Genomic DNA, 72089 nt, shown 5'->3' on the forward strand with positions numbered 1-72089 from the left:
TGAAGAAGAAGAAGAGAGAGAGAGAGAGAGTAATTAATTCATGTAAGGCCATAAATGCTAGGGTTGACTCATGGGGAAAATAAATGCCATAATTGCTTGTAAGCATTTATTACTTGGCATGGGGTGATGACATCATCCCATGACAACTTAGGAAATTGTGCCATTGTGATATGTGGGCCCTGCAAATGTGAGGTCCATAGCTATTACAATGTGCGAGCTACATCTCATGATCTAAGCGTCGCATTGACGCACGAGACGCGGCGTCGGCGCGGTTGCAATGGTATAAGTTTCGGGTCGAGCCGACTCAGATATACGGGACACATCCGAGGGTCGCACGCAAACGCCGATAACCGACTGCGGGTCGCCGGAATTCAATCGGGATGACCGGCGAAGCCTATGAAACATTTCAGGCTAAGATATGGGTCTTACACTTGGTCTACTATCAGAAAGTCGACCATTACTGTCGCCTAATGCGGAAGGTTTCCAGCAGTAAGTAGTAGCGAGATGATACCTTCTGGGAGTATCTGTCCTCCAGAGAATCCGATCAATGGGGTACGCACCGGCTGTAAGGTCAATCGTTCAATATCTATTTTTTTGAATGCCTGAGTGAATAGTACGTCAGCAGATGATCCTGTGTCGACGAGTATGCGGAACACCCTTCGGTTTGCGATGGTTAAAGTGATAAGTAACGCGTCATCATAAGGATGATGAATGCCTTGAAAATCTTCATTGGTGAACGAGATGTAATATTTTTCTCTCTTCTTTTCCTTCGAAGGCCGAGCTATGATTAGGATCTCGGACTTGGGTCGACTGATGCTCCTGGCGTGACTTTTTCGAGCATTATTTGAGTCGCTTCCATCGCGGGGACCACCAACGATAGTCCGAATCTCCTTCATGGGTCAGTTATCCCCCTAGCATTCTTCGGTTGTCCCGGTTCTCTCGACGTGTTCTCTGAGCCGGCCTTCTCGAATAAGTCTTTCGATCTCTTCCTTCAAGTGATAACAACCACTCGTACTGTGGCCATGATCGCGATAGTAGTGGCAATACTTATCCTTATTCTGTCGGTTCGGATTACTCCGAAGCTTATTCGGCCAGCTGACAAATCTTTCACTCTTGATTTTCATCAGCACTTGCTCTTGAGGTTTGTTAAGCGGGGTGTATGTAAAAAACCTTCGGTCGGGTCACTTACCCAACTTGCGTTCATCGCATGTTCAGTCGTCATTACGCTTTTTTCCTCCGCTCGAGTCAATTTCCTTTTTGGCTGATTCTTTGGCTGGGGTTTTTGCGTTCTGAGCGGCCTCACGCAAGTTTCGTGTTTCCTCGGCGTCCGCGTATTTATCTGACTGAGTCATGAATTCAGCCAAAGTCTCAGGTAGATTCTTGTCCAGGGATGCTAGAAATGGCTTATCCTTAACGCCTTGTATGATGGAATTGAGTGTCGTCTTTTCTGAATGTTTCCGAACTTGGAGTGATTCAAAGTTGAAACGTTTGATGTAGTATTTCAGTAGCTTTCCCTCCTTCTGAACTATGTTGTTCAGATGTGCAAGGGGCTTTAACTTCTTTTTCCCACCAATGAAGTTGGTAAGGAATGCATTACTGAGCTCTGTAAACGAGTTAATGGACTTTGGTTTCAGCTGTTTGAACTAAAGTCGAGCTACGTCGGTTAAGGTGAGGGAGAAAGCTCGGCACATCACGACATCCAAGGCATCGTACGATTCCATGAATGTTCGAAAGCATTCGATGTGTTTAGTTGGGTCGATTTTACCGGTGAAAGGTGTAATTTGTGGAAGACAAAACCGTTCCAGTAGCCGAGCCTGCATTACTTCTTCCACAAACGGGGATGCCTTTGTTTCGAGCCTGTTTTGATGTGCATCCCGACTCTGCTTCATGTCCGCAATCTCTTCTCGTACTTCTTTCCTGAAGTCCTGGAGGTCGGCTTTCCAGGGCTCGTCGCTTTCTATCATCCCTTCAACCGGAGGCCGGCTGCGCCTTCGCCGATCTATCTCGTGTCGGAGATCAGTGGGGGGCAGCACGACAATCGTGGAATGAGCGGGTGCTGGCTCGGACGAACCGCCGGGTTGACTTCGCTGAGGGACTGATCGCGGAGCGATAGGCTCAGGGTCAGCTACTTATTGTGGGAAGGGCTGAACTTGCTGCCGATGTATCTGCTCCAAAATTTATTTCATGACGTTTATGTCGGATCTGAGTTCCTGGACCTCTTTATCCAATCGCCCATTACCTCGGTTCCACTGGGTATTTCTTGTCGCAGCAGAGGCCGCCGGACGAGCAATGGAATCTCGGCGATTGTCAGGTTGATTCTGAGTTTCTTGGGCTATGCTCACACCCGGCGGTCCAGTGACAGCGGCTTCATTTGGCTCTTCTTGGACCGTTCTTCTAGTTATCACCATTATAACGCGTTCACAGTTTCTGGGTAGAGCATGGAAAATGACTTTTTGTACAGATTTCCAACGACGGCGCCAAACTGTTGATGCAAAAAATTGTACTACACTCTTTAAACCTTCGAGTACCTGTACAGGAAGAAGACAAATGAGACCTTGGCTAAAGCAGGGAACCCTCCGATGCCAAAGTCAGGCTAGGAATCTAGGTCTTATAGTATTGAGGGGTTATGAGAGAGAGTTTTTTACGTACCTTTCACCCTTGGAGTCTCTCCAATTTATAGGAGATGAAGGATCCCACCGTACGGGGATTCTTTCCCAAATATCTCGGAGATTTGATTTAATTATAATTTATTTACGGATGTTTCTCGATCCTAAGATCCTCGGGATCAGAAATCCTTTTACAAGATTTTCGGAACGGTATTTAAGCTTATACCATTTCTTCCTCGCTTGGCTCGGCCTTGACCGACTCAAGTAATAAACAAGTCTCGGCTGGCTGCAAGGATAAAGATTTTTGCCTCCTATCGGACGGAACAAAGTCGGCTTATGGCTGATGTCATTTCTCAATCTAATAGCCGACACTATAACCGGCCTAATATGGGTCAGTTTTATAGTCGGTCAGGTGACTTCTAGCGTTTGGGTCTTAACCAACCCTTCTAGATGTTGTTGTCTCGTTAGCTGAGCTAACTTTATGCATCTTATTTTGCCTACGGCTCCTGACTCTTAAGGTCTTGGTTGAGATTCGTTTCCCAGAAATCCAAGCTAAGTCTCTCCTTTAGGCTTTGTCTCGTCTCGGTCCAACACGTTGCCTCGGACTCTCGGGGAGTACCAATAGAGTTGGTCCATTCCATAAGGATAATGCACAGGGAACAGTTGGCATGGGAACAACCTTAGAAATCTTCCAGATTCTGTACAATCCCACCCTATTTTGTATATTCCACTTGATATATTCGTGAAATTCCACAACTTAAGGTGGGACACAATGTTAAGGCAGGGGTTCTGTACTGCATCTCATACGTCGCCTTAAAATTGTGGCTCACCTAAGTTTTGGAATGGCATGAATGTATAACCTAACTCCCTTATGCTTGGAAAGTGTTCTCCTAGCATAACCTAACTCCCTTATGCTTGGAAAGTATTCTCTCAGCATATTTTGTTATATAAGGAGAACACATATAGAGAGATGCACATCTTCTTGGTGATTACTTGGTGGAAGTTTCCTTGTATAGTGAGAGAGTTGAGCTGGCGTTTTTCCACAACACAACATGTGATTTTACAGGCATGGGGGATGATTTTACATGGTGTGGCCTCCCTGAGTTTTGGAATAACCTGATTTTTTTGGATATAATGAGAATATGAAGTGGCACACATATTGGATATTATTCACACATCAAAGTGCGCCTCACCTGTTGCTTTGTAGGTTAAGCTTTTCAGACAAAGCTTTGCAGTTGATCCGGCCATGAGTACAAAAATAGCATTTTTGTTAACAGAGACAAAAGCTTTAAGATCCTGAACCTCTCAAAAATGAATTTCATCGCATTTTCCTGAGTAACGAAAAATGAAAACTACAATATTCTCAACCTCTCAAAAAATGGCTTTCAATTAGTCATAGTTACAAGATGTGCGCTCAAGGATCCCAATAGCAGATTGTGCAGTCCTCCCTCTTAATTTACCAAACAAACAACAAATTATGAATTGAATAGCATTTTGAATTGCAAATACATATGGTACAATCAATATTCTGTTCAAAGAATGATCAGCAGCAGTTCAACCTATCTTCTTCACCAGTAGTCCCTACAAGAACAGGAACCATCTCGAAAATGGTGAAAACGGTTGCGATCCCTCACAATAATCTCCCTCTTGAACAACTTAGCCATAAGCTTAGTAGCAGCATGGCAGTCACTGCACATACGGAGGTTCTTCACCACCCGAATCGGCTTACCCGGTCCCGTGCTCATAACCCCAAAAGCAATAGCGATCTTCTCACTGTGATATCTAACGGCATTCTCCTTCTCCTCCTCTTCAATGTCATGGAAAACCGAGGTTGTATCAGGTTCATGCCCAAGATCCCTCAATTCCATAGCAATCTCATCTAAAAATGCACTGATCTGTGTGAACTGCGGGTGGGACGTGTCACCGATCACGAATTCATGGACAACATTGTTCACCTCAATCAAACTACACCCAGGTGTTTTATGGACCCCCCTCCCTAACATCATCTTTCTGCAGCTCTCCACATCATCCCAACGATTCATTGATGCATACACGTTTGACAAAAACACATAATTCCCCCCATCGCAAGGGTCTAACTCTAAGAGATGTTTGGTCACTTGCTCACTTAGTTTTGCATCTTTATGAATCCTACATGCACGGAGTAAGCTCCCCCATACTGCGCAGTTAGGCTTCATGGGCATGGTCTCTATGAGTTTCAATGCTTCCTCAAGGAACCCTGCTCGGCCAAGAAGGTCGACCATGCATCCATAGTGCTCAATCCCCGGTTCGATGCCGTAAACCCCAATCTGAGAGAAAAACCGCCTGCCCTCAGAGATCAAACCCGAGTGGCTACATGCACATAAGAGCCCAACAAAGGTGACTCCATCGGGCCTAGTCCTCTCATTCTCCATCGCAACGAAAGCATCTATGGCTTCCTTTCCATAACCATGCATTCCTAATCCTACAATAATTGTATTCCAACAATAGACATTCTTCCTGGACAGCCCATGAAAGACTTCAAGAGCGGTTTCTATACTCCCACACTTGTAATACATGTCTAGGAGAGCATTACCCAAAACAACATCAATTCTAAAATTGTGGTGTTTTATATAAGCATGAATCCATCTACCCATATCTAAAGCACCCAAATGAGCACAGGCAGACAACAAGCTAACCATGGTTACCTCAGTCGGCTTCACATTCTCCACTTGCATTTGTTGAAACATCGAAATCGCTCTGTTAAACTCCCTGCATTGAACATAGCCTGTGATCATCGTATTCCAAGTCACCGAGTTCTTTGCGGACCCCATCTGATCGAACAACTCCTGAGCTGTCTCCAGAAGACCTGACTTACAATACCCATCAATTATCGCATTCCATGAGATCACATCTTTGACAGGATTTTGGTCAAAGATCATCCTTGCAGAATGGACATCATCCCACTTGCAATAGCAAGTAATCATGGAATTCCAGGACGCCGAATTCCTCTCTGGCATTTCATCAAACAGTCTTCGTGCATCGGACGCAAGCCCATGCTTACTCAACACTCCAATCATTGCATTATGTGCCACAACATCTCTTTCAGGCATTCCATCAAACACTTTCTTCGCAGAGCATAAATCTCCTATCTTTCCATAAAAATTCAATATCCCAGTGAGCAAAAACAGATCAAAATCAAAACCCATTTTCAGAATCTGGCAATGAACAGCCTCCCCTACTTTGATTTCTGAAAAAACAACGCACCCATGAAGAACTGCAGAAAATGTGGTTTTATCTGGGGCGACATTTTGACGCAGCATTTTGCTATAAAAGCCCAAAAACTGTTGACCCGAACCCGATTCTACCGACAATCGAATCAATGAATTCCACGCATACAAGTAGGGTCTCCGTAGGTTTTGCACAAAAAGCAAAGCGTTGTCGAGTTTTCGGGATCGAGCGCAGGAGGAGAGGAAATGGGTGATGAGAGAATTGGATTGGAGGTGTATGTTTGTAAGAATTTGAGCTTGGATTTGCTGCAAGTGTCTGAGATTTATGGAAGAGTTTTGAAGGCGGAAGAGAAGATGATCGGAGAGGGAGGAGAGACTTCTTCTAGGAATGGAACTCATGAATCACAGATGAAAAAATTCATTAGAGAGCGCGCGGGGAAATGGACGATTCGGAATTCGCACGTGTCCGGCAGCTACGATCAGAATTCCCAACCTAGTTTCGTACCATTTTCATGATTTTGACTCTTCATCAGGCATTCAACTGATGGGTCAGGATTGGCTACTACCCCAGCAGGGCCTATATAGAGACGGACGGTCCTGATAGGGGCTCTGTGGGGGCCACCGTGATGTATGTTTTTTTTTTAATCTAGGCCGTTCATCCATTTTGACAGGTCCTTTTAGGGTATGATTCTAGAAAGGAGGCAGATCGAAGGCTAAGTGTTTAATGGTAGGAGTTCAATCGTCACTGTTTTCTGTGGTGGGTCTACTTAGAGCTTTGGATCTGCCTCGTTCTTTGGCTCGTGCTTTAAAATGATCTCTCAAATTGATAGAAGGTGTGGATACAGCACATACATGATGGTGGCTCTACATACCTTGGTGATGTCACTTTGTAAGAGTAAGTTTTATATAGCGTTCTCTCTCGAAGCGGAATCGATAGAGGACCGGACGCGGATTTAAGTTTTATATAGCGTTCTGCCTGGAAGCGGAAAAGATGGACGACTAGACGCCGATTTCTTGCAAAAAATTAAGAATATCCAAGCAGATTTGGCATGGCCTTTGGTGGGCCCAGCTTAATAAATATGTTTCATATCCACACCGTTCATTCGTTTTTTCAGAACATTTAATAACGTTATCCTGAAAATTAAGCAGATCCAAATTTCTGGTGGACCACAAATAAAATATAATAAAATTATAATTTATAAATCGATTGAGTTCGGGTTGGATCAGGCAAGCCAAGCTTGACCAAATTTTGTTCTGAGTTAGTGTTTGTACAAACACGAGACTGAACCCAGTACATCCTGGCCAAGCCCGACCCAATGTCAAGTCAGTTAGGTTGAACCCGCCCGACTTTCAATCCTAATTTATTCAGGATTAATCAGTTTAAAATTATGAGTTAATTGCTTTTTTAGAGTCAATATGCTTTATTAGTTTAACTTAGTTGTTGAAACACTGACTTATAAGGAGTTCACACTAATATTAATATGGTGTCGCATTTCAGGTACTTTTAATCTATTCCTCTTTATTTTCATTGTTCTCATATTACGTTTATTGCATTTATCTATACATTAAGGATGATGTATCATTTAAGTTGGGGGTAGGGTTTCCTTTAAAAATTCTTCAAATTATACCAATTATGCTGAAATTTTGAAATTTTAGGTTAAAATTTTTAAAAATTTTGAATTTTTTTTCATGAATTTAAATGATTTTAAAGATAATCTAGATATTAAAATGATACGATATTCAATATTGAGGATTTTTGAAGCCTGGATTATAGTTTTTGATAGATTTCAAAGTGAGTTCGAAGTTATTAATTCTTAATTGAAAAGTTTAATCATTAATTAAGTTATGTAATTCACATGTCACATCTAGCTTACACACTAAAGTTTCAAAGTTAGATATTGAATTGCCAACTTGATGCTTTTTGAGAATGTTGTCCAGCATGTTCAAGTGAGAAAAAAAAAATACCTGGCTAAAAAATAGTTGTTTAAAAAAAGGCTACCTATTTTAGTGTCCATGAAAAGAAAAACAAGAAACAAGAGAAAGAATATTTGAATGGAAAAGAAAAAGCTTGACAATAGTGTAAAAGCCGTTGATAGAAAAAATCAAAAGTTAAAAGAGTAGAGTATTAAACTGTAAGGTAAGTTTTGGTTTAAACTTTGATTATCCTGAATACACTTTTGATTATCAATGTTATTATGAAAGTAGAGAGCCAAACATTTGGTTGTGTTAAGTCTAAATTTCATTATACACCTATGGAATTCAATGTTTAGAATTTTTCTAATTGTAGGATTAATGCATTGAACTTGATTAAGATATTTACCAAGTGCTAGAGTTTATGTGAAAGTTGTGCTTTTCATTAATGTGTTTTAGATTTTTATAATATATAATATTTTTAGAATTGTTTGAATTTATAGGAATTTATTCACTTAGTTTTGAAATATATTTTGCATGTTTTGCTTGGGACTAGAAAAATGTTGGTTAGGGTTGTGATAACGCCTAAATATTGCATACGTATGCCCTCAATTGCACTGGTTTCAAATGCATTTAAGTAATTAATTAATGTATGCAAAGTAATTTTGGATATAAAGTTGAACACGTACTTAAATAAATGATTCGAAGCTCAAAAAGAGATCAAGCTCGAAGGCAATGAAGAATTGAATGTATGGAAGACAATATTGAAGGTTTCAAGTACTAAAGATCTAAAAAAAACCAAGTACCAAAGACAGAAAAAAGTCTAAAAAATTACACAATCTAATAACAGACTGTTCGGTCTCACTTGAGGTTGGTTTGGTCCAACCGAAAGTGTCAAAAACAGCATAGCAAGAAACAATGTTTTTCATATTTAATTCAGATCAACAGTTAAGTGCGATCGAAGTGATGTTCGATGCCACCGAAGGTGGGTTTGGTGTGACTGAAAGGAGATAAGGACTTCAAACAGATTTTGAGGAAATTAGGTTGAAGCTTCGGCTGGACTCGACTTGACTTCAGTGCAACCGAAGGTGGGCTCGGTGCGACCGAAATGAAACAAAAGTGCGAAAATTTGAAGTCGGTGCAAAGTCAATACGGAATTTTTCTATTTAAAAGAGTGTTTTAGGTTATTCTAAGTACGAAATAAGGTTTAGGAGATAAACCAAGGGGTGGCGGAGCTTCTACGAAGCCGCCCTTCTTTTTCAATCCTTTAGTTCTATTTTGTCTTTTATGTTTTTTCCTTCTTTTTTTTTTGTTATAGGATGTTAGTCATGCTAGGCTAATCTTTTAACTAAGGCTAAGGGATGAATCTTATAGTTGATTATAATATTTAGTCTATTTGATTCAATAAATAATAGTTTGAATAATGATGTTAGATTGAATTGATTTGAATTTTACTTTAAAGCCTTTGAATTGTTTATTTTTAAATTGGTTGTGAACTACGATTATAATGAGTGGTTTGATTTAGCAATGGTTTAGCTTGATATATATATATATATATATATATATATATATATATATATATATATAGATTTATTGTAAACCTTAGTTACAATAGATGTTATTGATTCCTTGTGATTGAGATCCGAGTGCTTCATGAGAGAATCGTTCACTATGTCGAAGAAGCGGAACATGCCTTACCGCGAGAGACATTAGTCCCTCAAACAAGTCGCGCAGAAATAAAGGACTTGCGGGAGCAACTCAAAACCATGCAGAAGCTTCAAATACAACAAGTGGCCAATCTCCTCTCAACAAAATTCATGTACCACTTTCCAGATTCACAAGTACCACGGAACTTCGAGGTATCCAAATTCAAGAGATACAACGACAGTGGGTGCCCTACGACACATCTCAATGCATTTTGTGGGGAATTGAATGCAATAACAGGGAATGAATGAGCCCTTATTCGCCTATTCCAAAAGCCTCTAAAGGGCATGCCTTGGACTGGTACACTTCCTTAGATTGCTACCAAATCAAGACTTGTGAGCATCTCTTGCAAGCGTTCGTCAATAGGTTTGCCTACAACCTCAATATGGCTCCCAGGAGAGCGGACTTGGTAGCATTGAGACAAAAAGACGACAAAACGTTATTTGCATATGTGGGACGATGGAAAGCAATGGCTGCTAGAATGCGCACCTTAATCGATGACGAGGAGAAAATCTCCATGATCGTCCATTTAACGAATCTAAGCATCTTTGGATATTTGATCCTGCATCCCTATGTGAACTTCGCTCAATTCATCCACATTGGAGAAAAAGTAGGAGGAGGAATATGTGCAGGGACAATATCCCCGTGGCCTCATTAGGCTACTCCAGTAAAACGGAACAAAGTCAAAGGAAGACCTGTGGGATACGGGAACGAAAATGGCAACAGTTCTGCCCATTGCCCAATAGAAGCAAATAACATCATTGCTGGAGCTCAAGGCACTCAACATGCGCCTCAACAAGGACACCAACAATATCAACAGCACTGCCCTCATCATCAACAATAGAGATATTAACCACCACCTCCACTGTAGCAAAAAACCATAACCAGAGCCTCCGCAATCACAGCAGCAACAACAACAATAACTCAGGGGAAATGCCCAGTACATTCATCAGAATTAAAGGATGACCAAGGAGTTTAGGAGGTTCACTCCATTCACATAAACGTACAGCCAAATCATAGTAACGTTACTACAGAAACAACTCCTCACTCCCCTACAACCCAGGCCACCTCCAAATCCTCTGTCAATGAACTATAATGGAAACGAGTATTGTGTGTTCCATTAGAGTTGAGGTCACTAATCAAAACAATGTTTCTCCCTGAAACATATGGTCCAAGATCTTGTCGATGGTCAAAAGATTTCCATCTCGATTCATGGGACTGCTCCAACAACTCCCACAAACATTCTCCAGAATCTCCTACTGCAGCATCAGTCAGACCCCCAACTCATCGAGCGGTCCAGCCATCAATTACGTCGAGAATGAAAGGATCGATCACTTTTTCTCTCCTATACAGTCTATCCATGTCATCTTGGAAGATAATTCCAATGCACCTTTGATCTTGCAAGGGGCATCCCAGACCCCTCTCCCAGTAGCTGAGCCAGTAATCCTTTAAGGAAGGAACACTCCTTATTTTCCATCACAGTCTCCTATCAACAATCAACCATGGGAATCGGTGGTATTGTAAGGCGCACCCTCTGGCTCGAACTAGTCATTCTGCAAGGGGCACCCCCAAGTCACGAACCAATAATCCTGGAGTGGGCTTTCTCCCTATATCCATCGTCACTCCCACCGATTCGGCAAGAGATAGCTCACAGAAGAACGAACTAGGAGCAGGTAATCTTGGAAGGGGTGCGCTAAACATATGAGCCAGTTGTCCTACAAGGGGTAGCCCGAGCAATCACCAACAGATCATTAGGGGCACCTCTCCGCATGCCACATCAGCTAGCTCATGATAGGAGGCTCCCCCACCAACCGTCGGTAATGGAAAAAAGGTTGTTATTCATCCCATGGCAGCCTCCAGCCACAAGAGCAGTCAAGCAGAGCCTAAGCCTTATATCATCTATGAGGATGAACCTTACCATATCTCATCTAGCGTAGGCAAAAGAGTAGTCCTACAGGAAAGAGCTCCTTACGAAGAGGAGACACTGATCATCCCTCCAGCACTAGCATAAACGCCAGCCACTGAAGAACTAATGACAGTCGAAGAAAAGGAGCATACATGTTACAAGTCGGTTCCTTGGCACTATTCGGAGTGCGACGAAGTGAAGAACCTGAACATTAACAGACACTGTGCTCGAAGAGATAATGAAGATTCCAAAGGCGCTCTATCAAGGCTAGGAAAGAGACAGCATATGATGTAGCGACACAGCTCAAGACGATCCCAACACAAATATCCATATGAGGGCTATTATGCACATCACGAATGCACCAGGAGCTCTTCGCTAAAACATTGAGCGACACTCATATCACCTCAAACACTCCACTCGAAATGATTGCGCTTGTGAATGGGCAACTCCTCGCTCCCAGGGCCATCACTTTCATGGATGAGGATCTTCCTCCCAAAGGCCGAAATCGTGAAAGATCTCTCAATATAGCTATCCGCTATGAGAATCTATGAGTTTCGTTGGTCCTCCTCGACAATGGGTAACGCCTGCACATGTGCCCACTCAGAACTGTAGTTCACCTCGGAATTGAACCATCCTGCTTCCGACCAAGCAACATGAGTGTTAGAGCCTTCGACAACTCTCGCCAGACTTTGGAGGGAGAAGTAGATATTGAGGTCCAGATTGGCCTAGATATTTCGGTTATCACTTTTCAAGTTTTGAAAATATTTGCATCATTCAACATGCTATTGGGAAGGCCATGGCTTCACAAAGTCGGAGTCATCCCTTTTAGTCTCCATCAACAGGTAAAATATATCCTGGACAACAAGGTAATCTTCGTCCTGGCTAAATATGAGTTTATCATTCCAAGCAACTATGGTACACAAGAACCAATCATCACGATCATCGACAACCATCATTCAGAAAAAGACATCCCCTACCACACTTTCGAGATCAAGACTGTGAATACAATTACCAATCCATCACCAATGAGCGGTGAGTATGTCTTCTCGCTAGTAGAAAGACAAAGCTTCAACTATTGTACAAAGAATCACTTCAAGACAAGTGCATTAGAGACGACCTACAATAAAAGGAAGTGGGGACTGGGATATAGGTTTGCCTTTAAAGAGAAGTGGAGAAAGGGAAATTTTTTATGCACACCAATCAACTTTGTTAGACCTGGAGCTCCTTACAAGGAGGGAACATTAGAAGGATTAACCGAACTATATAAAGGCCTTCCTTTATGCCTGAGCGAAGCACTATGGCCTCCTATCCGGTGGGAAACAATCCTAGGACCAGTGGGGAAAGAACCGCATGTACAAGAAGAAAAAGAAGCATCGGACCAAGAGCAAGACCAAGCACAACGCCTCAAGGACCATCGGGATGCCTTAATACCGACCATCACAGTCGCTCCAATAATCAACTAGGGTCACACCTTGCTTGTCTCGGCATCAATCAATCGAGGGGACAAGATCCCCGCTTTAGCAATTAACCAAGGGCACACCTTGTCTATCTCATAATCAATCAATCAAGGGGACAACATTCCCACTTCAACAATCAACCAAGGGCACACCCTGCATGTCTCGGCTATAATTAATCGAGGACAACTTCCTCACTTCAACAATCAACTAGGGGCACACCCCCTCCTGTCTCAGCTTCAATCAATCTAGGAGACAACCTCCCCGCTTCAACAATCAACCAAGGGCACACCCTGCCGGTTTTAACACCAGTCAATCGAGGGGACAACCTCCCCGCTTTAGCTATCAACCAGGGGCACACCCTACCATCTCAGCTTCAATCAATCGAGGGGACAACCTCCTCACTCCAACAATCAACTAGGGGCACACTCTACCGGTCTCAGCATCAATCAATTGAGGGGACAACCTCCCTGCTCCAACAATCAGCCAGGGGCATAACCTGCCCATCTTAGCATTAGTCAACCAGGAGCATGCCCTGTCCACACCACTTACAACATCAGCTACACCAGCGTCGTCCACCAACAGCCAGGAGTCGAAATCCCCACAATCCAGTCACAACCACGACAATCCAATTCATTGAACCAAAAAGGGAAATGTCCAATGTTGGATTGGTCCGATGTGCAAATCCCGACACAGTACTAGATGGCGGAGCCGGAAGAGCTCAAATGCACGGTAAGTGATCCAGGAGGGACTAAGCACAACTTAAATCTAGAACCCAACCAAGGGAAAGTCATGGTCATCAGGCTAGGCCATGACTCTCCATCCAATGCACCAACCCTCGCTGTTGTAGGGGAGGGAACATAGGTTCTCAATTGAACAGCTACTCCTCTAACCACCGAAGCAGCCGATGAGCCATCCAAGGGCACCGGTCTAAAAAAATGTCATTTTAGGTAGCATTTTGCATCCTAAACCAGATCATGGTCAATCAAGGTTCGCAATACCGGCCTACTTAAGGTCCCTTGGAGCCCAAAAATAAATAAATAATCTTCAAAAACCCAAAACATCAAGCATTCTAATTTCTCAAAATTTTCAAAAATAAAATAGCTTTTCAATTCCTGCATTCAATAATGTTCCTAGTTCATCTGAAGCGTCGTATGAGTTTGAAGTTGACACATATGATTTCAACATCTAGCTGGACTTCGAACTCATGGGTATGGACGAAGTCCTGTGTGGAGAAATGATGATCTGACTCCTAAACTTGAGGATCGCCTTAAGATTGTCTAACTTCGCATTCTTGTATGAAGACTTGCTAGGGCTTGATGAAGAGCTCGTTGTACACTATTTGTTGACAAAGCCAGAGATGAAGCCAATAAAGCATAAGCTTAGACGGACGAAGCCAGAATGGGCCCTGAAAGTTCGCAACAAAGTCATCAAATAATACAACACGAGATTCTTAATAGCTTCTAACTATCCTGAATGGCTCGCTAACATCGTGCTAGTACCAAAGAAGGGTGACAAAGTCCATATGTGCATCGACTTCCAAGATCTCAATAAAGCCAATCTTAAATATGACTTTCCCCTACCATACATTAACACTCTGGTCGGCAGCATTGCAGGGCACAATATCTCCTCATTTATGGACGATTTCTTGGGCTATAATCAAATCAAGATGATCGTCGAAGATCGCAAGAAGACTTCGTTTATCATGTCATGGGGAATATTATACTACAGGGTTGTGTCATTTGATCAGAAGAACGCAGGAGCTACATACCAGCGAGCGATGACGACCTTGTTCCACGACATGATGAACAAGGAGATGGAACTGTACGTTGATGATGGCTCCAAGGACATAAGAAATCTACGACCTTCTTGGCAAATTTAAGTACATCGACCGCTTCATTGCACAGCTCACTCCCACGTGTGAGCCAATATTCAAATTCTTTCGTGAGAATTCACCTAAGAAATGGAATGACGATTTTCAAGCCACCTTCGATCGTATCAGAAGATATCTCATGAATCCACTAGTTCTAATGTCACCTACTCCTAGACGACCTCTACTATTATATATCTCAGTAGCAGCGGACGCCATCAACTGCGTCCTCGACCAACACGATGAAACAAGAAGGAATGAATAAGCAATATATTATCTAAGTCGCAAATTCACCAATTATGTGACCGAATTTTTAGCACTCGAGAAGACATGCCCGGCCTGAGTCCGGGCAACTCAGCAATACATGATCACATATCATATTCTTCTGTTCGCTCGCATGGATCTGCTCAAATACTTGTTCGAGAAGCCGACACTTACTGGAAGGATAGCCAAATAACAGTTACTTTTGTCTGAGTTTGACATTACTTATATCATTTATATGGCAATTAAGGGACAAGCCCTAGTCAATCATCTTGTTGCCCACTCACTACCTGATTATTAGCCACTAAAGACCTTTCCCGGTAAAGACCTCTTACTCATCGAGGAAAAGAAGGCATATGAGTGGTCGTTATTCTTCGACGACGTAGCAAACTCCAAGGGAAGTGGAATCCGAGTTATTCTCTAATCTCCCGACAATGTCCCAAGTCCTATCTCTAGGTGTATAGCATTCGAGTGCACCAACAACATAGCAGAGTACGAAACTTATATTGCTGGTTTGAAAGAAGTCAAAATCTTAGGTGTAAAGAAGCTACAAGTTTTCAGAGACTTACAGCTTATATTTAACCAAACCAATGGCAATTGAAAGACTAAAGATTGAAAATTTGATACCATAGTACGTGTATCTCAAGATTTTCACCAAAAAATCCAAAGAAATCACTATCTCATACATGCCACAAGCAAAGAATCAGTTCGCATACGCTCTTGTCACGTTAGCATCCATGTTAGAAATACTCGCATATGCTCTTCTCACGTCAACATCGTTGCTAGAAATTCTAAAAGAAGATTAGAAACTTCACAATGGGAGCTCACGGTTGACACGTCGCCATGCGTGGAAATATGGCTTCACCGTATTCCAGGTATTGGGCAGTGGGCCACTGATGTCCGAAAGAAATAAAAAGCTAAAATGACCCGTTCAGGACTAGCGTCCAAGGTATTTGTACACATGCACTGCAGAGAGAAAGAGGAACCTCCTGTACCAATGATCCGGATGGCTGAAAAATGGGCCCCAACTACTTCAAAACAAAAACCAGTGTACAATACGCACGTGTCAGGGATTTTGCACCGAGTGCATTTTCGTAAAGGTGTATGTCGGTGTACCAATGGTTACCCGCCGGTAAGCCAATTGGGCAGTCCAATAGGAGAATGGTTACTCACCCTCGCGGATATCCAGATCACCTTCCAAATTGTGGGACGCATTGTAAGATGGGACCTATCTTAAAGACCTATCCTAACCATCTAGTCGGTAGGGATCGAATGGATGGTCCAACTGAACGGACCAAATTCAATGAGCTAAACCAGATGGTTACTATTATCTGTGGTTTTTCAGTAAACCCCATCCGCAATGGGATCAATGATTTGGACGATCTGGATTGCCAAATAACTATGCCCATTATAAGGTAAATGACTCACCACCAAATTTTTTTAATGATAGGGTGAACCATCATGGCCTCGAGGTGTCGGGCCCTATGATCCATGATTAAAGAGTCTCGTTCATGGAGTCTATGGTATGGAGTGGTGTGTGTTGGGCCACATGGTGGATGGACTTTTCTCATGGATGGAACAATCCAAACCATTAAATTGGTGATATCTAATTAGACGACAACAATTGAGCCATTCAAATGAAATAATAATAATAATAAAGACTCAAAAATGAATTAATATTTACCGGAAAAATAAAGAATAAAAAATGGATTAATATTTAAAAAAAAAAAAGACGTAAAAAATGGATTAATATTCAAGTGATCTTTCAGGCATAGCCCTACGTTGGAGCCATCATAAAAACAGTCTAGATCTCTGAACCAGTTGTACAGTCTCAAAATCCAAGTCTTCAGTGCATGCATGGATAATCAGGAACATGTGGCATAACCATCAGAATCCTGACCCTTCAATCACAATGAGCATATCTTATCGACCAGACTCCTGCCCATTCAGTTAATGGCTTTTGCCATTCGATGCTTCTTTCTACCACCGATTTTCAAGTAACCAATCAGATGGTATGGGTCATCTGATCAGTGAGATTCTGGAACCCACTCAACGAACAGTCGCAATCATGGACCATTGTGCCATATCAAGAGTTTGAACATTTGACTGAATATAAAGGACTATATATATGGAACTGTATAGTAGGGTAAATGTAATGCGGACTCGACATTTGACTAAGTATGCATACGACCTGTACATAAAACTACTGCACAAGGCAAAGCATCTAGTAATTTTAAAAAGTGGGTAGTGTCATGAGCATGTATTGGAGGCAAGAACAAAAAATAACATTATAGAATGGCACATCTACCACTTTCGGCCTGCTTTCGCAGGTCCTCAGTCTCCTGCCGTGCTCTCTCCAGGCTTTCCCTAAGCTGACGAATCTCATCGCTCGATTTCATTTGAGCCACGTGAGCGAGCTTTTCTGCCTCCAATCGAGCCGCTTGTTCTTCAGCCAACTGTTTTTCGAGCCTTTGAGTAGTCTCTCTTAGCTTTGACTCAACCTATTCATGAATAGGTCAATTGACTGTTAGCCATCGATTATCAAACGCTGCTCCAACAAATGCAGGTTCACATGACAAACAGCTAAAAACACAAGAGATCTATATCTAAGCACATATTTTGATCAGTTTCTCTCTGTCTATATAGATGGAACACATGTATACTACTGCTATGTCCATATAGATGGAACACATGTATTCGACTCCTCGTCTGTTGGGTTGCATTCACCCATACTCCAAATTTTGAAATGACCAATTCGCTGATTGGAGAATCTTCACATGATGAATAGAAACCGTGAAGGACCCTCTGCTAACCGTCCACTTGCAATCATCCAACCAACACATCCTTTGGGTGCAACCCATCCACAATGGAACCCGACAAATGGATACTTTGGATGCCATAAAAAATAAAATAAAATGTGTGTGGCCGCAGTTACTGAGATGGGAATGCTCGATAACTCAACAAAAATCCAAGGTTGAGTAGTGTTGCATTTACTAGAAGCACACATCCAAAATGGAAAAACGCAGAAAATAAACCCAAGAAGTATGAAGGGCATATTCTAGTTTTCTTGGTTTTTTTATATAACAACATGAGTGCACATGAACAAAAGCAATAAATCTACATGCTTTCAGACACACTACTGACAATATATTTCAAGGTCATCATCAAAAAGCCATACATGACAGTTTCAACCTGTTTCGTGTTCCTTTCTTTAGACTAGCACACCATGAAAGAATAATTTACAATCCTCCCTATGCTGAGGGCTTAGAATCCTTGTCTACATCTGGGGGTTTTTAGAAAGAATCAGTAGAAAATACAAACCACAACCATGGCAAGTCTATGTTGGGCAACTATACATAAATATGGGTCCCCCATTGAATATCAAAAACTTATGTAAGAGATCAAAAGGTACATCAAATGACAAGCAGAAAACAAAGGCAAGGCAGCTGAACATACCATCTCAGTTATTCGTTTGAGCTGCTCGTCATATGATCTATACATCTGATCCTTCAATTCTGATATCTCCTGTTTGGAGTACCCCTTCAAAGCCTCAACCTCTTCCTTTTGCCTATGCAACCTTATAGCTCCTTCCTGTTAAACCATTATTGCGTCAAAAATCACTTAATCCAGATTGTGAAAGTATCATCTTTTGTATGAATTAAGAAACATCTTCACCTTGAGTTCCTTGAAAACCTTATCAGTGTATGGACGTCCGCCATTTTCTTCTACGACAATGTGTACCAAGGAGAGTAGTTCTTGGACTTGTTCATTCCGCTTTGCTTCATCTCTAGTTTTGTTATCAAAAAGCACAACTCGGTTTTTACACAGCTGGAGAAGTTTCTGCATTGGCATCAGCAACAAGTATAAAGTGCAAGTATTAGCATCAGAAGGGCGTGTGCACGTAAAACTCATATAAGTGCACCATTGTACATGAACATGCAAGCACACACATCCATGCAAATTGAAACCCAGGAATTGAATCAAATATCCGAAGAGAATTTGAATTTCAAGAAAATGCACATTGAGAATAAGAGTTTCTGTTCTTCATGATCAGTAAGTATTGCTTACTCCATATAAGTCAAGAGAATTCTGGTGAATCTGATACATTAAACATTTCTAGCATTTCCAAGTTGACTACTACATGTGCCACTTACAAGGTTTGATCGATTGAGTTTTATGCTCTCAAACTCCAAATACTTGAACTAGAAAATAAAATAAATAAAAAGATTCCAACAAAATACCTGGAAACTGTGGAAAAGAGATTTCCAACATTCGTAAAACATCTCAACCAGATGTTATAGGGGATCTCAAACCAACAAATCAATAAGCTATCCCACAATCACAAATTAAGCACTTGATCAAAAATAACAATAAGCATCTAACATATAAAATAGATTAAAAGATCAATAATTGATCAAAGAAAGATTAGAAGATTAATACTTCAACAGATTCTTTGTGGAGTTAAAAATGGAACACTGGGACCCAAACCAATTGACTTCCAACAAAGAAACACCATAAATTTGATGAATGAGTCCAATAATATATAGCTTACTCGAGACAACGATTGCCTTGCATCTTGTACTAGAGAATTTTGAATATGGAAAAGGCTTAATGATTGCTGTGTCAAATCCACTTTTTTTTTTCCTTCTTTTTTTTGCTATCTAAACAACACAAAAGGAAGGTCACACCAATGGGAAGTCATTTTCATTTCCTACCTTTTTCTTTCTTTTCCTGCTGTCCAAACAGGCTGTAAGCTCTATTTCTTACCACATACAGTTACAGGAAAATCAGATCTGCATGCATACAGCACGTGTCAGCAGAGATCTAGGTCGTTCACCAAGTAGGGTGCACTTTAAACATGTTATATTCTAAAAATCAGGGTAGCACACTCATAAAGTGAGCAACCCATGTGAGTTGAAAACGGATTGTTCAAATTCTTTTTCCTGATGGCCCTTTCTTCTTATACAAGTTTGATCTGCCTGACTGGTGGACGAACACTATTTTTGGCCTATGGCATACTCACGGTGTATCCTGCTTGATGGATGGACTCCAGATCTCTAATACGTTTGTCTGCTTGATTTCTGGTTCGGGTGCCATCCCCACCAGATATGCCCTCATATATGTGGTCAATTGGTTAATTGGAAAGGATCCGTTTTTAATTCGATCGGGCAAAATGCCCTACAAAATGGGTGGTTATTTGATAGGCTTGATACTCTGCCAGCATATGACACTTGATACACAGGCACCCCGAAATGGTACCTGTGCATACATTAAATCAAACTAAAGCAACTAAATTGTAGAAAACTGTTGCTAATTAACAGTCCCAAAATCAGATTGGTAAATCAATCCTAACCTCTGATTTGTGGACATTACCTATTGAAATAAGACCACTGGATATTTTTCATTTTAAACTGTACAATAAATAACTACCAATCTGGTAACCAGATAATCAGACATAATTTTGGGTTTATTGTACATCTACACTGGAATCCATGATTTCGACAGTTTAATTTGATTTAATTGTATGCCATATATGCAATTTTTTAATTGTATGCCATCTAAACTGCATGTGTATCTATCATCCAACCAAGGCTATCAAACGAAGTGCTAAAAATGAAATTGTCCACAACCCAAAATGAAGAGAAAGAAATCAAATGTTTAAGATCATTGATCAATTTGATTTTAACTAGCCATTCACATGGCCATGGTTTGAATGCTCCCACTTCTCCTTCAAGCTTATATTCTCTCCATTGTATTGTTAAGTTTATGTTAATTGATTCATCAGTTTACACCAATATCTTATAACTCTATGCAAAATAAACCAAAATAAAACTGCATAGAGTAGAATAATGTGATTATTTCTTTGAAAGGTAAGAATAATGTGATTATAATTCTCTAATTTGAAAAGGGAAAAGTGAAAGGTTGAAAATGAAACTGTCCACAATAACAATAACAATAAAAAACTTCCTTTAGGTGTGTCCATGGTGCGGATAATGACGCTAACAATTATAAGAGGTGATCAACCAACTAGCATAGTGACTAGAGAAGTATTGAAAATGTAAAATTGGACCTGTAAAGGCTCAGGACACTCTCGACCCAGATAATCTTCCAATGTTTCATCATTCTCTTCGAGTTCATCTCCACCAGTGAATACTACAATCATGTAATCATTAATTTTATCTCCAAAAAAGGTTCGCAAGCTCTCAAATGCAGACTCTTCTTCTTTGGAAAAGCGAGTCCTAACTGAAAAAACCACAAGAACCGCATGAATCCCATCCTTGGCCAAATTAATACATTTGACGATCTCTCTGCCAATGAAATCAGATCCCGCTGAGAAATCAAATAGCCCTGCAAAAAGAATGCAACGTTTGTAATTCCCCAACACAAGCATATTAATACCATGACATGGTTTAATGAAAAAAGACCAGACACCAGAAGAAAAGGCCTGCTCCAGTAGTACCAGTGCAGTAGTACTAAGCAGATGCGAGCTCACATGATGTGTGCAGGACATCTGATCCAATCCATCCATCAGATGTGTGAGCTCATGCCCCCAACTTGAGAAACTCAGGTGGGCCACATCATAGGGTATGAGATGGGAGGGAACGCCCGCCCTTTATTTTTAGCAAACCCCACCTGAGTTGTAAAACAGCCTGATTTTGAGCCTGATGCTTCATCCAGCCAAATAAAGGGTCTGAATAGCCTGGTTTGCAGAGGAACTACATGGTGGACATCACATTCAAATTAACAGTAGACATCCAATCTCAACTTGTTCTCTTTGGTGTGCCCCACCTGAGTTTTTTGTTGGGCTTATTATTGCATAATGTATGTACCTTGAGGTCACGCATCTGATGGAATGGGTTAGATGTAATATATACATCACGTGGGGCCCACTTCTGTGCAATACCACCATAGATTACAGTGGTACCAGTACCACTGGAGCACGTGCCCCAAATGAATACTAAACTGTTTATCAGACTAGAATGACATTTACAGAAACGACCATATCAGAAAACTTTATCAGTGTCAAATAATGCACCTACATACTTTAAATCTTCTTTTTCAAAACAGTGATAAAAAGTCAGGCCACTGTGTTCAAGCCAAAGTGAGTACTTTGGGGGAAAAACATAAATGCAACAAAACAGTTACTTTAATTAAAGTGCCTAGAGAAGATAATAAATTAGTAAGTTAGCCATGCATAGAAAGCACCACAAGATCAAAGAAAGCTTCAGTCTTGAAGATCATAACTACATCTCCATTGAAGTGCTTACTTAATGAAAAAGAAACCTACTGATATACACTAATCTAGAGTTGTTAAACCCAGATGCTCCACAAGTGCCAACATGGCACGTGTGCATCAACTAGGTTGTTCATCAGACAGCCCCATGATTATGCCCTGGCCCTAAAATTAAGCACATCAGCTCATCAGGGGGACAACAGATGCATGTCAGCAAGTAGCATTCGTCTTCTACCAGAATCTTGCTATTGCTTTTTGCCATCATACAAAGAATACCATCAAACCATGAACTTTAAACCATTGCAACATATATTGTGTCATTACTGACTACCTACTAGGCTATTAGTTTTTATGATGCAATAAAAGAAAACAAGGTGTGACGAGATTATGCAAATAGACATACCAGGAGTGTCAATAACGTTCACGACATGACCATCTTTTAGAACAGTTCTCTGCAATTCACAAGTACTGGTAACACCTGAAGAACTGGCTCTTGACTTGAAAGCTTTCTGCCCAAGGATGCTATTTCCAGTCGCACTTTTCCCATTGCCCGTTCGTCCGACCAAAACAACAGTACTAACCGCGTTGGAGGGGGCAGTTAGCTCCCAATCATCATCCATCAAGCTTCCACCACGACTTCCACCCATTTTTCAACTGAAACAAATCAATTACATGCAAGAAATGTTAATTTTAATATGTAAAATTAGAAACAAAAAATGAGCAATGAGCATCACCATCTGTCTATCTCGTCATTACAGGAGAAAATTAAAAAAAAAAATTCTAGATGCAGATGTTGACCTGATGACAAAGCTTTTAGTGTAAAGTAGAGAAAAGCTGTCTTAATTGCAACTATGCACAACCCATGCATATAACCGAGTTGTAATTAATGGTGCATTTAGATGTTCAGTTGAATCGAATTGCCATACGTTAACCAACTGTAGAATAGAGGTGGCACCACTTCGATTCACAATGATGACCAGCCCCTAAATATAATCACACTCAGCAGAACTGTTGTTTGGAAACTGCTGTAGAGAACTAAATTCTCTTTCATAAACAACTTCCTCATCACCATTATCTAAGCCTTCCAAACTAATTGAGGCTGCCTGCACAAATTCTGTTCCGCAATTCCACTCTACCAACGACCATATCCCCAGTTAAACCATAGGTTATCAAATCTCTTCATACCGCCTCCACCCATGTACACATGGGCCTTCCCCTTTTTCCTTTCATAGCCTTCGACTTGAACCACTTCACTCCTTTAAGCCGGTGCAATGCTTGGTCTCCAATGCACATTGCCAAACCATTTAAGTCAACTTTCCCTTGAATGTGTTCATTTCTAATTCTATCCTTCCTCATCTTGCCACATTCATCTCAACATCCTCATTTCAGCTAAACTTGTTCTATGAACATGTTGTTCCTCCAAAATTATGTCCCATAAATCATGGTCAGTCTTATAGTTGTCCTATAAAATCTACCCTTTAGTTTTGACTGGTATGTGGCGATCATATAAAACTCCAAAGGCACATTTCCACTTCATCCACCCAGCTCTAATCCGATTAGCAAAATCCTTCACAATCTCTCTGTTCTCATGAATCACTGACCCAAGATATCGGAAGTCATCATTTTAGGTAATCCTTGACCATCAATCTTAACCAATTCCTCATTTCCACTCCTACCATTACTAAAATAGTATTTTATATGCTTTGCATTGTCCTAATGATTTTAAAACCTTAAGAATATAAAGCATCCCTCTCTAGTTCTTGCTTTGCATTCCCCCTCCCTTGTTTCATCAATCAAAACGATACCATCAGCAAACAACATACACCACAGGACCTTTTTCCTGTAAATAAGGCTAGCAGTGGATTGGGCTTGGGCCCAACAAAAACAAAATTTTGAATAAGGCCGGCCCATAGACCAGCCCAACTAGTTCAAAATCTAGGCCCGCACCCAGCCCATTGCCAGTTCTACCCATAAATGCGTAGTTAACTCGTCCATAACCAATGCAAAAAAGATACCAACTCAATGCCAACCCCTGGTGGAAGCCCAATGTAATTGGAAAATCACTTCTCTTCTATATTCTTCACATTAGTTACCATTCCCTCATGTATGTCCTTAACCATGTTTATATCCTCTTAATACTCCCTTCTTTCCCAAAACCCACCAAATTACTCTATAGGTACCCTAGAGTATGCTTTCTCTAAAACAATAATGACCATATGGAGATCCTTTCTCCTTTCACCAAACTTCAACAATTTTCTAGGTAAGAAAATAGCCTTGATGGTTGCCCTCCCTAGCATAAATCCAAGCTGATTTTCTTATACATTTGTCCCATGGATTCATCTTTGCTCAATCACTCTCCCAAAGTTTCATACTATGACTCACTATTTTTATCTCGCGATAGCCAGCGCATCTTTGTATGTCTCCTTTATTCTTGTAAATAGTAACACGGTATTTTTCCTCCATTCGTCTGACATTTTCTACATTCTTGTAATCTTGTTGAACAATTTATTCAATCAAAATAAGCCACTCCACTGTGCACTTCCAAGCCTCTACCGATATTCTATATGGTCTTAGGGTCGTCCCATCTAAATATTTCTCAAAGCTTTTTCCACTTTAAATATTATAAACCTACAAAAGTATCTATGCTATCCGGCATCATTTGAGTTTATGATTCTTTCTATACCTATATGCTCCTAGAGTGCTCATCACTTAACAAGTTTTAGAAATGACTTCTCCACCTTTCATTAATTTTGTCATATTAAGGACCTATTTGGATTAAGGGTAAACTAGGGAAAGCATTCAGTTTGTGCTTGCTTAGGAAGCGAAGAGAAAACTGTCTTTGCCTTTCACACCTTCTTTTAAATGGCTTTTTTTCTTTTCTTTTTTCCGGGGGATGGGGGGTGTCCATTATAGCATTTCTTCCCAAACACTTTCAAGACTTTTCTTTAGTAGTGATGTCAGTTTACCATCCGCTTGTCACAATTTTCCTTTCCCTTGCGTGTACCTAATTTACCCCCAATCCAAAAAGGCGATAACCAATACCCTTTGATCATTGCTCCTCATGCATCTAACATGATCTAGGTGCCTACAATTCCTCTGGACATCTTTCTCACCTTCTCTTGTCCCAAATCTATTATACAAGTCATCAAATGCCTTAAGTTTAGTCTCGCTACCACTCTTAACGTTCATTTTTGGCATTTCTATAACCTTCTTCTTCTTTTTTCTGCAGTTTTTGTCCCTTGTCAAGCCTTGTAACATGATCATTTCCCATTAATAGCCTTTTGGACCTCATCATCCAACCACTAAGTTTCATTATAAGAGTGTCTTTTCTCTTTAAATACTCATAAAACTTCTTTTGCCACTTTCTTGACACACTCAGCCATCCCATCCACATATCATTACTTTTTTCCTCAACATTCTACTTTCCTTCTTTAATTAATTCATTCTTAAATAACACCGACTTCTGTCTTTTTAACTTCCATCACCTTCTTCTTGGATGCCTATTAATTTCACTTACTTCCATCTCTTAATGTAAACATCCATAACCACTAGCCTATGTTGCAGTGTCAAATTATCTCCTGGTATAACCTTGAAGTTATTACATATTGATCGTTATGTCTTCCCAAGTAGAAAGAGGTTTATATGTCTAATAAATCACTTTTAATGATTATTAAATGCCCATCTTTCTTTTCTCAAGTATGTGTTTGCAATTGCAAGATCATATGCCATAGCGACAAGGATAGCATCTCCCATCTCATTTCTATTCCTAAAACCATATCTTCAATGTACCATTTCATTTGATCCATTATCGTTTACTACACAACCATTTAAGTCCCCTCTTATAATATCATCTCTTCATTTGGATTCCTTGAGTCAGTCCAACCACCTCCCCCTTGAATGGTCTCTTAATTCAATCCTATAATCCTAGTTGCATTGCATTTGCACTAATGGCATTGATCATCTCCTCTCCCAATAAAAAATTATTAATCAAAGCATATCGCCTACTTTCTTAACATCTACAACTCTATCCTTTAAACATTCTTCAATTTCTTAGCTTTTATCCCTTTTCACTTAGTCTCTTGTAAGAAAGCATTCCATGTGGCGAGAGGAATCCTATTCTTCTAGTCTAGCTTCTTCACCCGCAATCATCCAACATGCCGCAAGAACCCTTCCTACTTTCACAGCAACCAGGGTTTGTTGCAACATGTCACTTCTAAGGTATGTCATAGCCAACCATTGCCCATCTCTCACTGCACCCTGCCAGTGCAACGCATCGCTTATAGGGAACACCCTAGCATGAGCCTTAAATGCCATGTCAAGAATATTGAGAAGGATATGGCAAATTTTTACGCCAGCTGCCTACCCCACACAGTTGCCCATCTCTCACCGCACCCGGGTGCCAGTGCAACACATCGCTTGCAGGAAACGCCTTGGCATGAGCCTAAAATGCCATGTCAAAAGTACTGAGTAGGATATCGCAAAGTTTTACACCAGCAGCCTACCTGACACAACCCTCCTTCATCCAAGTTGGGACCAACAATGAGAATGCAAAGACGGACATTGACGGAGTTAAGTAGACAACTTGTGGATAATTAAATTCTCTTAATTAACAACTTGCAAAGAATACACACCGATCCAAAGCTCAAATGGTAGACTGAGTGAAGATAACCTTGTTTCAACACTGAGGTCTTGGTATCGATTCCCAAGTGCGGTGTGGCTAACAGTGGGATGTGTACTAATGTGTTAACCTTTAACAAAAAAAGTTCTCTTTTAGTTCATATATTTGAGAATAAATCATCATTAATGCTAGATGAACTGGTCACCCACAACCATGGCACAACTTGCAGTATCATACCATCTTTCCTATAGACATGCCACTTGCATAGGAAATCATTCCACAAATACAAGAACAAGAATAGGTCCTAGATCTATAGTGAAAGCTACAATTAAGGAGGTACTGACAGAACTCAAACTTCAGGTTTTTCTGCCAGTAATTACACTCTGAATTTGGGCAGAAAAAAACGACTGGCTGCCATGAAATTAATAAGCCCCAACATGAAGATCATCCTTATCAAGAATCAGGCTGATCCACTCACTAGGTGGGCTACACCTCTATGTTGAACCAGACTGTCAATTGCCCCTTAACTCCACTGGTGTAGCCACCTAATGAGAGGGCTGGCCTAAATCACCTAATTTTTCTGCCAGGTGATATCATGGTGAGGCCTATTGTTTCCGCTGATGTCCTACACAAGTTTCATGTTGGAGAAAAAGATGGTATGGTACCACAAGTTGTGGTACCTCGCCTATGGGTGATCAGCTCTCTACCGAGATTAGTCTCTCAATTAAGAGATAGCACAGCTATCTCAGGAGAAGGAGATGATATTTCTTTTTACTCCCTATACAAAGATGTACAAGTGTGAGTGTGTGTAGGGGATTAAAAGCTACCTACAAGCTACACCTATACTTATACCTCAAGCTATGCATGACGACAAGAAGATTACTTTTCTCAACATGCTTTCATAAGCATGGGGATCTAACATGACAAGTGCAAGCATGATACGCATCTATTACACTTGCATTTAACATGTCACCTCATGTTTATGCATGACACCTCATGTTTTGATAATAAACCAAGTAACCAAGCATATGGTGTCAGTACCAGTCTTGAACGCCATAGTTCCTCATTATAAATGGAGTGGTGCTAGCCTCACTTGGGTCATTTCCACTTTGTTGCTTGAATTATTGTAGTTCAATTCGAAGGAGCATCCAAATGCAGCCTAGGCTGCCTAATAGAAGCAAAAAAGCAAATATGCCAGATGGCAAAAGAACGGGAACCACTCTAATAAAGGGACAAGTAGGAAAATAAACAAAACAAAATCAAACCATTGAGTCCTGTACTGATTCAGACAAATTGCAATTTATAAGATCCACAATATCCTTAGGTTTTCCGTTTGTACAAGTGAAGCACATGGAAACAGCATTTCCATCATTTGTTTTTGTAAATTTTGTGGAAATGACATTTCCATTGACCTCCCATTTCCTGAAATAAGCCCATTTTTTCATTTCCTTGCCCCTACTTATTAAATGTCATTTCCATGAAATTGGGGAAAAGAAAAGGAAACAACCCCACTACAAAGTAGCTCACATGGTAGTCACATGTGCCACAACCATCTTCTAAGTGTCCAACATATAACCTTCAGAGCATGTGCCACCATGGCACCATCCATCTTAAAGCGCCATACATGCGCCACCGCCCATCTTTTAGTGCCTTGCATGTCAATGTGCCACACACCAACATATGCCACAAGTGCCAATGCGCACCATGGGCTGATCCATCTTTAAGCGCTTCACATGCATCACATGTGCCATTATGCAACTCGTAACATGTGCCGTGACCATCTTCAAGTACCCCACATGTGCCACCATCCATCCTAAAGTGTCATAAATGTACCAAATACCATATGTGCAATATTTGCCAACACCCATCTTCAGGTGCCCATCACGTCATATGTGCAACATGTACCATTCTCACCGTCAAGCACCTCATATATGCCAGTGTACCACATGCATCACTGTGCCACATATGCCATGGGCCATCTTCAACATACACTGTCACCTTCTGCCTCAAGTAAAATTTTCATGAAATTTTCATTTTTAATGGTGGAAAATTTTTCAAGAAAATCTTGTGAAAAAAAATCAAGGGAAACGGATTTTCCTTTCTCGTTGTTTTCGAGACAAACATTTCCTCAATTTTATTTTTTTCCATGAATCCAAACAGGCCTATGAGATCCACAGTATCCTCAGGTTTTCAGTTTGTATAAGTGGAGCACACGGTTCAGCAATTCAAGACAATTGGTATGTCCTGCCTTAAAATCGATACACCACACCCCAAAAATCTCCTCAATTGCAAATATTTAAACAAAAAGAATCTCCTGCATTGGAGATTCCTAACCTTACAAGTTGTGTCCGCAAAACAGACTTAGACTGTAACAGAAATACAGCAACTGTCCACATTTGACCAAAACAAACAGAAGGCCCGTGATCAATGGCCTGCAATCTTCCCAGTAGATTTTTGGGTTATCATGGCAGAGGCCAACATACCAACGGTCTGGCAACACCTTGTTACCACCCCAATCATGTTCCCGCAATCACCAACAGTGGGGCCCACATGATATAAACTTAAGATCCAGTAGCTCATCTGATCCAATTTGGTCAAAACCACATGATGGCCCACCAAAACGAAAAAAATCTTGCACAGAGAGACATTAACCCCACCTGATATCTGTGGATACTACCTAGGATCTATAATTTCCTTCGATTGAGAAACGAACAGTACAAAATTCTGCAAAACCTAATGACAGAAAAAAATAATAATAATAATAATAATAATAATAAACAAAAAAGACATCATTAGTAGAATCCAGAATTATCAAACAGATGGACTGCTTTCTAATCAAAGAGAGAAGACAAGTACAGAATCAGATGGATGCTGCTCAGGAAAAACGAATTCAGTCCAAAAGGGAAAGGAAAAACGACGAATTCAGTCCAAATGGGAGAGGAAAAGAGACTACAACTGAAAAAGAGCATTGATCCAAACGAATTTAATTCAAACGCAAACGAATTTAATTCAAATGCGAAGATAAGAAAGAGATTACTTAACTGAGAAGAAATAGCAATGATTTTGAAGAGAGAGAACGATCGCGAAATTCACTTACGACGAGGTGTGAAGAGTCTCTCTTATTACTTTTCTTCTTTTTCGTTATATAGCGGCCGACAGAGGATCAGGTGAGACCCCGGACTCACCGATGATGGTGCTGCGCTTACCGTGGGGCCTACCTTGATGTATGTTTCTTGTATCCATGCCGTCCATCCAATTTTTCCAGATATTTTTGGGTATTTTCAAAAAAAGGGTAGATCCAATTATCGTGTGGACCATACCATAGGAAACAGTAGTGATTGACTATTAATGGGCCACAAAATTTTTGGATCAAGCTAATATTTTTTTTATTCTTCATCCCGGCTTACGTTACATTATTAACCGATTGGATGGAAAATAAACAGTGAGGAAACATAAAGGTGATCCCTAAGAAGTTTTTAATGGTAAGGAGTTCATTCACCACTGTTTGCTATGATATGGTACATCTGATTACTGGATCCGCTTCATTTTTTGGATGATTCTATAAAATGATCTGGAGAAATGGATGGACGGTGTAGATACATAATACGTACATCAACGTGGCCCCACAGTAAGGGCTGCACCGTCTTGGGTGAGCCCGGATCTCATTTAGTCGGCTCCCGCTGTCGGCGTGTTGAGGTGAGTTTAAGCCCGATACGCAAAGCACAACCTGACCTGTTTACAGGCCAAAGGCAATAAGCCAAATCCCAGAACCTTGAGGAGCGGATTAGATGTGGCCGGACTCACCCAATACGGCCCGGTACCTACCGTGGGGCCACCTTGATCGTTTTAGGGCACGGCAACAAAAAATGAATCACATCTATACTTTATTTTTTACTGTTTATAAGAAATCTAATTGGAAAAAAAAAAAAACATATTATAACAAGGGAAAAATATAACATTTTAAATATAGTAAAAAATGATAAAATTATTTTCTAAGAAATCACATTTGAGATGATGATAAGACATGTAATAATTGGAATGAATTTAAAAGCAAACCTAATGGCCAGAAAGATATAGTGAAATGCAATTGAGTAGCTTAAAACGGTTATTAAGCCAGGTAGTAAGTTAAGAATGAAGCATCTAAAAAGTCATGCAATGTTAAAATGATTACAACAATCATCATAACATGAGAAACATTTATACGATCAATTCAAGGCTATAACATAACAATGAAGTAAAGCAAAGTAAATCGTTTTATACCGGCCAAACCAGACCAATTTTATCTTTTAATTGATTTTCAACTATTAGTCATTCACATTTATTAGTACAATCATTATTTTTACCTACCATTTACATTTCTTAGTGTAATCCACGATCTTATTAGAACTCGGTCATATACAATTGATTTCTGACGTATCTGCCTATCTTGGCGCTTGTGCTCGTAGTTGATTGATTTGAATTGAGCCGCACTTTTAATTCTAGAACGCTCACAGTAATCACGTGACCAAGTTTGAAATCGAACCACAACATAAGTTTGACATGCTGGTGGGACCCTCGCTTTGGTTAACTTACTGGTGCGACATCATGATTTGATCAATAAGAAATATGAATAGAAGAAGAAATCGTTTGTTGGAGTTAAACCATTAACACCAACCGCACCACCTCCGACTAAGGACGTATCGGTTCAAATGACCTTTGAATTAATCAATTGAAATACTAATCTGATGCTCAATCTCACTTACCATGAAGGGGTATTGACCTCTCAAACCACTTCTCTGGAAGAGATAACAGTTGAATTTCGATGTGCAACTAAGTATCTGTCATGTTCAGGAGTGTGGGAGAGCTCATGCAGAGTTGGAATATGCTAAAGCCGAGCATTTTCATGTTCAAACTGATAATGTTAACAGATGGATAGCTAACCTAATCGAGGCCATGCATCGGTTGATGATCATCATTATCGAAAGAGCACCCACGGTAAACGCAACACAATGTCGAAGTAAGTTATCTCAGTAACACGGCTCAGCCGCCATCGATATCTCCCTGTTATAGAACACACGTTCCATTCCAATTTAGGATGGATGAGACGCTCTAATGTCCGTCGGGTTCAGGCGACCAAAGCAGGAGGTCAAAAAATTTATTCCTGAAAAGGGAAATCAATATATACCTGAGGGACAACCCTTCATTAGGAATCCATCGTATCATGAAAGACAAAACTAGGTAGCCTTGAACAACCTCCAATGGTTGAATCATGTCATTTGAATCGTGATCAATTTATTCAGATGGTTTAAGAAGTAGCATGCCAAATTATTGGTTGTATTATCAACTCAGTCAGCCATAAACGCTGTTCGGAATGGATCAACCTACCGTCTTCGTCATCACAGGCGATTTTGTTGTTTTTCGATCAGGACCACCGAGTTTTACCAAGATTGTCGATTTTGTCGTTTCTCAATCAAAATGGTCAAGTTCAACCAAGAAGACCGAATTAGACGTTTTTTGACCAAGATAACTGAATTCGATCAAAATGAGTGAATTTATTGTTATTTCGACCAAGACGACCAAACTTGACCAAAATAACCATATTTGTTGTTTTTTCAACCAAGCTAACCAAGTTCGACCGAGTTGGCCGATTTTGATGTTTTCCAATCAAGATGGTCGAGTTCAATCAAAATGAACAAAAACTAACATTTTTACACGGCCGAGAAATCACACTTATTGTGTCAAACAACAAATTAACATTACATTCACTTTTTGCCAAAGGCGAAATGATTGGGGAGATATTATATCCTATTTTTTTACCGTTCTTAGGAAAACCTAATTGAAAAGAACACGTATTATAGCAATGAAAATATATAACATATTAAAGATTTTTAAGTATGCTTTTGGTGCTTTTTATGAAACTATAATCTAATACAATATCAAGACAATGAGCAACTGAAATGAATTAAAAAATAAACCAAGCGGTCGAGAGTCATCTAGGTTGTCGACTACGCGGCCAAGAGTCATCCAAGAGGTCAACTAAGCGACTGAGTGGAATGCGATTGAGTCGGTAACGAAGGCTATAGTGGTTACTAAGATAGGTGACAAGTTTAAAATGAAGTCTCTAAAAAGTCATGTAGTGCCGAAATGGTTACAACAATTGTTAAAACATTATAAGAATATAAATGAACAGTTTAAGACTATAAATATCAACGGAGTTCAACAAAGTAATTCGTCTCATACCAAGCAAACAAAACCAAATATATCTTTCAATTGACTCTCAATTATCAATAATTTATATTCCTTATTGTAATCCTTATATTTACCTATCATTCACATTCCTTAGTGTAATCTGTAGCAATAATCAAGTAATTGTTAACTTTAGTTGTTATTCGAATATATGTTCATACGTTGGATTTAGTGCGAGCATCAAACGAATTTCTTTATCTAGAGAGGCATTCTGTAGTTGTTCTCTACAACCGACTGTAAGAATTTCCTTTTCGTTTTGTCTATACGAAGAGAAAAAATCATTTTATACGGAAGGTAAAGGTGTGACCCATTTTCAAATGACAAACCACATCATCTGACTATCGCCTAGTCATCTTAAGCAACGTTGTGTAGGTGGCCGAATATGCGACCAATTTTATTGAAACTCAATCATATACAATCGATTTTTGACAAATCTGTCTATCTTGGTGCCTGGGGTTGTAGTTGTTCGATTGAAACTGAGCTGCACATTCAATTTTAACATGCCTGCACTAATTAGGTGACCAAATTTGAAATCGAACCACAATACTAGTTCTTAGGTAGACTATACTTCTATTAATGGGCCACAAAATTTTTGGATCAAACTTATATTGTTTTTTCCCTTCATCCAAGTCAATGTGAACTTATAGACAAGTTTGATCTCATACTCTATGGAAACATTACGGCAAGGCCACTATTTCCTATGGTAGGATGTATGTGAGTTTTGGATCAGCTTTATTTTTGACTGACCACCTAAAAAGATTCAGGAGACATAAACGCATGGATGTAGAATACATGCATCGAAGTATGCATGTGCACCATAATACAAAAATAAAAAAAAAATGTGGTAATTGATCATTAAAAACTTCTCACAAGCCACAAAAGTTTTAGATCAAGCTGTGTCCCACCTAAGATTCTGATTAGATTCTCAAAATGGATGGATAGTGTGGATTAAGGAACACACATCATAGTGGGTTTCACATTCAGAGAATCGCCCAAACCGAGCCTAGGTAGTTGATATATTATCCACGCCTTTCATATCCATGAATAGGTTGTGCTTGATTTCCTGGCCGGACCTGATTTTTCCTGAGCTCCATAGGAGAATAATATACTAGTGAGGCATATTTGTTGCTCTTGCGATTCAAACATAGGACCTCCTACTCTGATACCATATCAAACAACTATTTACTCCAAAAGCTTAAGCCGTTAGAGTGTGGTGTGTCAATGTATATAATGGGACTTTATCACTCCAACAGACATGGCATAAATGGGCAACCTAGATTTACATTGTATAGTTTCGTGAGCCTCACCCCAATGTTTGTATTATATTCACATGGCCCACTCATTTTGTGTGATCATTTTATACAATGAGACAAAAAATGAGGTAGATACAAACTTGAAATAGACCACACGACAAGTAGTAGTAGGGATTGAATGTCTGCCAATGAAAACTTCCTAATGTCCTTAGAAATGTTGGATCTTACACATTTTTTTTTAAAGACATGCCCTAAAATGTTATTGACAAAATAGATAGACAGTGCAGATATAACACATGTACAAAATGATATCTAAATGCATTTAACCAATGAAAATACTTTACATATTTATATGTTGGCAATGAAAACGGAAGAGAAATACTACATAAGGACAGTATTATATTCTACGTCCAAATACAATAGTAAAGATAATAATTATTATTTTTGCTACCCATTACAAAATTTATGTGATTTGATGTGATTCAAACTTGCTTAGGTCCCACTGTTTTATGATTGGGTTGCTAACAAAGTGTTTCTAGATGGGTGGAAACAAGGTGGGCCCCACTATTTATTACGTATTCCCTCAATGAGTGGATTAGGTATTTCTCGAGTAACACCACCTTAGTGGGTGTTACCCCCACTATGACCATCTGTTTTTATAACTCATTTATGGACGTCATCTCTATACTTAGGGGTCATTTGGCACCATGGATTCGAGGGGATTTGAGGGGGTTTCAAATCCCCTAGTTGTTTGGCAGCATAAAGTAATTGAGGTTTCAAATCCCCTCAAAGAGGGAGTTTGAAATCCACCGTGAGAGCTTGGATTATACCTAAAATCATTTCAATAGTTGCAGGTGTAACATGTGTGTCACTTATACTTAGAGTTGAGCATTTATGACCCGATCCGGTGGATCCGACCAGATCTGACCTGATCCAAACCGAACCGACGGCTTGGATTGGTGCGGATCGAGTAGGGCCAATTAGATCCGATCGTTCATCGGATCAAGTTCGGATCAATGGCCAATTCGGATCGATCCGATTAGATCCGATCCGATCCGCATAATGTACATTCAATAATATTTCTTGTAAATGTTGTCCACTTGAGATCGGGATATACCTCATTTTTTGTTTAATACCATGAAATGATCTAGAAAAATAGATGGACGGCATGGATGAAATAAATACATCATGGTAGGTCCACAGAGCACCAACCATCAACCATGGGCCGGTGGCAGGGGAGTAACCAATCCCTCTCTCAGCTCATGGCTCGAGCCTCGAGGTTCCATGCGGTTGACCTCATGGGAACTTCCCATAAGGTCGAGCTATGTGGGCCCCACCATGATGCGTGTCGAACATCAACACCGTGCATTTGATGGGTCCCCTTTAAATTGTGGGATATGCTAAAAATCAGCCGTATACTGAACTCATGTAGGTCATACCATCTAAAATCACGTGAAGACATTCCTAAAACATATAAAAGCACTTCGTGGGGGCCGACCTAAAATTTGGTTGCATCTGAAACTTGGTCTAACCCCGATCCGATTCAAAAACCCGATCCGAATGGATCCGGACCAACCCGACCCGACACGATTCGGAGTGGTTCTTATTAATAATTCTACCTTTTTCCTATGGTATGGTCTACTTGAGCTTTGGATATGCATCAATTTTGGGTTCAATCACTAAAATGATCTGGAAAAACGAATGGATGGCGTTGATAAACCACATGCATTCACGGTGGGCCCCAACAGAGTTTACTCGGTACGAATGGGCTAGTATACCACACACCAGCTATATAATATAGTTATTGTAGCTTATAGATATGTGTTGTGCGAAGACAAACACTGAGTCCTCCCAGTCCTTTCGTAGGAAGTTCCTGTGCTTGAAACTTAGGTGGGGTCCACCGTGATTTTTTTAGAAATCTACTCTGTCCATCCGTTTTGTGAGCTCATTTTAGGAGATGAAACCAAATTGAGAAGGATACAAGACTCAAGTTGGCCGTACTAAAGGAAAAGGTGGTTAGGAAAATTTCTACCGTTGAAACCTCCATAGGTTCTAGGGTGATGTTTACATGTCATCCATACTATTAGTAACGTCATTTGTATTGGGATGAACTGAAAACACAAATAATAGCATGATTTAAAACTTTGTTGGCCCCACAAATATTTCACTTGTGGACGTTCAATTATCACATTTTTGGCTTACTTGAGCATTGGATACAATTCATTTTTGGCCTCATATTTTAAAATGAACTTAAAAAACGGATGGGCGGAAAGGATTTCTTAAAAATACAACAGTGGGCCCCCACCTGGGTTCCTAGCATTCCTGTGAAAGGCTTTCACAGGAAATCCGCGTTCGTGTAAATACATGTCATGCAAAGACGAGCGGAGCCACACCTCGAGCTCTGAGTTGTACGAACAGCTCAAATTAGATCAAAATTACATGGGCCCACAATGATGTATTTATTATATCCATATCATTTATCCATTTTTCGTGATCATTTTAAAGCATTTGCAAAAAAGAAAAAGAAAAAATCATATCTAAAGCTCAAATGGACCACACCGAAAATAGCAGTGAGGATAATAATTTTCACCGTTAAAAAATTCGTAGGGCCCACCATAACGTTTATTTTCCATCTAATCTGTTAATAAGGTTAAAAATACATGGATGAAGAGGAAAAAACAAATTTCATATTAATCCGAAACTTCCGTGATCTCCAAAAGGATTTCAATGGTAAACATTCAATCCTCCACTATTTTTTGCAGTGTGGTCCAACTGATCTTTAGATCGATCTTATTTTTCGGCTCAAGCCTTAAGACGAACTCTTTAAATGGATGGACGATTTGGATATAACACATACCTTATAGTTTGACCCACAGACCCAACCCGATCCGATTCGATTTCCCTGACCGAGTCAGACTCGATTCGGGTCAGGCCAACCGTGCATCGGATCGGTTCGAGTCAGATATCCCAGACTCGGTCCAGGATCAGATCGAGTTCAGGTCAGCCCATGTAGGTTTCGGATCGAATCGAGTTGGACCCAATCTGATTAGACTCGGTCTGATGCCCAACTCTACCTATACTATCATTCTTTTGGGCACATGGCCCACTAATAATGATCAACACTGTCCAAACATTGTTCATGTAAATCAGCACTGTCCAAATATTGTCTAGCACCATCCAAACATTGTCCACGTAAATCAACAATTAAAATTTGTTGGTTAGTCACTCGGACATGACCTTGTGCTTGTGGCTCATTCGAGACTTGGAATTTCATCATTTTTAGGCAAAACATATATTTCAGCAGGCTTATCATAACTATTGTATAAAAAATTACATATCTCACTAATCAGAGATATTAAAATTGATTTAGTAATTAAATTCAAACCCCCGTAAATATACCATGCATAGCTACTTTTGGATTAAATTTGATTCACATTCTAGAGTGCCAAACACACTGGGAGGATTTCAAATTAGGGGGTTCCAAATCCACGCTCCCGAAAAGGCCCTTAAGCATATCAAAATCTCCCTTGTATTAGACCACCAAAAAAAGTGATGAATGACCATAAAAATCTTTTTATAAGCTACAAAAGTTTTGGATTAATCTGAACTTTCCTTTCATTTAAGTATGCGGTGACCTTATCAACATTTACATCTGAATACGAAGAAAAATAAGACAGATCTAAAGATCAAGTGTACTACACTGCAAAATGCAATAGGGGATTGAACGTTTACCATTGAAACACTTTTGGGGTAACAGAAGTTTTGGATCAATATGATATTTGTTTTTCCTATTCATCCACTTCTTTGTGACCTTATGAACAGATTGGATGGATAGTAAACGTTATGGTGGACCCACGAATGTTTTAACGGTGAAAATCATTATCCCCGCTGCTATTTGTGGTGTGGTTCAGTTGAGCTTTGGATATGATTCATTTTTTAGCTCATACTTTAAAAGGATCTCGAAAAATGGGTGAACGGTGTGGATATAATAAATACATTATTTGGGGCCGTGTAACTTTGATCTCCTTTGAACCGTTGGTACAACTCGAGCTTGAGGAGCTTAAACCAGCCAATCCGCTTCCGGGAATCTGTGGATGCTACATGAGATCTATAATTTCCATATATCGAGAACCAAACCGTACAAATTTCTGAAAAACCTAATGATAGAAAAAATAATAATAACAAAAAGAAGAAGATATAATTAGTAAAATCCATAATCTCATGACTGCTTTTTAAACAAACAGAGAAGACAAATACGGAATCAGATGGATGTTGCGGAGGGAAAATGAATTTAGTCCAAAAGAGAAAGTGTGAAGATATTACAAGAGCATTAATCCAAACGAATTTAATTCAACCACGAAAATAGGAAAGAGATATCAACTGAGAAATGACATCGATTTTGAAGAGAGGAGGATCGAGGAATTCACTCACGATGGATTAGAATTTCTTCTTTCTTTCTTCTTTTCTGGTCTCTTCCTGTATGATGCAGCACCGTCAACGGGCTGGCCAAAAGCCGGACCGAGTTCCGTCCAATCCCATAGCGCAAGCCAAAACCAATAAGCCTAAGCCTAAACCTGTGCTGTAGGTAGGGCTGTCGATGGGCCGGATTGGCCCGCTGGGCTGGGCAGGGCTAGGGAGAGAAAATCAAACCCGATGGCCAGGCTGGAACTATGAACACGAGCCAAGTTCACCCAGCCTGTTATGGTTTGCAAGGGCAGTTTCGTAATATATAAAAAATCTCTCATTCTTTAGGTGGCAACACACTCTTATCGTATTGAGTAAACTTAGTTGGTCCCTCCATCCGATTTTTCATTTAATTTAAGGGGTTGAGCCCATAATTGAAGTATATCCAAAGATTAAGTGGATCATACCACATGAAACGTGGATAATGATTTCCACCATCGAAACCTTGCTAGGCGCCACAATGATGTTTATTTTTCATCTAACCTGTTCATAAGATCATACATACATGTATGAATGGAAAACGCAAATATAAGCTTGATCCAAAACTTTCGTGGCCCCAAGAAATTTTCAGCGGTAGAAGTTCAAGTCAACTATTTCATGTGGTGTGGTCCACTTGAACATTATATATGCTTCATTCTTAGGCTGAAGCCTTGAATTTATCTAGGAAAAAGGATAGACAGAACAGATAAAATACATAAATCATAGTGGACCTCACAGAGTTTATACAATACGCTGAGTTAGTAACTCACCACGCTTAGTTTACTCACTAAGCGTGGTGAGTTACTCACTAAGCAATCCGCTTCCTTCTCTTTCCCCCTTTCGTTGAGCTTTTGCTTGTACCCCGGGGTTGCAAGAACTCAAACATTTTAAAAATCGAGACTTCCATTTGGATCGAAATCTAGATATTATAACAGAGAAATAATCTAACCCATTCGTTCTTGAGTTGCATAAAACAGAACCTCTCTCTGATTTGGGCTCCGGCTCCGGCCGGACTTGAACTTGGGCCCGGCAATAGGAGTTAGGCAGGACTCGACCTAGAGTATTTTGGCCCGAGCCGAGATTGAACAGAGCTCGGCCCACCCTGCCCTAACCCGACACGTTGACACTCCTAGCCTTAGGACAGGTCACACAATGGGAAAGCAGATTTTGCAATGAGTAAACTCTGTGGGGTCCACCATGATGTATGTGTCTTATCCATGCCATCCATCTATTTTATCAGCTAATTTCAGGACATGAGGCTAAAATTGAAGCATATCCAAAGCTCAAGTGGACCACACCATTGGAAACGGTGTGAATTGAATGCCTGCCATTGAAAACTTCTTGGGAGCCACGGAAGATTTGGATCGAGCTGATATTTATGTGTTCCCTTCATCCATGTATGGGTGTCCTTATGAACAGGTCGGATGACAAATAAACGTCAGTGCAAACCCTAAGAAGGTTAGTGGACGCCATTATCCCCACTCTTTCCTATGATGTGATCAACGTGAGCTTTGGGCATGTTTCAATTTTGACCGTAGGCCCTAAAATGACCTGGAAAAAGGAATGGATGGTGTGGATAAGACACTTACATCCATGGTGGGGCCCACAACTTTTACTCAGTATGCCATCGGCTTCCACATACGGGCATGTCCATGCACTGTGGGACCCGCCCGTGTAATGGCTTGAATCATAGATGTAGGGCCACCTTCAAGATGGAAAAAAAAAAATCAAAAACTACTGTTGTGTACCATAGCATAGAGAGACGAAATAAATACTACCAGGAATTGTTATAATTTAAATTCACACATTTAAGGCTTTTCCGTCCCTGCTACTCCTAACACGTCACCCTATTGTACTTGGGACACTGTGGGTTCAGCTGTGAACAGAGCATCTCTTTAAAATTATTAATTTATGGTTAAAGGGGAAAATTAGGTGTTTGATATCATCTTCTTAATGAAAAACTCATGCAGTGTTTGGTTAAGCAATTTCTTGGATATCCTTCTGATGATGAGATGTGCATGGCGGTGTACATGAGTTGATCCAAGTCCAGCTTGGCACAACTTAGCTCGGCTTGGCCAGTAATTAACCCTAGCTCGAACTGGGCTATTGAGCCTATCTGGCCAGCTGGGCTAGGTTCGGTCAACAGCTCAGGCCAATTGAGGCCAAGTTCAAGCCTATGTGGCATTTTATCAAACACTTGAAATATATCTTAAAATTCTCATAGAACGCAAAACAGTATCGACATTTTACAAGTATTTCATTAAACACTTGGCGTACAACATCAAACCCAAACAAAATCAAACATTTAGATTGCAAAATCAAACAAAATCAAACACCCAACATTTCAATTCTTTCATCACCAACACTTCATTGAGTCATTTCATGGCGAGCAACATCCATATTAAAATAACTGGGTCATCGATCTGATTCGATCCGAGTCGGTTCAAGTTGAGGTTCGATCTGAGTCAAGTCGAGCTCGGGCAAGCTCAAACTTAGCTCGAAATTTTTTTGAGCTCAAAAAACCAGCTTGACTTGGTCCGAATCCAACTTCAAGCCGAGGCGAGTCAAGCTTTTTCAAGTCGAATCAAGCGAACTTACCGAGCTAACTCAACTCATGTACAACTCTACATGTGCATGCTTAAAGAGTCACTACAATTTTAATTTTTCTTGTTATGTTGCAAAATCAACACAAGTCTACCCAAGTAAAGAGCATGTGATATGGGATTCACTAGATCTAATTTCTCTACAACAGTTGTAGTAAGAGCATGCAACATCCAAGTTTGATGAGGGCTAACTTGATGTGTCTGACATTTATTTTGTCCCTCGGTGGAGTTAACTCATTTCAATTGTATATCGCATAAATAAGTTTGATTCAAAATTAAAGTGGGCCACACTAAAGGAATAATGTCAAATCACGCCTAAATTTCTAAATTCAAGCATTATGGTCCACCTAAGTTTTGGACAGGTTGAGTTTTTATACACCTCTTTATGCTAGTGGGGCTCACCTAGTGCACGGATTGTATAGAATAAAAATAATAGGGTGAGCCTCACAAAGGTTCCCATAGTAGGTAGGGCTGAAAGTTGGGCGGGTTGGGTCGAGTTGGTGCTCAACCCTAACCCAACCTAAGGTTCCTATACCTCAACCCTAACCCAACTCAACCCAATCTCGGGTTGGGGATTCTCAACCCAAGCCCAACCCAAGCGGGCTCGGTCGGGTTTGTCAGGTATATACATGCTAATATTTTTATTATTACATTAGTTTATTATATTTCAATATAGGACTTATTTTTTGTATATATAATTTTATTAATTATATATGTGATTATTCATTATAAAGAACTTCATTTTTTTTCTTTAAAAAACAAGCTAAAATATAAGACAACTACTCCTTTAAAAGTCATATAGCATAGCATGAAGTCTATTTGGAAGAGAGAAATATGGCATATCTTGTTAGCTTGAGTCCTTGGAAATGACGTGGGCAAATGAGACTCGACATCACTAGTGTGCCTTCAACACAAACAATCCACACTCAATTATAATTTATAAGTAACTTATATATTGATCGGGTTCGGGTGGGTCGGGCAACCCGAGACCTCAACCCGAGCCCAACCCAAGTTTTATCGGGTTGGTGTTTGTATAGCCCAAGCTTAAGATCAGACCCGAAATATCCTACCCGAGTCCAACCCAATGTCGGGTCGGTCACGGGTCAGTCGGGTTGAACCCGCCCGACTTTCAGCCCTAATGGTGGGTGCCCCATCAGTGTGCCCTACCTAAGTTTTGGATCAATCCTATTGCTAACCTTACATCCGAGCATGACTTACTACAATTGATGGATAGAATAGATCTAGCCAAAAACTTTTGTGGCCCATAAGAAGCTTTTAATGGTTGATCACCACCGTTTCCTATCGTGTGGTCCGCCTAAGACTTGGATCAAGTTTATTTTTGGACCCATTCCCTACAATGAGTTAGAAAAATGGATGGACATAAGGATATATGTCAAATGCATGAGGGTGGACCCTATAAAGTAAAATGATAACATGCTAACAATAGTTGGTGAAAGATGCATGGAGAATATGAGGAGACAAAATTTTAGTGATTTTCTTGTCAGTCCATTTCCAACTGGCTATAACCAGCCTCCATGTGAGAGGATGGATGAGATTGATGGGGCAAAATGTCTTTTTACACTTTGTTATAAATCAGAAAGCATGATTTCGTTAATATAAACTTTTATGGCGCATTTCGAAGCTTGGATTTAGGATGCATTGGATTCCAAATCATGATGATATTCGAATCAAGGAGATTACGAATCCTTAGTTCTGTTTGGATAAAATGCACTGGAATTCAAATATTCGATTTGAGAGCTTGTATTTAAAATGCATTGGATTACATTTTTTTAATATATTCACAATAGCTAAATTTGATTAAGCAAATCAACTTTAATATCCCAAATGTGTGTGATGTCGATAGAATAATTGTAATAAGCCCATTAAAATATAAATTTTGGCAAAAAAAAAGAAAATTTTGAGCCTCAAGTGGGCTTTGTAAGAATCATAAACAAATAACTCACCAACATTTTTTAACCATCCATCCATTTAGATGTACTTTTGGATAATTAGGATTTTTCTATTAATGTGATTTTAGTGTTGCATTCAATAATTGGATTGTTTTGGTTATCATGAGTATGTTGTGCATATAATTAATGTAACACCCCGGATTTTTCAATACCCGAGTATTTAAAGCTCTCGAGTGTTATCGTGAAATTTAACTTGTTATGTACAGGTGTACGATGCCAATTTAGCTATCATAACATTTCATCTATTATTCAACACAAATCTGACTGTTGAGAATAATTTCCTTTCATAGATCATGCCATCTGACCATTGATTTTAAGATATGATTATCATATACTCAAATAATCTCACTTGTCTATCATGACCAACCACTAAATCAAATACGTACTACTAAATAGAGAAATCTAACCATCCACTTGGATTTTGGACCACACGATCGTAATAAACTAGCTACTCAATCTCTACATCCACTTATACACACATCAAGTTGAAATTCTGATCCGTTCATCTTGTTCATCACCTATGAATATGCTTAACCCACCATTAAAACTATAACCTGAGAAATTTACACATGTGGACAAGACACCCAATACACATGTTCTACCCCTAATCACCTCAGAAACCCATCTCCTGTTCTTCCGTTGATAAAACTGATCGTACATATACCTATATACATTGTTAGATAACCAACCATCAAGTCTTCGTATTTTTAGCATGTCATCTGACCGTCCATCGTATTGGGATCTGCCAAGCGGGGCATCCAAACATTAGAATAAACTACTCAGTTCGAAGATCTTCGAATATAGGTCCAAACTACCGGATAATACTGCAACTAGACATATATAAACATCACATTAAAACCCCAAAGTAGTATAGTCCATTGAAGTGGTGTCTTAGTTGTCCATAAGCGATCAAGGGCCAAACTCAGGCATTAGAAAGAATGCGAAAAATCAAAAATTGTAATAAGGGAGAAGGGCATATTGTAATTACAAGACCCAAACCTCATATATCCAGCAAGGTTGCACTCAGTTACTAAGTATACCCTACATGTTGTTACAAAGTGTGGCCCACCTAGGACTTAGATCGGTCTCATACTTGAGGTCATAGCCGAATATGATCTTGCAAAGATAGTGAATGATGTGAATTTCTCGACAAAATGTCATGGACCCCACGATTCACCCCAACCACTCACGAAACCAAGAAGTTACGTGCAATCATGTTAACTGACTCCCATAATAGCCCGATTCAATGGTGAACATGATCCCTACATTGACTAGTGGTGTGGCCCGCCCAAGGATCGGATATACTTCATATTTTAGATCATGGCCTAAAATTTCCCCACAAAACAAATGAACAGAGTGGATCCACCAAGAGACTATTGCAAGTGGACCACACCAGATCAGCAACCAAACCAAGTTCCCACTCCTAATCTGCTTGCTATAGCATAGTCTGAAAGACTCGCGTCAATGGGAAATTCTCCCATGATACGTTCTGAAAATAACACCACCATCCCCGGATCTCACGATCCAAGTAAGATCCAAACCATCCATGCTCCAACCAAGGGAGTTCCGACCACTTCCACGGCGACAAAAAAAGGGAAGGAGAGACGTGGAGTGATCGGCGTTCTACCATTCTTCCCGGAATCGAGCCGCACCATGCGAAAGCTCTTTCGCACAACCATCAACTGTAGAACCTACCAACCTTTAATCTTCCACGTCCACAAGCTCCTAGGGACCTATAGTGCCCCGAAAATTGAGGGTCGAGTAAAGATCTACTCCCGAGTTCCAACGCATCACTTATGCAATATAGATAATGATGTTTAAATGTTGTCCATATAAGTGCATTAAACATGAGTGAGATTATACTAAATCAGCATATCATACTCCAGAGATAATTAAGTTAAGCAAGCGGAAGATTGAGATAGGTATATAAAGTAAATAAGTGTTTCTCAATCCCCAGGTATGAGTATGTTACCAGGCTGAATATATACATGTATTGTTCCAAAACACGCATTGTTCCAAATTTTACAAAATACAAAATGTAAGTATCCAACTAATTCTTATAGTCTCTGTAATCCCGTTGATGAGTACATGGTCTACATAGACCTGCCTGATAGCTGGACACAGAAGAATTCCTCCTCCTCGTCTATGAAATCCCAATCAACAGCGTATACATCGTCGCCACCTGCATCTATAACAGAGTCTGATTGGTGTTTTAAAATCCCATGGGAGTGAGTGATCAACTCAATGATACTATAAGGTAAATGTTAACATGTTATCAATTCAATCAAGTAGTAATGATAAAGCAAAACAACAATCATGTCCTAAGTACTCTTATTAATGCAAGAATGGTATGTTGTAATGATGCATGCCCTCTCCTGCACTCCCTCAGCGACACTATCTCACAGTCGCGCATGATAACTCTCATTGTACACTTCCTCGCTAAAGCACATGCAGTGCGATGCATGATAGTGTTAGCCAAGTACTTAATTAGGCTTATTCATACAGCAGGAAAGTTAAGGTACCTCCATTTATATCATTTACCCAACGATGATCCATCTTGGGTCGTCAATCCTTATTAATCATATACGACAAGCAAGTTAGAGGGTAACATCACCCTGATTTGAAAAGCAGTGAATAGGCAAGTTCGCGAGTTTAAACTCGAGGTCACTATGGAAGGCTTGTCACCTTAGCGTAGGCCTAATTTATACTCAAGGTCATTATGGGAAGGCTCGTCACCTTAGTGTAGGCCGACAACTCGAATACAGTGTCTCATACCACCGTATTCGGCTAACGAGTTTGGCTTGCTCGCTGGTCACTATGGGGAGGCTTGTCACCCCAGCATAGGCCGACAGCTCGACCACGATGTCCCATACCACCATGCCCGACTCATGAGTGTTAGCAGATCTTGGTACCATGGTTTAAACGGGCTTTGCATTGGTAAGTGGTACCTTAGATTCAAGCAGTAGCGTCCATACATAGTAAACACACATTAGGCCAATCAGGTTACTTGACAAGTTCGATTGGTACGAACGCATGCTTAATTAATAGACATGGAGCGTATACGCACTCCTCGTGGCCTAACCACCACCAATATCACCATACGACTTGGATTCATCGAACGTATCCGTTGTGGCGAGATTAGTTTGGCCACTTGATCGAAAAATCGTTACCAATTGCCTGAACTACGTAGTAGTCCCAATCACACTCAAATGTAACAAGAAATCACATGTGATAGTCATAGCAGTATTGAACAACCAATTCAAACACTACAATCATTTGAGCACTTTATAAAACACATAATGAACATATTTTTATACATATGTATTGCATACATAAATCACGTAGTTGGAGTAAGTTACATGAAGGAATTTATACATATAGTTACGGGAGTTGAGAATCCTATCTCAACACCCTTAGTAAGTACAATTCATCAAACACCTACTCATTCAGACATTTTATCAAACACTTAGACTACACATTTCAACATACATGATATAACTTAGTTACAACATATATTAGGGCAAATCCTTTCGCAAAGGAGTTGTCATACATATAACGATCACGTATTCTAGATTAATAGTCATGGCAAGCATAAATCATGATTTTACTTTCATTTAAACATTTCAACAAACACATGGAATGCATTATATTTCAAGATAGTTCATATATGTATAATTTATCGAATACATCGTAACTAAAGTCATGTGGCAGTCGGTTAGCTCGTTACGAACTCAGTTTGTACACTACGCTTCCGTCTACTGCACAACAGCTACCTAAATCACAAAATAGGTTAATTATTTCATCGTTTTCTCTATTTGAATCCCTAACAAAAATTAGGGTTAGGATTTCTTACCCAAATCATATTTGGAATCGACAGCATAGCGAAACGGGAGAGGTGATTCGGCTCGTGGTGCAGTGGGAGTGAATCCCAGGAACAATCCACTAATCTCTCACTTCTCCTCACTCTTTTCTTCTCTTTTCTCTCTTCTCTCTCCTAGGGTTAGAAATTCGTATGGAATAAGAGAGGGGTGGTTTAAGGTCCTTATATAGGCCCAGAACTGATGTCAATGGCCCCAGGGCCATGGTATACTTAGGGAATAGCTAAAGGGTGGCTGTTCTGGGCCAACGGAGCTCATCTGGAGGTCCATTGCTTGCATATGGTCTAGAGAAAGTTTCCTGACAATGGATCTACGCCAGGTTAAGATTTCGGTCTGATCGGATTAGTGGATCGATCGTGGAGGACCCGTTTCAGTTCAACGGTCATCGTTACTCGATCAGGGCCACAAGTATATTGACATGTGTAGGGAAATTTTCCTAATCCACTGGTAAAGTTTGGTCAGAAACTGACGGTCTAAAACCTTAAATTTCGCCCGCAAGCGAACGGCCCAATTCACTTAAGTTTGGATTCATTTTCTAAAGATATTCACGTTTCTCACATACTTCGCTCCAGGCTCAAGTTGTGCATTTCTAGATACTATTTGGACTCGATTCCCGGGGTGGCTGTCAAGCCCAGTAAGGTGGCCATAACTTTATAGTTTCGCAGTCATCAGACTTTCGACGCGCGGTCCATGTCCGATATGGATTTTTAATGTGTTCTCAGGAACAACTGGGTTTTGAGACTGATCCTATGTTTTTAGGAAATGTTAAGTTAGTGATTCTAATAGTTTTGGATCTTACAGTTTGTAAAAAAGTGGTTCGAGCTAATTCACCGAATAATTCAGTTTAGTACTTAATTAATTTTCATATAATTTCTACAGAATTCGATCCTTAGTGATTTCTGTCTAAGGTGATACTCGGGTCTTTGTATGGATTTATTCAAGACATTACAGGACCATATAACCATCCACAATCATCAGAGTAAAGGATAATGTATCGACTAAAAACCTGCCATTACCGGCAGCCATCTCCCTCGCCAAGAAACGGTAGTTGCTGATCTTTGACTGACCACCTAATGGAAATCCAAAATGATCAAAACAACTCGTCTGATGGCCCACCTAAATGCTATGAAGGGAAGGGAGAGATCCAAGATAATTAAGAAAAATAAGAACCGAAGAAAGAAAAAGAAAAGAGAACGAAAACAAGACAACTGTGAAACCGTGCTTAGGCAGCTCATCTACGGGGCATTACTTGCGTAACTCCTTCCGCATACCAAAGGCGCAAGCACATCCTAGAGGCTCCACGCCAATATAAAATCCCACCCCTATCGCTGGAGAGCACACCAGCAAGAGAGGAAGAATGATAGGAACGAGAGAGAAAGAGAGAGAAAGAGAAATAAAGAAAGAAGATTGACTGTTGAGGTCGCCGGGGACACACCGAGGCTCAACCAGTCCTATACAAACTTAAGAGGTCAGGTAGCCTTTTTGTAATCCTCTACAGAGGCTAGGTTCCATATTTTTCTAATTCCATCCAAGCTACACCTAAAACCCCTTCTTTACTATCTTGGTAGAAATCATATTTAAATCTTTGACTAAATCTAACTTGAGTCAATCACATGGCCTACTTAATGTTACAACTTAAGAAAACATACTAATTATACTAGAGTTAGGTACGATATTGCAGATCTAATAGCATTAGTGAGAAATCGAACTAAGAGGTGAGATATTCCTTTAAGCTTACCTTGATTTAAGTTGATATGATTTATCTTGTTCTTTTACATGATTTTATGTTACTGTGAATCCTCTCTGCAATTATTTGATTTACCAGCATCAATTATTTATCCTTTGAAAATTATGGTTAAGGTAAGATTTTAATTATGCATGATCTTTATGAATTTATGTGAGGCTGTGAATTTTATGAATTTATGAATTTATGTGAGGCTATAGATACAAGTCTTGTCCTTGCCTTACCAATTTTGTTGAGTTAGCCCTTGCTATTCTCCTCTTTTGAGTTAGCCCTTACTACTCTCCTCTCTTGTTGAGTTAGCCATGACTACTCTCCTCTTTATTGAGTTAGCCATTGCTACTCTTCTCCTTTATTATGTTAGCATTGTGCTACCTCCCTTTAAGGCTTGGGCATGTATCTTGGAATTACGTATCTCCCATGATTCAATTTATTTCCTCTTGATGCAAGTACCATGTTGGAAATCTCACTTCTAGCGTTCAAATAAATATCGTGGATGTAATGTGGTTCAAGTGGCGGCCCCTAAATCGACACGTAATTTCATGAATTTTGGGTAGTGGTGCACAAATTGATGTAAGTAATTTGCAATGCATGCTACATCACTTTTGGGACTAGATGTCTCAAATAGTTGGTCCATAAACAAATCGTGTCACGTAATTCATCCAATTCATACATTGTATCACCTTGGGATACCCACGTAAATCCATGTTAACGTGGGACACGCCGACGAATCTCCGTAGAATGGGATGCGTGGCGAGCCAGATAACTTTAAATTACTTTCCACATTGTGGTGATCGCTAAGTGTGATGAACTGTATATACTTTATTAGGCATGCATCTCATGTAGGTTGTTTGCGCATATTAATATCTCTCATAGTTATGAAGTACGAGATGTATCAGAACCCTTGCATTACTTCTATGAATCTCTTGAATTGTTGTGAATCTTAAAGGATAACCATAACTATAAGTAGGGCGTTGACCCTCTCCAACCATATACATGATGCAGGTGATATATAGATTAAAGACCTGGATGACCATCTCCCAATGGAGGATTATATTAATTAAATAAGAAGATAGTTTTATGATTTAGTTCTATGTTTCTGTTGCCAACTCGATAATGTAATAAGCTCCCATTAAGAGGGCATTTGATGATTTGTTGAATTCTTTTGCTATAATGAAATGATAAATACAGTCGATTTTGTTCTTTTGAATGGTGACCTTTATGAATATAACTGGATGTAATCTAAATGAATATATATATATATATATTATGATTTTTAAAGCATCCAATTCATTCAATTATTAACATCCGGTTTTCTCGAGCATGAGTATAAACTCTGGCCATAAAAATTCGAGATGTTATAATTAATTAGTAGCCTAACAACACATTTGTTATGTTGTGACTCCCTTATCTCTGAATGTGAGCCAAAAAAAATAAAATATTGTGTTTGGATTAAGGTGGAATCACGAGATTTTGTTGAGATTAAAAAACACACCATAAGTGTATTATTTAAAATGCCTCTTATTCTATTTATCTCTAAATACCAAGCTACCAAATGCAAAAAGTAGCTACTTGGATTTGGAATACACCCATTCACTTCCAGATACATGGTGCCTAACAACTCCTAAAGGCATTTTACCCCTTAAGACATTTTAGGGTAAAACTATATCGAAGAGAGTAAACATTTTAAATAAAAACTAGGGCATGATGTGGAAGTGTTATACATTTTGTGAGAGTGCATTTATGTAAAGGCAGTCGAAGAGGAGGGCAATCAAAGAGGAGAACGGTTACTCACCCTCCTTACATGTTTACATGTAGATGCGCAATCCCAACCATCTAAACTATGGGGCGCATTGTAAGATGGGACCTACCTTAAAGACCAATCCTAACCATCTAGTTGGTGATGAAATGGATGGTTCAATGAGTAGACCAAAATTAAAGGGATAAACCATATGGCTACTATTATAAGTTCAGTGTTGTTTTTCAATAAACTCCATCAACAGTTGGATCAATGACTTGGATGATCTAGATTGCCAAACAACTATTGCATCTATAATGTAAATGACTTGCCACCAATTTTTTAAAGATGGCGAGTCTAGTTCATGGAGTCTTATAGTTTGCAGTGGTGTGTGTCCCAGAACATTGATAGAATGGACCACATAGTGGATGGACTTTTCTCATGAATGGAACAATCCAAACCATTAAATTGGTAATATGTAATTAGACAATTGATATAAGGACAACAATTATGCCATTTGAATGAAGAGAAAGAGGGGCAAAGATGGCTTAATATTTTTACCATGAGTGGCCCTACAGTGGAGCCATCCGAAGAACAATCTAGATTATTGAACCATGTGCCTCAGTTGTACCAACCATTTAAGATCAATGGAGTAAGGTTGGGGTCCAAGATATACAATCATCTCCTCTATGAGGAATCCCTTAACTCTCATTTCCTCATCCCACATATCCAAGTGCATCGGCAACAATCCTCCTCACCAGTCTTTTTTGGATCCTAGTGCATCAAAAACTAAGTTTTCTTGACTAAATATTCCCCCCTTCCCTGATCATTATCATACTATAGTTGTTTAACTTTACCAAGTAGTTACTGACTCCTTAAGTTCACCCCAGGTCAAGACACTATGATCTCCTTAGCTATAGTAACTTGGGTGGAGTAGTCACACCACAGTTGTATTTTCATTATTTCTTTGTTACTACTATCTCTTCCAAACACATTGTGGGTTGAGACACTGCAGTTTCTCTAGTGGTCATTGGGAGGAGTAGTGGCTTATTAGTCGGTTTTTGATTCTATCAGCAACTAAACTAGTTTACTGATATAATACCTTACAGAACTTTGGAAAACCAAAAAAATCATAGATCATGCAAAAGTGGGGATCGTGCACAAGTGTGTTAGGGCCCAATGCGATTCTATGGGTTTAGCCGACTGTAAATTCTAGGCCTTAACTAGTGGTAAGTCGAAGACTTTCAAATGCACTATTTTTAGTCTACCCTAATCCATTTGAAGCCGAATCACCAACAAACGTGCCAGGTACATATGAGTGCGTGCACTCGCCTCATGGGAGTAGCACTCACAAAAGAGAATGAGAGAGAAAAAAAAAGGAGCGAAACACAACAGGAAAGGGTGTGGCAACATTTATAGAGAGAGAGGAAGATGAAGAAGAAAATTGATGTTTTCAACGATGGGTGACCCATCCTTGCTTTTAGGGTTGTAACTTGGTCAAGTTATAGATTTACCTCATTTTTATAACAATATCCTAGCATGAGGAGACACAATGGATGTATAGGATGGATTTCACATGGTCTTCATGACGGGGCCACATAAGTTTTGTTGTATGACTCCATAATGATATTGTTGAGTTGGGCTACATGTAAAGAAGAGAAGAGTGGACTACTTAGCATGAAATCAGATACATTATGTGGGTAAAATCTTAGTTGTTTGACAACTCATTGCATGTGAAATCTGTGCCATAATACCATAGCCACATTTTCCGTTTAAGAATACTTCCGACTTCAGTTAAATTGCCCCTTGCATGTCATTATAACATTCAACGTTTTTCGCCCAAGAAAACTATTTTACACAACAAAAATGCCCAGGGGCTGATAATACTACATATAGTAATAGAGGAGGCAGCATATGTAATGCACATGATGAGTGGAAGGAAGAGAGATAATGGAGAGAATCTGCACCAAAAATATTAGGGAGAGAAAAAGTCAGTTGCAACGAGGCTTTTGTGGGGAAAATCCAACCCATGGAATGTTCATCCAACTCGCTGCATATGTAGGGTGGCTCATTATGATGTTTGTGTGACACCCACTCTATACATTAGTTTCACCGGCTCATTGTAGGACATGCTTAAGAAACAAAACTCAAGTGGGCCACTCCATATGAAAACTATGGGATCTAAAATCAAACCGGTGAAACCTTCATGAGGCCCATGGTAATGCTATTATTCCACATAACCCAATCACAAAATTACTCCCACAAGGATGAAATAACGTTACAAACATTAGCTTGATCCAATTAATTATGGCCCTAAGAAGGTTTAAAGGTGGGCATTCAATCCCACTTTCTCATGTGATGTGGCCCACTTGATTTTTCATATCACCCTCATTTATGGGCTCACATCCTATGTTGAAATTGATGGATAAAGTAGATGTCGCCAGAACATCATAATGGGTCCCACACAGCTTCCACGTGTGTTGAGAGAGCAAGGAAGAGAGACTAAGAGAGAAAAAGTCAGTGTCTTAAATTGGGGAGTGAAAGTCAAAACAAAGACATTTGGTAGGTATAAATTGTTACTAATTAGCCATTTAAAATCAGAACTATGTATTGCCAAGCAGCTAAATTTTCACGACAAACCTAGCATTTTCTATAAACTATATGTGGAATTGCAAAGGACCATGCTATGCATCGAGCATGGAGATTAATGAACTGAATAAACGGTGTACTTGATTGGGACGCCAACGTTGTAGGCTTGATGTTGTAGTCTTCCGCACCTTACCCCCTTAGAGAGGCATTGGGATGGGAATGAAGCTTCTATTGTAATGTAGGATTGGGGACCCAACCCTTTTTATATAGTTTAGAGGGTTGAAGAGTTTGGAACCCATTGAAATTCCTCTCCCTAAGGCTCTACACAAATTTGGTAATCCTCTATGGTTGCATTTTCGAACACAATGGCTAGATGACAACGACTTCGGGTGCGAAATCAAAGGTCGTTTATGCTTGATTATTCGAACAGCCACATGTAGGGGTTTTCCCCCCACCCTTTTTTTTATCGGCTCTGTCGGGTAGCGATGCCTGGATACAAACATCCTTTATTGTGAATACAGATGGTTCATTGTGCCGAATTTCGATGATGCCTCTATGCTAGATGATGGGTCTGACGACAATGATGACCCATGCCATTATTGACCCTGGACGTCGGAAATAAATTCAAAATAATGTCCATGGCTCGAATTCGAATATGGTAATCCATAATCAGACCACATAGATATGACCCGTAGGGATCGAGAATATATTTGAAGCTGAATCGATCATACGATACCTGGTGCACAGTAGTATTTGATACCAACTGTAAACTATATGTATAATTGCAAAGGATCATGCTATAAATCGAGCATGGAGATTAATGAACTGAATAAACGGCATACTTGATTGGGACGTTATCGCTGTAGGCTTGATGTCGTAGTCTTCCGCACTTACAACCTTAAAGAAGCACTGAGATGTGAATGAAGCTTCTGTTGTTATATAGGATTGGGGACCTAGCCATATTTATATAGTTTAGAGGATTGAAGAGTTTGGAACCCATCAAAATTCCTCTCTCTAAGTCTCCACACGAATTTGTTAATCATAGTCCCACTAGAACACTGTGTGTGTGACACGTGCACCAACCCTTACACGATTTTAAATGTATCATAATTTAGTAAGGTCCATTAGTATCCCAATCACACTATTCTACACTTAGGACAATCCAGACCGTTGATCAATAAGGCCCACCTCATGAAATTCTTACATTTTCATGACTAGTGGTTTGTAAAGAAAAAAAAGAAAGAAAGAGATTATGAGGAGAGAAACAACAAAAGAAAAGAGACATGGAAGTAAAGACCAGTCTACATGGCAACGCATGTTATGAAAAGAGAGTGAGAAAAGGAAACTGTGAGTGGTCCAAACTCATTATTTCTCCTATATTGATCTACTCAAAATTTCAATCCACTTTATTTTTAACCAACATCATCTTATATTTGCCGGCACAAAAAATGTATGGAGTGGATGCCACGTGGGCATTGAAGGGGCTCATAAAGTCTGACTAGTAAAGAGAATAAGTTAACATGTGTTACACATGCTGATGCAATTTCTCGGTAGACCCTCCTTGGTTAACCCTTCAAGACCTGCACAGATGAAAGAAACAGACAAAGGAGACCCTGGCTTGTACAGGGGACCCTTCGATGCTTAAGTCAGGCTATTGGGTCTTTTATGGGTTAGGATCTTAAGGGGAAAGGTCACCAGTCGAGTATTAGGGCATGTATGTGTACCTTATATTGGCTGGGGGTACCTCTATTTATAGGAGAAGGAAGATAATGTCGTAAAGAGTTTCTTTTGATAAGCTGGAGATCATTCCGCATAAGTATCCAGATTCGCCCAGAATTCTCTCGAGATTATCATCGTCCGAGGTTCTCAGGATCTGATTTGATTCCCCAAAGATCTTGGGAGAGATCTTTGGGTCATTAGAGAGATTCCCAAATTGTTGGTCCTGGAGAAGATCGTGTCAGATATAGTAGACATAGACAATATTGAGCTTTCTGTTGAATCGATTTTTGCCTTGTTTTAAAGGTTATCTCGAGCTATGGTCGACATATAGCTGAGTGTTTTCACCAGCATCCAGGCACTTGTTTCTTCCCCGGTGAGCTTCAAACTCCACTCGCCCCCTCCTCTTTTCTTTTTTCTTTTTAACAGCGACTCTCAACATCCATAAAAACTTCTATGTCGGACTCTTTAAGTTTTTGGGAGGGGGCCTCTGGCGGTGACAGTGTGGTGATTAGCCTCGAGGTAATGTCGAGCCCGCCATCGCCGTTGGTGATGATGGTCGACGCTGATTTTTCGGCGTCACAGGCGATGGAGGGCTCCCCACCAGAGAGGTCGGTTAATGTTGAGCGCGACCAGTCGGGTGAGGAGGATCCGCTGGTGAGGAGGGATCGAAGGGTCCTATTCAACTTTAACTAAGGTGGAGTTGGGTCAAATTATACTGGGGTATCACATCCCTGAGTCTGTGATCATTCAGATTCCTTCGCCGGACTAGCTTCCTGATCGGCCTCTAGAGGGAGTTGTCGTTATCTTCCAGGTTGTCCTTCAATGTGACCTAAGGCTTCCTCTGCAAGGGATGGTGAGGCGTTTACTTGCTCGCCTGAATTTAGCCCCGGAACAGATGATTCCCAATGGATGGAGGGCTTTGATTGGCTGCGCGGTTCTTGGTCTGAGCTAGAGCAGCCCGAGCTTACCATTGAGGAGTTCCTTCATTTGTACCATTTAAAGCTGAACAAGTTACAACATGACTGGTATTATCTCTTTGCTTAGCGGGGGACTAGAGGATGCCTTATTACCGACCCTCTATCGTCCAACAAGAACTGGAGGGATAAGTGGTTATAGGCCTCTGGGTGTTGGGAGGTAGTCGGCCTAGACTTGGAAAAACACTTGGTCCTCACAACATTTTCTGACCCAGGTCAATGTTCCTCGGATGTAGTTATTCTTTAGCTCGCCCTTAGTTGGTTGGTCTTCAAATTTGCTTAACTTGCTCGCACATGTCTTTTATTACAATTATCCCAAAGCACACTCCTTTGCTCGACAGTGGATCACCCCCTCGGATCAAAGGGGCAAAGGCACTAGGAGAGGAGAAAAGGTCTTGGAAAGTACTTCTCCAACTTGAGTTGCTTCTTAAGTCGGCCTTGGACCTCGCGCTCACTGGTAAGAACTTTGGTAAGACTACTGGCCGAGCTCTAGGACTTAGAAAATTTTCATGAATTTCCTTAATATGGTTTCTTCATGTTTCGATGCAAAAATGCATGAAGCTTGTCCTCTGCTAAGGCCTGCTTCCAAGCTCCCGGCGCCTTTCCGAGAGGAGCTTACGGCGCCGAAGAGGAAGAGGCAGAAGACCTCCTCTAAGAGCAAGGGGAAGGTTGACCCTTCTTTCCCCGTCGTGATGGAGGTTGACGGGGAGGGAATGAAGGTAAAGCCCGTCTCCGATGTTACTGCAATGGTTGGGATGACCATTCAAGAAGGGGCTCCTTCTGCCGAGGTACAGGGAGCTTTCGAGCTTCCTATGGAAGCTCGTTCTTCAAGGGCGGGAGTGGTCGACCGTCCCTTGGCTAGAGGTCAGGAGGAGGGAGGTCAGGGCATCCGCCGAGTTATTGAGGAGATCCTTCCTTGGGCTGATCGTCATGTGCACGAGACAGAATTCGTCGATCTATTCTATTCTTCCGCAGACTCGACCCTCGCGTTCACGACGACGAGTCTTCTTGGGGCAAGTGCATCTCCATAAGCACTTCAATCTTTCTCTACGATTGCTCGACTTCACCTGACTTTTCATTATCTTGGTAGCTTGCCCCATACCTGTTGAAGGTGCGTACTGAGATTACGCGGATGCTGGGGCAAGTAGGCAAGACCAATCAAAAGCTTGCCTAGTCACAGGCTCGTGCTTCTTTAGTGGAAGGCCAAGTTAGGGGCGAAGCTCGAGGAAGCTGGGGCAAAGCTCAGGGAGATAGAGGTGAAGCTTGAGAAGCTTAAAGTAGGGACTCGAGCTGCTCTCGCCCAAGCTCGAGTGGACGTTGTCAAGGAATATGAGTCTTCCCAAGCATACATAGAGGACAGAAGTGCCCTCTATCGTCAGGGTTATGCAAAGTGCGTCGAGGCCATGAAGGAGGCTTTCTTGGATCCAGATCTTTTTGGTTTTGACAAATCTAAGTCGGGCTCTAACACTTCTAGCGATGAAGCGGCTCCCACGCAGCCCCTGAGGCTTGAAGATGACTTCTTTATTTTTTCCTTGGCTTTGCAATACCTTACTCTTTTTTTCTTTTTGAATGTAGGATGATGTAAATGTACCCTTTGGGTTGAATGTAAGACAATGTAAATGAACCCTTCGGGGCTTTATCAATGAAAACTTGTTTCTTTTTGGAATTATCTTCCTTGTTGTAGATTTTTCTAAGTTAAGTAGATTGCACCCAATTTGAATGGATGGATCGAACTTAAGTCGACTAGGTTGGATCCTGTAGGTCAGACAGAGGTCAGACCATGGTCGGATTCTATAAGTCAGACATAGGTCGGACCTTGATCAGATCTTGGTCGAACCTTGGTTGACACCTATGGAGATGGTAGATCGCGCAGGAACCATGTTCTAATAGAGGTTTATTAGTACTAGCTTGAAATTGATTGATATATAATAAATTTCGCGTCAATCTGTTAAGGGTAATAGATCTTGAGATGTTCACCATTCTAGGGATGCAACAATTGTTGACCATTCAGATCTTCCAGTCGATATGAGCCAGGTCGGCTCGTACTCGTTACTATGTAGGGTCCTTCCTAGTTTAAGCCCAAGGTTCCTGACCCTGGTTCCTTGGTATTTTGGAAGGTTCTTCGAAGAACTAAGTCACTGGCTTGGAATCTTCTAACCTGCACCCTGACATTGTAGAAATGCATCACTTATTGCTGGCGGATAGTGGTTCGGATCCGAGCTTGCTCTCTCCTTTCTTCGAGAAGGTCAAGACTCACTGCCATTAGCTTAGTATTGATTTGTTTATTGAATGACTCTGTCCGAGCTGTAGGCAGTCAAACTTTTATTGGAGTGACCACTTTTGCTCCATATGCTAGGGAAAAGGGTGTTTTACCAATGGTCGTTTAGGCAGTAGTTCGGTATGCTCAAAGGACTTTAGGGAGTTCCTAAGCCCATGCTCCTTTAGCATTCTCGAGCTTAGTTCAGAGATGATGCTTGATGATTTTATTGACTTGCTTCAACTTACTCGTTTGCCTACGGATGCCGCGGTGAAGAGTAGACGTTGCAAATTCTGAGGTTATTGCACATCCTTTGAAATTGCTTTTTATTGAATTGCTTTCCATTGTCAGAGAAGATGGTCTGAGGAATTCCAAATTTGTATATGATGTTCTTTCAGACGAAGTCTGTGATCTTTTGCTTGGTTATCTTCATCAACAGTTTGGCTTCAACCCATTTTATGAAGTAATTGACTGCTACTACGACGAACTTGATCTGACATTTATCAGTCAGGAGAGGACCGATGATGTCGATTCCCCACTGAGCAAACAGCCATGGTCCAGTCATAGGGGCGAGCTCTTCAGGAGGCTTTCGGGGTATGTTCGTGAAGTGCTAACACTTATCACACTTCCGAACGAATTGCTAAGCATCATATTGGATGGTCAGCTAATAATAACCTTGTCGGATAACTTTATGAGCTAAAGCTCGACCTCCGAAATGGTTTCCACGGATCCCTTCATGGGTCTCCCTTAAGACGTACTTTGCTTCCTCCAGTCAACGACATCTGAGATAGGGGAGATAAAAACTTTTTTTATAAAGGACGTCATTGAGTAAGGTGTAGTGGGCTACTTTAATGTGCAACCTGCGTGCCTCCATTCGATCTTCGGGTAATTTGTCCTCTTTGAGATAGTTGATGATTGGATCCATCCAAGTTAGTTCCGAGCTTACCGGAAGAATTGTGGTGAGGTCGGCCTCGTTGATACTTGGTTTCGTAAGGAACTCAATTGGGATATATCTCGGGATCTCATCTTCATCTGCAGTGGTGAGCTTTGCCAGCATGTCTGCTTTGAAATTCTCGACCTGAGGGATCAGGGCAATGGTGCATTTTTTAAACTTTTCGATAAATTCTTTGGCCTTCCATAGATATGCTTTCATGCATTCCTTCTTGGCCTGGTAACTATTTGATAGACAACCAATTGTGAATCGTTGAAGACCTCGCGGTGCTGAGCTCCCATGTTGGCTGCCAGTTTAAGTTCGACGAGCAAGGTTTCAAATTCCGCTGTATTGTTGGAGGCTTGAAATCCAAATCTTAAGGCATATTGCATGCATATATGGTCTGGGGTCTCTAGGACTATCCTGACCCCCCTTGCCTTAGATTTGGATAAGCCATCAAAGTAGAGTGTCTACTTAGGTGGGTCAAGAAGAGCCTGGGAGTCGAACGCTTTTACAGATGTTTGGTCAGACTAATACTTAGGTCGAGCTCCAACCTGGGTAGGTCGGTACCTTGCTCAGGTGTAGTAGTTAACTCGGCGATGAAGTCAGCCACTGCCTGACCTTTGATGGCTGCTCGGGACTGATACTTGATGTCGAACTCACTTAACTCGATTGGCCACTTAGTCAATCGCCCCGAAGCTTCGGGTTTTTGGAGCACTTAACATAGTGGTTGATCGGTTAAGATAACGATGGTATGATCTTGGAAGTACGGCCACAAGCGTCAAGAAGAAATAACCAAAGCTAATGCTAATTTTTCCAAGGTCGGATATCTCATCTTGGCTGAAACTAGGGCTTTGCTTACTTAGTATACTGAGAATTGCTTTCCCTCGTATTTCCTAATTAAAGCCGAGCTGACTGCTGCATTCGAGACACCAAGTATAATAACAAAGACTCTCCCTCCTCAGGTTTGGAGAGCAGTGGAGGCGACCCTAGATATTGCTTGAGCTTTTAGAAGGTTGTTTCACATTCTTCGGTCCATTCTACTACTTGTTTCCCCTTCAACTGTTTGAAGAAGAGGAGACATTTGTCCGTAGCTTGAGACATGAAGCGATTGAGGGCTGCAATCTTTTCTATAAGTCATTAAATATCTTTAGTCATCTTTGGTGACTGCATGTCAAGTAGAGCCTTGATCTTCTCGAGTTTTGCTTCAATTCCTCATTGGTTGACCAAAAAAGCGAGGAACTTTTTCGAGCTAACCCCGAAGGTACATTTGCTCGGATTTAACTTCATCCGGTACTTGCAAAGGATGACGAACATTTCCTTAAGGTCAACGATGTGGTCTGTAGCTTTAATGCTCTTGACGAGCATATCATCGACATACACTTCCATTGTCGTCCTATCTGTTGGGTGAACATTTTGTTGACCAATCGCTGATAAGTGGCACCTATATTTTTCAATCCAAAAGGCATAACTCGGTAACAATAAAGACCTTTGCCGGTGACAAAGGCAGTTTTTATTTTATCATGTGGAATCATTACAATTTGATTATAACCGGAATAAGCATCCATGAAACTGAGTAGCTCATGCCCAGCGTGTTGTCGACCAGTTGGTCGATTCGGAGGTGAGGGAAGCTATCTTTGGGACAAGCCTTGTTCAGGTTTGTATAGTCTACATAAACTCGTCATTTTCCATTTGCTTTTTTCACCAACACAGCATTGGCTATCTAGTCTGGATAATAAACTTCCTTGATGAACCCAGCCTTGAGGAGTTTGTCGACTTTTTCTCCGATCACCGCATATCTTTTAGGACTAAGCGCGCGACACTTTTCTCGAATTGGCCGGTGATCAGGGTCGACGTTCATGCGGTGCACGATGATCTTGGAGTTAATGTCAGGCATGTCCTCGTGAGACCATGCAAAGACGTCCGCATAACGTTGAAGGAGAGCTATCATCTTGTCCCATAGTGGAGCCGTTAGGGACGACCCAATTTGGTCAGTCTTTATAGGGACGAATTCATCAAGCGGGATGGAAATAAGGTCTTCCATGAGGTGACATCTTTACTCGAAATCCTTGCAAGGATCTAGAGAAGTAATAGTCATTGCTTAATGTGATACTCTTAGTGTCATTGCATAGCACTGTCGAGCCCCATGATGGTCGCCCTTCCCTGACCCGACACCTTGTTCAGTCGGAAATTTCATGGCTAGGTGGTAGGTCGAGACCACAGCTCGCAGGACATTCAGAGACGGTAGGCCAATGATTGCATTGAAAACAGACGGACAGTCTACTACCAAGAAGTTGACCATCTTGGTGACTTGGTTTTGTCCATCTCCGACCGTAAGCGGGAACTGAATTGCCCCCTCAGGTATGACCTTCCCACCAGATAAACCGAGTAACAGAGTTTTAACGGGTTGAAATAGAGATAGACCGACTCCCATCTTGTCGAAAGCTTGAGCGAAGAGAACATTAGCTGATGATCCGGTGTCGATGAGGATTCGAAACACCTTTTGATTAGTTATGGTTAAGGTGACCACAGGTGCATCATCATGTGGGTGGTGAAGTCCTCAGGCATCTTCCTTGGTGAAGGTTAGATTGTGAGTCTCTACCTTTTGTTCTTGTGGAGGTCTCCCAATGAGTAGAACTTTGTCTTCGGAGTGGCCAATGTTCCTTGTGCGTACCTTCTGAGCATTATTAGAGTCTCCTCCACCTCCATGGCCTCCGAAAATTGTGCGGATCTCCCCAGTCGGCTCATTATTCATTGGCTGCCCTGTAACACCCCGTACTTTTCAGTACTCGAGTGTTACCATGAAAATCTAAATCAGTTTACACGTGTGTGGAAACACACGTAGCTTTCCTTACACATCAATGTCTAATGATCATCAATTCATCAATCTCAACCATCTAGTACAACATTCATTCGTATATCAAGTCATCCATCCGATTGATTTTCAAAATAGTCCATCATAGCCTCAGAGACGTCTATTTTCGGATCTCAATCACTTTAATAAATAGATAAAACCATCCATTAGGTTCCCAATTTCCCATAGGGTGACGCACCACTTAGTTTCAATATTCATGACATTTGACCCACTTACAACTGAAATAATCTCTTTTTTTTGTGCAAGCTCTATGGGTGCTGAGTGAATGAATGAATGGGCATGACCCACAACAACAATTTAGAGGAAAATAAAATAAGATAATGATAATATATATAAATGATAGTAATAATATTGTAACAATAATATTCAACATTCTAAATATATATTAGGTCATTTATTCCCTAACTCAACCACTAATTCTCAACGACGTGGTCCCTAGGACCATTTTAACCGCTGATATTTAAATTCAGAATGATCCATCCATTAGATCGACGGAAATTCACCATTAGAACGAGAAATTTAAGAGTATGGACCACTTAAGATTTAGGTCAGCCCCATTCTTGAGCTCATGGCCTTATATAAGTTAATGAATCAAACGGACGGTGTGGATTTCATGTAAGCATCACAGTGGACCCCACATAGGTGTTGCGTGGGCACTATGGGTGGCGCACTCGCTATGCACCATATCCTTGGTAGCGGTCAAGTGGGTTTGACCCGAGGATTAGCTGAGAAAGGAGAATTCTCTCCTTTCTTTATTGTTTCCTGCCCGTAAGGCGTTCAAACTCGACGTCATTGGCGCTGAGCTATGGCCCAACACGATCCACTAATCGGATGATCGGAGCCATTCATCTTATTGGAAATCAGAATTACACTAAACCCCACCTAACCCCACACCTGGGAGAACGTGTGCACACACACGATTCTTAGTGCAAACAGGTCTTGCACGCACAGTATTTTCCAAAATTGAAAATTGCCTTGCTGCTGCTAGGCTAGCAATCAACATGAGGAGAAATCCTCCAATCTTAGCCCTCCATTTAGGTAGCTCTCAGCTGTCCGATGCTCATAAGCTAGCTGACAACTCAACCAAAAATCGTGATATTTTCGTGGAGAGAGAGAGAGTAGGAAGCCCTAAGCTTTATCTAGTCCATTCTTTCCTGATCCAACGGCTTGGAGGAGTTAGGGTGATGCTATAAGGACAAGGAAACCTAGCAACATCACCCCTCCTTCTGTTTCTAATGGTTCGCCCGAAAATCGGCCGAAACCTTCAATGCCGAACCCACCACTCTAACCTTCATGAAACTTCGACTTAAAGTGTCCCTAAGCTCCAATGCATGGATCCCAACCACCTCGAAGCCTCGTTTTAGAGAAAAACTCGCCCAATGGCAATCCAAAATTAGAGCCGACCGTCTTCCTCATTGTATCAAACCGAGTCAGACCTTGTCCAGTTGAGCCATTTTTGGACTCTCATCGCCTGGAGGTGTCCCTGATGCTAGGAGAAAGAGACATGAGAAGAAAAGGGAAGAAATGGAAAGAAAGAGAGAGAGTGAGAAGAAGTTCAAGTTGGGTCGAGTTGTCGTCCAGCGTACCGGACCAAACTGCGTCTGAGTCCAGGTGTTGTTGGACCTGTTTAAACAAAAGAAGGAGAAGGTAGAGGGAGAGAGGGGAAGAGAACGAGAGGGAGAAGGAGTGGGGTGGACTGCTGCTGCACTAACCCGACTCGGTTGAGTCGAGGTGTGGTCTGAGTTGGGCCCGGTTGTATGGGTATTGTTGTGTGACTTCCTGCAGATGGAAACCAAGAAGAAGGAAGAAAAGAAGGAAAGAAACAGAGAGAGAAAGGAAGAAGGGAGAGAGAGAGAGAGAGAGGTGTAAAGGATGAGTTGTTGCCCGCTCATCGTGCCACACCAAACCATTGTCAAGTTGGGATCAAACTCGAGTCAAGTTCGAGTCGTGTAGCTCGTTCTTGAGTTGACCCGGTTCAAACATAGAGTGGTGTGGAGAGATAACATTCTCCTATCAGCATGCTACTCCACCCAGTTTTTGAGGAACTTGGTTCGTGACTGAGTTGTGTCTGGTCATGTCACCATAGGCTGCGCCAACTCAACTTGCTGTTGAGATGTTAGGTTGGTCCAGGTCGCTGGACATGTTTGGAAGAAAGAAGAAGGAGAATATGAAAGGAAGGAAAAGAGTAAATGAGAGAAACGAGAGTGGAGCTGCTACCGAGTCGACTCAGCTGAAAGTCGTCGAGCTGGGCTACGTAAGTCGGGTCGGGTTTTGGAAATCAAGTCATGACAACTCTATATTAAGGTGAGTTCTCTTATTAAGGGTTGAAATCGATTTTAATTTATTAATCTCAATCTTGACTTAAGTGTAGGGAATTAGTTTTCCCAAATTCTTTAGTTGAGTTTACATTCAATTGACTTATATTTGATTCTAGTTGAACCAAGTTGACTCCGCACATCTCTAGGTAAGAGGATCCGACTCTAAGGGCACACACACCTCCTAATAGTGCTAGTGGACAATTTGACTCGCAAGGTGATGAATCTTTCCCCCTGAGCTTTCCTCTTCCTTGTTAGCTTAAGTAATAGCTCATTTTATTTCAACTGATAATTAACATCTCTAATTCATGATAACTTGTGCTAGATATTGAATCTAATTATCAATCATATGCTTAACACTTAGCTTGTATGAATATCCACATGTGGTACTTGTGTATCTTTCATGTCTATGGATTGTTTATGAATTGCTTGTAGAACTTGAACTGCTACATCTATTAGTAGAAAACCTCACTTATATATGTGCATCCAAACTTGGGATGTAACTTGACCGATTGTGATTGTAATGGACCCTCACCTAATGGCTACTTTGATTGATGGATTAAATAAAACATTGATGTGGGCTTACCATCCATGGATTGTTGTGCCTACGTGGCTTTTTTTTATTGATATTTTCCCCTTTGCGGCCCTGATTATTGCATATTTGCCCCTTTGGGGCTCTGATTATTGCATATCAGCCCCTTTGCGGCCCTGATTATTGCATATTTGCCTTAGGCGGCTTGGTGGGTTATTTTGTGTGACCATGCGATGGCAAGTCCCACTTGATAGACTGTGATTGGCCACTGGTCGAGGAGGATGCCATTAAACATCCTCATGATGGAGTCTCATAAGTCAGGGATGGTGGAATAGGACACTATGCTCGAGATGTCGACCTATGCTGGGTGATGAGCCCCCTCATAGTGATCTCTGAGTTTTTCTAAATTGGCTACTTGCAAATTGGAATAATAATTACTGGGATTAATCATGCATTTATGGCACTTGCATTCTGAATGGACTGACTGTTTGAAAAGTTCATTCTCTTACTTGGGATGAGTCAACTGTTTAAAAGGCCCATCCTCAGGCATGAATGAGCTGACTGTTTGAAAGGCCCATTCATGTCTAAGTAAGCCGACTGTTTGAAAGACCCACAACTTGCAAGTTGAATGAGCCGACTGTTTGAAAGGCTCATTCCCATGCGTAATGGACCGCCTATATTGAAATGTCTGTTTTTTATTAAAAATGGGTTAACTGTTTGAAAGACCCATTCCTTTGCAAGTTGAATGAGTCGACTGTTAGAATTACCCATTCTCTTGCCTGAATGGACTGACTATTTGAAAAGTCCATTCCCTTATTAGGGATGAGTTGATTGTTTGAAAGGTCCATCCCCAGGCATGAATGAGCTGACTGTTTGAAAGGCTCATTCATGTCTAAGTGAGCCGACTGTTTGAAAGGCCTACTACCTTGCAAGTTGAATGAACTAATTGTTTGAAAGGCCCATTCTCTTACATGAATGGACTGACTGTTTGAAAGGTCCATTCATTTGGCCAACTGGATGTGCATCTATGCACTTAAACAAGACCGCATCATGAAACATTTTATATGTTTTATTGTTTAAAACTATGCTTAACTAATGTGGCAGTGTATAATCTCGAGGGAAATTCACACTGAGCTGGTCACTCATTTATTGAATATATAACCGTACAAGTAACACAAGTGATTTAAATGATATTCATGATCAAATTGATGAGGAGCAGGGCACGAAGTCTGCTCAAGAGCTAGTACGTGATTCTGCAGCTTAAGAATAATTATAATGTATTCGGTTTCATATGTTTGACTATTTCATTTTGTAATTGTAGGTATTGAGACATTGGTTTATATAAGCTCTATGGGCAACCATAGTAATAATTAGATTTGTGTATTTGAATTTCCTCTTATGCTTGAATTATTATATTCCACCAAACTGCTAACTTTGATAAAAGAAAAAAATATATACCTAAAATTTAACCATCTTTAAAGGTTAACACTCGGGTTCTTGGAAAACGAGTCGTATACTCGGGTTTCGAAAACTGGGGCGTTACATGCTTATCTTTCGTTGTGACTCGATCTCCTTTGTGGTTGACGTACTCTCTGAGATGGGCATTGTGAATGAGTGCTTCGATCTCCTATTTAAGGTCGACAAAGTCACTGGTGTTATGCCCATGATCCCAATGAAAGAGACAGTATTTGTTTTTGGCTCTATATTTGGGATCAGACTTCATCTTATTCAACCAGTTGAGGAGACGCTTATCTTGGATCTCCATCAGGACTTGTTTAGGTGTTTTGTTGAGAGGAGTGTTGTCACGCACCGAACTTGGAAACCGGGCTCACAAAATTCCCGATCGCCGAATCCGGCGTCGACAGCCTCTGTAGAACCCCATTCTCGGCTCCCGGCACCCATTTACCAGGTTCCGATCCTGGGATCCTACAAGGAGGATTTCTAATATCAATTTAATTCATAATGAGCATAACCAAAAGCATAACCCACGAACAATAACCACAAGAACACCATCACAAAATCCACTATGATCAAAAACTTTTGGATACAGTGCATATGAAAGGGAAATACAACATGACGAAAGCAACAAAACTCTATAAGCTCGTCTGCACGCTCCTTCTGCTATATGCTACGGCTGCGTCCTGGCATCACCTGCACGCATCAATCGTGCATAAGCTTATAGAAAGCTTAGAGGGTGGTGTAAGTGTGTGCGCAATATAAGCGTGCTCAGAATGCAAGGTGAGAGTAATGTGGAATCATGGTGATGAGTACATGAATGCAATCAGTCGTACCAAGGCTATGCGGTGCAAGATATGAATGCTATCGGTCGTAACACGCCCGTGCGATGCGAGATGCAACTCAAGCATGCCAATTCTCAACATGTATCAGTACAGTTCTCATTCTCGATAATCACCGGGGTTTAGTACAATCCAAGAGGCACTGCCGCTCTCCAAGACGCACAGTCCAAGTGAGCGTAAGAAACCTCACTATCCGTCTGGCCAATAGTCTGCTAATACCTATCCGTCACGTCGATAGCGGACCCATTCACGAGCTGGTCAAACTCAGCCTAGTATTACCCCCTACCCTCGGGTGAGTAAGGCCACACCCCTTTCCAACCAACCACGATACAGTGGGAGACATAACCTCCTGGTATTCGGCTCTCGTGCACTCATATATCCACTCGGTCTCGACGTTGGAGTCATCCTCTGGTACCATCGGGTTTAGGAATTTTAACCCAGGGACATCTATGACGCCCCGATGCTTAGTAACAATATTTCTGGTATCCAATCCAGCCACCCACGATGTGTCTGTGGAGGCTATGGCCCTGATGTCGCTAGGACATACAATAATCACAATCACACAAATACAAGTGCATGAATCATATTATCAGACATGCAACAATCCTACGCGTACCGAGCGCTCATGTGGGGCGACTCCGCCTATCAGGAAGCCCATAAACGTTTTGCCCGAAGGCATATGCTATGATCAGTCACTTCTCATATCAGGCATACATATGATGCGTATGATCATGAATCATGGATCTATGCTATACATGTTATGTGGTGATGGGCTCTGATCAAAACGAAGATGGGCCTAGACGGCCTACACACTGCAAGTATGGGCCTATTAATGGGCCCTAGGGAGAGTGACAATGCAGACATTTAACCGACATCATCCTTACAATGTAAGCCTCTAACCATCATTGTTCCCAAGACACTACCCGTTATAAACATCATTATATACACTACAGAGGAATCACGCATTACAATGGACCTAATTGCGCCCCATCAGGCCTTAAATACATTAATTGGGCCGTATCATCTGGGCCTTATATTCATCAAGTGGGCCGTATTAATGGGCCGCAACAACGGGCCTTACGTACATCGCAATGGGCCATAACCCATGGGCCTTGCATACATCACAATGGGCCTCATAATATGGGCCTTATACAAATCAGTGTGGGCCTCAATGGACGGCCACAAATACACCAAGATGGGCCTCATCACACGACCTTACATGTTTCAAGGTGGGCCTCATAAGGTAGCCAATGATTTGGCAAACAAAGATGGGTAGTAGGTTAAACACGTACATCACGGTCGGTTCCACGTATTATGGAGGACGACATGGATAAAACATTCATCATGAGGGGTCCACTGCCTATGGACGGTGTGGATAAACACCACATTAGTATCAAGGTAGGCCCCACAGACCTTGGTAACATCACTACAGCAGCCATATAGTTGCAGTGACGTCCACCCCAACCACCCCACTCCCCACACGTGGGGATAGAGTGGATAAAATACTTACACTAGTGGGTCCCACGTGAGGCCCACCATAACATTTATTTATCATCCAACCGTTGACACGGTCACCCAGTCCTGGGTGAACAGGAAAAATAAATTTCATATTTGATTCCAAAACTGACGATAACCCAGAAGGGTTTCAATAGTAGACGCTCAATCAACACTGTTCATGTGGCGTGGGCCACCCATGTCCCATGTATGGCTGATTTTTTTGGGAGGGGGCCCACTCACCCAGGAGTCCATCAAATGGATGGTGTCGATGCACACACACATCATGGTGGGGCCCACGGCTGGGACCGTGGGTCCCTGCCTCTTCCGTCCACGCGGCAGCGGCGGACGCTGCTGCTGCTTTTATTTTTTTATTTTTTGAAATTTTATTTTTTTTCTGAGGAATTTCCTAGGTGGGGCCCTCATCAGTGAAATCCAGCCCACCCATTATGTGTGTCCCACTTAGCTGAGGGTTCAGACCAAGTTTTAGTCGCATCCAAATTTCAGGTAGGCCCCACCAAGTATTTTTATATGTTTAGGCATGTCTTCACATGATTTTAAATGGTGTGGCCCACCTGAGTTCCGTACACAGCTGATTTTTGGGGTGGCCTCCTGGTCCAAGGGGACCCATCAAATGCATGGTGTTGATGTTCGAAACGCATCACAGTGGGGCCTACAGCTGGGGCCATGGGGCCTTGCCAGGCCGTCCGTCCGGCCTGCGCGTCTTGACAGCAGCAGCGTGCTGCTGCTTGTTTTGTTTTTTTTTTTTTATTTTTCTACGGTATTTAGTAGGTGGGGCCCGCATCAATAAGATCCACTCCAGCCATTAGTCCCGGTGGCTCAATACAAACCTATCGAGACTAATATTGAATGGTTTTTTGATGTACAACAACATCAGGGTGTATTTCAATGGTAGAAAACTTGCTTGCTATGCTAAGGCCCATCATAAATTCGGATTGAGATCATTTTTTGGCTCAACGCCTAAAATGATCTGAGAAATAGGATAGTCGGCTTGGATTATATAAAAACATCAAGGTGGGGCCTGCATGAGTGGCCCACCACTCCCTTCTCTTTTGGCCAGTTTGTTAGTACACTCCCATGTCAGTTTACACTTCACTGTTCGCTAAAAGCACGTCCAGCGTCCAGGGACGCTGGACGGCATACGTAAACACACCATTGTGGTGGGTCCCACGTGGACGTGGCCCACCAACATATATACATATAATATATATCTTATATTATATATATACAATACATATTATATTTTATATATATTATATAAAATATAACATATAGAAAGAAGGATGTATTGGGTCCATCCAAACAGTGGATGGTGTGGATCATCACCTGCAATAGGGTGGGCCACACAGTCTGATGTAGATGGACGGGGTAGATATAACACATATTGGTGGGATCTACACCATCACAAAGAAAGAGAGAGAGAAATTTACGGTGAGATAGAGGGACCCCACCACTATGGGCCCCTCTTGATTAAATCACATACATCAAAATGGGTCCCACCAATAAATAGGCCCTAAAATCGAAAATAATAGTAAATCACCCACCTATCGGCCTTCTCCTTGCTCCCTTGGACTCCTTAGCTCCTCACCTTCACTTTTAATGGAGGTTGATGAAAGATGAATGGTTGAGATGGGAGATAAGAGGGTAGGGAAAGTGGGCCACACTTGGCTTTGGAGAAGAGCTTGGACGTACGGAGTTTTTTGCTGCTTGGGAGAATGTTTGAGTAAATGAGGGAAAGAGAATATTAAGAGTGATGGATGGAGTGGTGGGTGTAAGAAAAAGTGATGGGAAAGTAGGATTGTGTTTGAAATTTGTGAAAAGAAGTATGGTTGTGGTTGAAAATGGGAAAAAGAGGAATGGTGAGGTGGAGAGAGAGTGGACTTTTGAAAAAAGTAGGGATGGGTTGTTGTACTTTGGGTAAGGCTTGTACTTGACATTAATTTATGGGACATCATAGAGATTCCCTCGAAATTCGCAACACGTGGCGTTTCTTCGAAATGAACACAGGCCCACATCTCCTGGCCTGGGTATCGGTTTAGTGCGCAAGTCGCGGCGTTGAAACCGCGGCGACGGCGCAATCGCTATGATACAAGTTTTGGTTCGAACTAACTTAGGTATGCGGGACCCGGTTTAGGATCGCGTGTAATCATCGTACACGGTGCGAAGGTTGCCGAAATTCTACTGAAAGGACCCCAGAAGCTAACGGAGCGGTACGGACTAGGACACGGGTCTTACAACTCTCCCCTCCAAATAAAAATTTCGTCCTCAAAATTTACATAATTATCGCAGCCAGACTTAACTCATGATAGAAGAGGAAACAAAGCATCATCAATAAAATCGGAGACAGCATACATGATATAACATACAATCAATCATCAAAGAGGTGGGGATAACGCTTTCGAATCTCAGCCTCGCGCTCCCGAGATGCCTCATCAACAGAATAGTGACCCCATTGAATCTTCACCAAGGGAATGACCTTAGTCCGGAGGACCTGCTCCTTCCGATCAAGGATACGAACTGGCTGCTCAATGTAAGAAGCGTCCTCACGAACCTGCAACGACTGCCAATCGATAATAGGAACTATGTCTGACCCACACTTCCTCAACATAGAGACGTAAAAAACGTTGTGGATGCCAGACAACTGAGATGGTAAGGCAAGCCGATAGGTAATAGTGCCAATGCGCTCACTGACCTTGAAAGGTGCTATGAATCTCGGAGCAAGCTTGCCCTTCGCTCCAAATCGAACTACGCCCTTCATGGGCGAGACCTTAAGATACAAGTGGTCCCCTACATCAAACTCCAAGGGACGATGCCGGCGATCAGCAAAACTCTTCTGCCGGCTCTGAGGTGTGCGCATCCTCTGCCTGATCATATTGATAACCTCTGATGTCTCCTACACAACCTCAGGACCTAGGAGACGCCGCTCTCCAACTTCGGTCCAACAACTCGGAGATCTGCACGGTCTGCCATACAATGCCTCAAAAGAAGTCATGCCAATGGTCGCCCGATAGCTGTTGTTGTATGCGAACTCAGCCAATCACGGATGCTCATCCCAGCTACCCCCGAAGTCAATCACGCAGGCCTGAAGCATATCCTCAAGGATCTAGTTGACCCTCTCGGTCTGGCCATCGATCTGCGGATGGTACGCGGTACTGAGCTGCAAATCAGTGCCCATAGATCTCTAAAAGCTCCTCCAAAATTGAGACATGAACCTCGGGTCTCTGTCAGAAAACTTCTGTCACGCCCCGAACTCGGAAACCGGGCTCACAAAATTCTCCATCGCTGAATCCGACGCCGACAGCCTCCGTAGAACCCCATTCTCAGCTCCCGGCACCCATTTACCAGGTTCCGATCCTGGGATCCTACAAGAAGAATTTTTAATATCAATTTAATTCATAATGAGCATAACCAAAAGCATAACCCACGAACAATAACCACAAGAACACCATCACAAAATCCACTAT

The 72089-nt window shown here is 41.1% G+C and overlaps 2 protein-coding genes across 2 annotated transcripts; both read right to left on the minus strand.

Moving 5' to 3' along the window:
- Window positions 1-4174: 4174 nt before the first annotated feature.
- On the minus strand, window positions 4175-6211 carry LOC131244088 (pentatricopeptide repeat-containing protein At3g62890-like). The gene has a single exon (XM_058243747.1). It carries the CDS (start codon window positions 6209-6211, stop codon window positions 4175-4177), a length of 2037 nt encoding a protein of 678 aa, XP_058099730.1.
- Window positions 6212-17025: 10814 nt separating this feature from the next.
- LOC131242800 (immune-associated nucleotide-binding protein 9) lies at window positions 17026-29933 on the minus strand. Its single transcript, XM_058241683.1, has 6 exons — window positions 29813-29933; window positions 22556-22806; window positions 20989-21266; window positions 18594-18758; window positions 18375-18509; window positions 17026-17419 (listed from the first exon to the last, which is right to left on the minus strand). The coding sequence occupies exons 2-6, from the start codon at window positions 22797-22799 to the stop codon at window positions 17207-17209; spliced, it is 1035 nt and encodes a 344-aa protein (XP_058097666.1). The 5' UTR covers window positions 22800-22806; window positions 29813-29933; the 3' UTR covers window positions 17026-17206.
- Between the last annotated feature and the right edge of the window lie 42156 nt (window positions 29934-72089).

This window comes from Magnolia sinica, chromosome 4 (assembly GCF_029962835.1).
Source record: "Magnolia sinica isolate HGM2019 chromosome 4, MsV1, whole genome shotgun sequence".
NCBI lineage: Eukaryota > Viridiplantae > Streptophyta > Magnoliopsida > Magnoliales > Magnoliaceae > Magnolia > Magnolia sinica.

Excerpts from the sequence above, each read along its gene's own strand:
- LOC131244088 (XM_058243747.1), bottom strand. The coding sequence starts at position 6,211 with ATGAGTTCCATTCCTAGAAGAAGTCTCTCCTCCCTCTCCGATCATCTT.
- LOC131242800 (XM_058241683.1), bottom strand. The coding sequence starts at position 22,799 with ATGGGTGGAAGTCGTGGTGGAAGCTTGATGGATGATGATTGGGAGCTA. Across the intron at positions 18,759-20,988 it reads AGTGTCCTGAGCCTTTACAG|AAACTTCTCCAGCTGTGTAA; the intron begins GTCCAATTTTAC and ends ATGCCAATGCAG. Across the intron at positions 17,420-18,374 it reads TCAAACGAATAACTGAGATG|GTTGAGTCAAAGCTAAGAGA; the intron begins GTATGTTCAGCT and ends ATTCATGAATAG.